The sequence below is a fragment of the Musa acuminata genome, chromosome BXJ2-11, assembly GCF_036884655.1.
Source record: "Musa acuminata AAA Group cultivar baxijiao chromosome BXJ2-11, Cavendish_Baxijiao_AAA, whole genome shotgun sequence".
In the NCBI taxonomy this organism is placed as follows: domain Eukaryota; kingdom Viridiplantae; phylum Streptophyta; class Magnoliopsida; order Zingiberales; family Musaceae; genus Musa; species Musa acuminata.
Window position 1 is genome coordinate 7,208,613 of NC_088348.1, and position 70,977 is coordinate 7,279,589.

General features: G+C 40.5%; 6 protein-coding genes across 9 annotated transcripts; 2 read left to right on the top strand and 4 right to left on the bottom strand.

Annotated features, from left to right (window-relative positions):
- Positions 1 to 25,290: 25,290 nt before the first annotated feature.
- LOC135626162 (protein DETOXIFICATION 54-like) lies at positions 25,291 to 27,693 on the bottom strand. Its single transcript, XM_065131267.1, has 2 exons — positions 26,680 to 27,693; positions 25,291 to 26,299 (listed from the first exon to the last, which is right to left on the bottom strand). Exons 1-2 carry the CDS (start codon positions 27,634 to 27,636, stop codon positions 25,748 to 25,750), a joined length of 1,509 nt encoding a protein of 502 aa, XP_064987339.1. The 5' UTR covers positions 27,637 to 27,693; the 3' UTR covers positions 25,291 to 25,747.
- Positions 27,694 to 30,582: 2,889 nt separating this feature from the next.
- LOC135626467 (large ribosomal subunit protein uL3-like) lies at positions 30,583 to 34,842 on the bottom strand. Its single transcript, XM_065131784.1, has 6 exons — positions 34,785 to 34,842; positions 34,419 to 34,516; positions 33,302 to 33,412; positions 32,477 to 32,781; positions 31,312 to 31,721; positions 30,583 to 31,081 (listed from the first exon to the last, which is right to left on the bottom strand). The coding sequence occupies exons 2-6, from the start codon at positions 34,501 to 34,503 to the stop codon at positions 30,823 to 30,825; spliced, it is 1,170 nt and encodes a 389-aa protein (XP_064987856.1). The 5' UTR covers positions 34,504 to 34,516; positions 34,785 to 34,842; the 3' UTR covers positions 30,583 to 30,822.
- A 588-nt stretch (positions 34,843 to 35,430) lies between these two features.
- On the bottom strand, positions 35,431 to 36,507 carry LOC135626468 (uncharacterized). The gene is made up of 3 exons (XM_065131785.1): positions 36,273 to 36,507; positions 35,991 to 36,104; positions 35,431 to 35,913 (listed from the first exon to the last, which is right to left on the bottom strand). The coding sequence occupies exons 1-3, from the start codon at positions 36,456 to 36,458 to the stop codon at positions 35,626 to 35,628; spliced, it is 588 nt and encodes a 195-aa protein (XP_064987857.1). The 5' UTR covers positions 36,459 to 36,507; the 3' UTR covers positions 35,431 to 35,625.
- A 2,384-nt stretch (positions 36,508 to 38,891) lies between these two features.
- Positions 38,892 to 42,576, top strand: LOC135626704 (receptor protein kinase TMK1-like). Its single transcript, XM_065132223.1, has 2 exons — positions 38,892 to 41,597; positions 41,676 to 42,576. The coding sequence occupies exons 1-2, from the start codon at positions 39,356 to 39,358 to the stop codon at positions 42,182 to 42,184; spliced, it is 2,751 nt and encodes a 916-aa protein (XP_064988295.1). The 5' UTR covers positions 38,892 to 39,355; the 3' UTR covers positions 42,185 to 42,576.
- Positions 42,577 to 42,632: 56 nt separating this feature from the next.
- Positions 42,633 to 46,435, bottom strand: LOC135582551 (nudix hydrolase 26, chloroplastic-like). 4 transcript variants are annotated; one of them, XM_065132224.1, is made up of 7 exons: positions 46,169 to 46,426; positions 46,030 to 46,080; positions 45,420 to 45,512; positions 44,515 to 44,609; positions 44,230 to 44,366; positions 43,271 to 43,385; positions 43,044 to 43,184 (listed from the first exon to the last, which is right to left on the bottom strand). In XM_065132224.1, the coding sequence occupies exons 1-6, from the start codon at positions 46,376 to 46,378 to the stop codon at positions 43,294 to 43,296; spliced, it is 678 nt and encodes a 225-aa protein (XP_064988296.1). In that variant the 5' UTR covers positions 46,379 to 46,426; the 3' UTR covers positions 43,044 to 43,184; positions 43,271 to 43,293. The 4 variants fall into 4 exon arrangements, with proteins under 4 accessions (XP_018675643.2, XP_009382949.2, XP_064988296.1 ...); XM_065132225.1 differs by having other exon boundaries at positions 43,045 to 43,184; positions 43,267 to 43,385; positions 46,169 to 46,435; XM_018820098.2 differs by lacking the exon at positions 44,230 to 44,366 and having other exon boundaries at positions 42,633 to 43,184; positions 43,267 to 43,385; positions 46,169 to 46,421.
- Positions 46,436 to 47,907: 1,472 nt separating this feature from the next.
- On the top strand, positions 47,908 to 48,824 carry LOC135627913 (NDR1/HIN1-like protein 1). The gene has a single exon (XM_065134371.1). The coding sequence runs from the start codon at positions 47,968 to 47,970 to the stop codon at positions 48,601 to 48,603; it is 636 nt and encodes a 211-aa protein (XP_064990443.1). The 5' UTR covers positions 47,908 to 47,967; the 3' UTR covers positions 48,604 to 48,824.
- The last annotated feature ends 22,153 nt before the right edge of the window (positions 48,825 to 70,977 follow it).

The window sequence follows — 70,977 nt, forward strand, 5'->3', positions numbered from 1 at the left end:
CAGTATTTGATCATTACAACAAGACTACCACTAGCAATTAATATTGAAGTCCAAAGACAATATATTAATGTTGCACTTGTTATCTTGAGATAGGTTATATCATTATTTGAATTTACTTAAGTTTATGGTAATAAATATGAGTATAATTTCTGATTATCTATTGTTCTCTTGCAACAATATCTGCTAACCTCAGTTCTGTACCAGTTCTAAACGGAACCAACTTTAAAGATTGGAAAGAAAATATTCTAATCGTTTTGGGCTGCATGGATCTGGACCTTGCACTAAGAGAAGACCAACCTGCTTCTCTTACAGAAAATAGTACTCATGATGATAAGAGACTATATGAGAAGTGGGACAGGTCTAATCGCACGAGTCTCATGATCATTAAGCGCGGTATTCCAGAAGCCTTCAGGGGTGCGGTGTCCGAAAGGATTACCAAGGCCAAAGATTTTCTTACCGAAATAGAAAAGCATTTTCTTAAAAATGATAACGCAGAAACAAGCACTCTACTTCAAAGATTGTTTACCATGAGATACAACGGCAAAGGAAATATAAGGGAATACATCATGGAAATGTCTAATCTTGCTTCTAAGCTTAAAGCATTAAAGCTTAACCTATCAGAGGACTTACTTGTCCATTTGGTTCTGATATCTCTCCCTACACAATTCAATCAGTTTAAGGTCAGTTATAACTGCCAAAAGAATAAATGGTCTCTTAATGAGCTCATTTCATATTGTGTGCAAGAAGAAGAAAGATTAAATCAAGAAAAGATTGAAAGTGCAAACTTGGTCAACACCTCTAAGGATAAGGGCAAGAAAAGAAAATATAAATATAGAAAGAATGAGGCTGATAAGGGTCCAGTACAGAAGAAACAAAACAAGGATGATACTTGTTTCTTCTGCAAAAAAATTATGGGCATTTGAAGAAGGACTGTGCCAAATATCACGCTTAGCGTGCTAAAAAAGGGTTATCTAAGCTACCGAAGGCCCAATAATGCTGAGAGATGCATTTATGTGGGAGACGAAAAATCGATAGATGTGGAAGCTATAGGCACATTTAGATTGTTATTGTGTACCAGACATTATTTGAATTTGAAAAATACTTTTGTTATACCGTCGTTTAAACGAAACCTAATTTTTGTTTCTTATTTGAACAAATTTGGTTATTCTTGTTCATTCGGAAACAATCAGTTTACTTTGTCTTTAAATTCAAATATGATTGGAACTAGTTCACTTATGACTTATGACAATCTATATTTACTTGATACTATAGCTTCCTATCATGAATCCATGAATGCGGAATTGCGAGGTACCAAATATGGTTGTGAAATAAAGGGTACAAAGTAAATAAATTTCTACAGAACACTTAGGAACAAACTTTTTGTTGAAAGATCCTCTCACAAAAGATGTACCACTCATATGGGTATATCAGAATTTGAGGAAACTTCAGTTTAGTGGGAGCCTGTCACATGTTTGTTGTATGTTCTATGCCAGATTATGTATTTGTACAGACATTTTCTGATCAGAAATAAAGCTTCAGTTTATTATACTTTGTACATTATGGCTATTAAAGTTATTAATGATCTCATAAAGATAAAGTTGGACCAATTGAAAATTGACATGTACAGATCACATTCATGTAATTTTAATGCTACACATTTCATAATTGATCTATGTCAGTTGGTTATGTTAATATTAGTGATCATTGATAGGTTTAGCTATGATTTATATAGCGAAAATCGCTTTGGTCCTATATTAATATGGTCAATGGACAAGATTATTTTGTATGTCTTGTTTAATAATGACAATAGTTTTGAGCTCATAAAAAATATCACATTTATAAGGATACATATGTGACTCAGTGGGAGATTGTTAGAATTTTAAATGTCACACATGTATAATTAAATGTGTTAAGCCATTATTTTGATTAGTCAAAATTAAAGTGATCTAATTAAAGTAAAGTTATTTGGCTAAGGGACATAATTGTTATGAAAATTAATTATGTGGATACCATCAGTCATATTCCTAACTTAATGACGAGATAAGTTAGGAATATAAAACTCTTGAGACATAATTGTAGATTCATCAATTATGAATACAATCATAATTGTAGATTCATCAGTTATGACTATAAATATGGTTATGGTCCTCGGTTGTAGTATCGAATGAAGTTTCTCTTCACCCGTCAAAGAGAAATCTAAAGTTCAAAAGATACTCTGCAATTGGAATACCAAATCACTAATCAATTCAGAAAATACTCTAATGGATTCATCAGGTACGCTTCCGTGTTAATATGTTTATTAATTGTTATCGGATTTCATACATATTATAGTGGATTAAATAAGTTTTATGTAAATATTCTTAATCCATTATTTTGGATCTATAAAGTATGTTTTTGAATTAAGATGAAGGTTTTGATTCTATAAAACAATTGTTTGATCCATATTTGATATGTTAAAAGAACCCCAACACTATACGCTAAAGGGGCTGACTAATGTTCATTAGGGTTCATTGGTGAACTTTCATTCTATAGTAATTCATCTGTCTCTATATTTCATCGTAAAAATAGCACAAGAGAAAATATGCTATTAGCATGCATGCTTTATCTTAGCTTTTGCTGATTAAGTGATCTGTTAACAGTGTACATGGATATGTAGATCTTGGACGTCCCTTCTTGTGTAAATAGGGATATTGAGTGGAACCATGGGGAGATAGTTGACGGTAAAATGCAGAGACATCTATAATATATATATATATATATAGATTGTGTGTGTAATATGTATATGTATATATATACATATATGTATATATACACATATATGTATGTATGTATTATTGACTTAACGTTACATTTTTGCTTTCCCATCAGATGATGCATTGTGAAGAAGAGACCGACACTATAACACTTAGAGAACAAATTTTATTTACACATCCAGGAGCTGATTACAATATTTTGAATCAGCTTTAGTAAAAAAATCAATATCAAAAGCCAAGTTGTTTTTAGACAGCTAATGAACAAAGTGTGGTGGAATCAAAGCTGCCTCTTCTCCATCTATAGCCAACCTATTGTGAAGAAGATACCAACACCATTAAGTGTGAAAGAGCTTTCGTTGACGTTTTGATTTCAGAAAACTTTGCATTATTGTGTGATTTTTTTTAAATGTTTGAAGAGATAAAGGATTTTTTTTGTTTTTTTGTTTTTACTCTAGCCTTATTGACTCGAAACTGAAAAGTGGAGATTATGAACAGTCACCAGAATTTTTTAACCAAGATGTTCGACTGGTAATAATGCTTACATATTTGTATTTCTGCATCCGCTTTGCTTTCATAGACATTGTAGATAGCCATGTTGATTTTTCACTTGTTTTTGGTTTGCATCAGCATTTGTAATCACTTCCTCACTTGCTTAGGCATCCTGATTTCCGAAGTCTGCTGTTAGTTTCAATTTGTTGAAGCTCTATTTATTCTCATATCATTCAAGCTCAGGCATCCTGATACCATGTCATGTTTCTCTACATCTAGTGTCTTCTCTACATATTTGGATTTCTGGATCCATCTTGGATCTATCTTGCTTTTATCGACCTTGTAGTTAACCATGTCAATTTTACATTTTGGTTTTGTATCAGCTTTTGTAATCACACCGTCACATGCTTAGAGCATCCTGATCGTCAAAATGTTCAATCTTTTCGGCTACTTGCATCAGTATTATGTTTCTCTACATCTAAAAGTGTCTTCTCTCTTCTGAGAGGGTTTGATCTGTCACTCAATCTCCACGAGTACCAGAATGTCTCATGGCATTTAAAATAATGCAAAACAGTAGTATTGTAAGAGATGTATATCATGTGTGTAGGCAATTCGTGTATGTGATTACAATGCATGCTGGTTCCTGTGCCTCGGGATGACAAGCACCGATTCACACTTACAACTACTAACTTTGGAAAACTTAGCCCATTCACACTACATGGGATCTTGCGTGTCAACCTGTAAATGCGAGAGGCTTATTACCGGATTTAACTTAAAAACATATAAAAACGTAATAAGAAGGTCGAGAATAAAAAATCAGTTTATAATATAAATAAAAAAATATAAAGTAAATAAAAACCAAATTTTATAGTTATTCGGTCGTCTCGACTTATATCCACTCCCGATTCGAGATCACGAAGAGACTTACTAACTTTAGAGAAATTATAACACTTTTTTCTCAAGTATATTTTTCTTATTTCTACTCAATTTTGTGTTCTACCAAGCACAAATAACTAGTGTATTTATAGACTCCAAATGACTTCAAAAATGAAGTAAAAAAAAGTCTCAAGTTTCTTGGATCCTAGTAGTATCACTGCCTGCAACATTGACACTGGACGGTACCATCGCCCAGACTGACGGTATCATCGCCTGACACAGTCTGAGAAACTATATCTGGACGGTACCATCGCTTGACAATCTAAAAAAATATTTTTTTAACTTTTCCAACTCATAAGTGGTTTCACCTAACCTTGGGTGACTGAATGGGCCTTTCACTTGGCCCAAAACAGTTCCAACTTAGGCCCAATGAGCCCCTAATTGAGTTAGCATGATAACACCAAAAACTAACCCAATTACGACCTAACTATGACCAATTAAGACAACCGATTATTGTTGAATCTCATATTTTGATGATGAAGTCAATTGTAATTTGTTTGATCTAAGATATATGTTGAGAAAAGTGTGCAGGATTAACTACAATGGCAGTAAGACATAAAGTAGGTGTTGTGCCGGAGTCAAGATCGAGATCTCATTGAGAGTTCGAGAGTTCGATGGAAGTCCAGACGTTTGTTGAAAGTTCTAGGGGAACCATCCGAGAAGTCTAGGAGCTTGCCATAGAAGCTTGTCGGAACTCGCCAAGAAGATCATCGCAAATTCCAGGAGCTTGTTGAGAGTCCGCCGATGCATTACCGAGAGTTTGTCGGATATTCGTCGGAAGTACATTGGAAGCTCGCCGGAAGAGCAATAGACGCATCGGAACAAGAAGTACAGTAAACATTTCTTAATTGTCATAGTTAGAGCATAAATTAAGTTAAGATTAGGAGATAATCCCACTAACTTAATTAAGGATCAATTGGGCCCTTAACAAGGTTGAATTAGGCCGAATTGAGCACCCAATTCAGCCCCTGAATTCTTAGCCGACGGTGGCACCGCCTAGAAAGCAATGCCCTAGGAAATCTGGACGGTGGTACCATCGTCAGTTATTACTGCCAACGGTGGTACTGCCCCTGTCAGGTGGTAGTACCACCCAGACTGAGCGGTAGTATCGCTTAGTGTCAAGTGTCAAGCGGTGGTACTACCCAGTAATGACGGTGGTACCGCCAGGACCCCGGAAATCCGGGATTAAATACTTTTTTACTCCATTTTTTGAAGCCATTTGACCTATAAAAATTTCACCATTTTTCTGCATGAAAGAGCACGAAAGTATTGGCTTAATCTTGTATTCTTGAGTTTTAAAGTGTTATAAAAGTTAGAGTTCTCCTCCTTCATCTTAGCCTTGTAACCATCCAAGAAAGAGGAGTGAGACTTGTAAGGGTTCATCTCCTAAACCCGGGAAAAGGAGAAAGTGCTGTAAAGAAGTGTTCGGTCTTCACCTATTGAAGGAAGACCTTTTAGTGGATGCTAGTAATCTCGTTGGAGTAGGAATCCAAAAGTGGATGCAGGTCACATTGACCGAACCACTCTAAAACTCGGTTTGCATTTACTTTGAGCAATTTACTTTTATAGCAAACTACCTCTCCTCCTTACTGTGCTTTTACTACGCCTACATACGCTTTCAAGTAAACACCTTTCGAGATCGGCTTTAATTTTACAAAAGCTTTCAAGTTCAAATTCTCTTCGAAACGGATTGAATCAAAACCATTTTCGTCGGAATCAGTTTTAATCGAAACAAGTCTTTTGAAATCATGAAAGTTTTTCGCTGCACTAATTCACCCCCCCCTCTCTTAGTGCCGCTTTTGATCCTAACAATTAGTAAGTAAGGTTCACTCTCATTTGGTTTTAAACTCAAGAGAGATGGCATTTGCCGGCAACATAGAGGGCCATTCAATTACACATCCGCCCATGTTCAATGGGACGGATTACACATATTGAAAGATTAGAATAAGGATCTTCCTAATTTCAATGGATTTTGAATTATGAAATATTATAGAAAATGACTTTCAAAAGTCTTCTCTTCCAATGAACGATTGGAATGAATTAGAGAAAAAGACTTTCGCTTTAAATGCAAAGGCTATGAATGTCTTATTTTGTGCATTAGATAAAAATGAGTTTAATCGAGTATCAATTTGTGAAACGGCTTTTGACATTTGGTACACACTCGAAGTGACTCATGAAGACACTAGTAGAGTGAATGAGTCAAAAATTAATCTTTTAGTGCATTCTTATGAGTTGTTTCGAATGAAACCGAGTGAGACTATTGGAGACATGTACACTCGATTTACGGATGTTATCAATAGTTTAAAAGGACTTGGTAAAGGTTTCTCGGATTTTGAACTGGTTAATAAAATTTTAAGATCCCTTCAAAAAAGTTGGGATCCTAAAATAACGGTCATTCAAGAGGCCAAAGATCTAAATAATTTTCTTCTTGAAGAACTAATTGGGTCACTAATGACCTATGAAATGATATGTAAAGCTCATGAAGAGCTTGAGGACACCCTTCCAAAGAACAGGAAGAACATAGCACTGAGAACACAAGAAGATCACTTGAAAGAAAACTCAGGTGATGGGGACTTTGATAATGACTTGACACTCTTAACAAAGAAGTTCAAAAGATTCATAAAAATAAATAAATTTAAAAATGATACTAGAAATAAATTTGAACGAACAAGTGATATGTTATGAATGCAAGAAGCCAGGACACTTCAAGAGTGAATATCCCCAAGCAAAGAGTAAGCAACCAAAGAAGAAGACTCTCAAAACTATATGGGACGACTCAAGTGTTGAATCTCGTATTTTGATGATGAAACCACTTGACATGTGTTTATAATTTAAACTGCATTTTGAGTGATGCAGGTCTACTCGATCAGGATTAGACAAGTTAACGCAGGAAGAATTGACGTTGCGCCGGAGGAGATCACGTTAGGATATTGGATGGCAGAAGGCTTCAGACGTCGGGCATCGGGCCAAGAGCGGAATTGCGCCAAGGATATCGGGGTTGCGGAGGTCAACCGCCGATTGGGCAACAAGCCGCAAGAGAGGATGATGCGCTGAAGAATCGAACGAAGCGCCAACCAATGACGTGCCGGGCAACAGAATGTCAATTTGCTTTGTAATAATTGTCTAGATCGAAGTAGAGTTTTGGCTTATGTGTGCAGGGTTAACTACGATAACGATGAAGACATAAAGCGAAATAAAGTATCGGAGTCAAGTGCGAAGGATTCGTTGGGAGTTCGAGAGTTCGACGGAAGTCCGAAGGTTCGTCGGGAATGCTGCCGGAACTAGCCGAGAATGAGTAGGGAGCTTGCCGAAGGGTTTTTCGGAAGCTCGCCGGAAGGTTCGTTGGAAGTTCGCGGAGCTCTCCGAGAAAGATCGGAGCTTGCTGAAGAAGCTCATTGGAACTCGCCAAGATCAAATCGTAAAGTCTAGGAGCTTGTTGGGAGTCCGTAGAATGGTTTCCGAGAGTTTATCGGAAAACCGTCGGAAGTTCGCCGGAAGCTCGCCGGAAGAAGTCTTGACTTACGGACTTTGTAATAGCTTAGAAAATGTCTTTAAATTCATAGTTAGCACGTTAATTAGGGTTAGGATTAGGTGTTAATCCTATAACCCAAGAGCCCAACCAGTGAGCTGAATTGGACTAGGTGGTGGCACCGCCCAGCACCCGAGAGCTGGGCGGTGGCACCGCTTGGCTGGGCGGTGGCACCGCTAATCCACTATCAGTGTCTGACACTAACAGGCGGTGGCACCGCCAGCCTCGGAAACCCAAGAGAATTCAAATTTTGGAGCTAAATTTGAATCCTCTTGGGGCCTATAAATACCCCTCAATTCTCAGCAGAGAACACAACCTTTTGAGAAGCTAGAAGTTGAGAAAAGCTTTAGGAAAAGTCTTGTTTTCAATAGCTTGAGTGTTCACCTCCTTTCTTTTCATTGAAATCTTTGTAAAAGGGTGAACCACTTGTAAGAGGTTGTAAGAGGTTGTAAGAGGGGTGTAAGAAGGAGGTTGATCTTCGCATAGTAAAGGAAGATCATTAGTGGATGCCGGTGGCTTCGACGGAAGATGAATCGGAGGAGTGGATGTAGGTCACGATTGACCCAACCACTATAAACTACCGTCTTCTCTGGTTTGCATTTATCTTATTGTCATTTATATTACTGCAGACCATCTTCACTTTGATGCTCTACTTCTTTGTCTCCTTCTTACATATGCCTTTAAGTTAAAACGCAATCGAAACGATTTCAAACGAAATATTGCTTTTATCGTACGATGTTTCCGTAAGTGTTTAAATCATCAAAAGTTTATCATACTTTACCGTTGCACTAATTCACCCCCCCTCTTAGTGCCGCTCGGTCCTAACAATTGGTATCAGAGCCACGTTTTTCTACCTTGGTTTAACACCCAAATAGAAATGGCTCTTTACGGCTTTCAAGAGGGTCACTCTCTCATTTGTCCTCCCTTTTTCAATGGGACGGACTACACTTATTGGAAAACTCGAATGAGAGTTTTCTTACTTTCTTTGGATTTGAATTTATGGCACATAGTCGAAAATGGATTTGAAATATCTTCTCTTCCAATGAACCATTGGAATGATTTGGAGAAGAAGATGTTTTCTTTAAACGCAAAGGCTATGAATGCCTTATTTTGTGCTTTGGACAAAAATGAGTTCAATCGGATTTCAACGTGCGAAACGGCTTTTGATATTTGGCGAACACTTGAAATCATGCACGAGGGAACTAGTAGAGTCAAAGACTCGAAAGTTGAACATTTTAATACATGATTTCGAGCTTTTTCGAATGAAGCCGAGCGAAACCATTGTTGACATGTACACCCGTTTTACGGATGTCGTCAATGGTTTACAAGCTCTTGACAAATGTTTCTCGAATTTTGAACTTGTTAGTAAAGTTTTACGATCACTTTCTAAAGCTTGGGAATCAAAAGTAATGGCAATACAAGAAACAAAAGATTTAAATATTTTTTCACTTGAAGAACTTATCAGCTCATTGATGACATATGAAATGGTGCGCAATGCACATGATGAACACAATGAACACTTGAACCACCTTCCAAAGAACAGGAAGGATTTGGAACTTTGGACAAATGAATATCACTTGAGCGATGACTCAAGTGATGAGGACAATGATGAACTTGAACTTCGAACACTAAATCTTAATAAGTTTATTAAACAAAAATCTAAAATAAACAATGAACTTGAACGGAGGAAGAGGCTAAAGAAAAGAAAGGCACCCAAGGATGAATCAAGAACTTCCAAAGGTGAAACGACGAATTGGGATTTGACGAGCTTCGACTACAAGGTAAGTAACTCAACTCTCTTGAATTATTTTGAAATTACATAATACTTTTTATGAGTTATTTTTAATTTAATTTAGGATTAATTACATGAAAATAAAAAATTAGAAATCATGCTTATCGTTCTAATAATTTTAAAAATAATCATGAAAATTGTGTGTTTATGATAAACAAAATGATCTTGATTAAAAATGCCTTATGAAATGTGATATCATGCCTAATAAATTTATTTTTTGAAGCTATGCATGATGATGATGAGTTTTGGGTAATTTATAGTTTATTGATTATTGATGATTTCCATAATAATCTTTTACGATTTATGGATTATCGATTTATACCATGATGAAAGTTGCTTTCGAAAATGATGCACGACCTTTGTATGCAAACTAAGCATGAAAAGATAGATTCACCTAAAAAGAAAAATGTATGACTACAACAAATAACAAATGATTTTGGTTGAAAATACTTTATACTCAATTAAACCATCATTAATGAATATACTTTATGTTTAATAGTTTCTTTGGCTTATATGCTCTATCGTGATAAATATTTTGAAAATAAAGGAAATCATGTTTGATTTGAAGTAACGCATAATGATCATGCTTAATAAATTTCGAAATTATGCTTGATGAATCTTGTGATTTATGGATTATTGATTTTTACCAAAATGAAAGTGCCTTATTAATCTTTATTGTAATAAATCTTACACTTTCGTTTTTAAACATGATACATGTTTTTATTTGGTATAAGTAAAATAAAATCATATGAATTGAAACAACTAAAAAGAGGAAAATATTTTTTCCTTGAAAATTTATTTTTCTCTATCCTATTGATCTTGATGTTTATTATGATAAATCTATGTATACCGTTTTGAATCTCTTGAAAGTAATGTTGAGATTTTGATGAATTTGACGATTTGAATTTAAATGAGATTGTATTCAAATTATGATCTTGATTTCTTGGATTTACTACTTGAGATTTTTTTTAATCACAATCTCTTCTTTGTACACCTACAATTTTTGTTATTTATAAAAAGAAGTGATTTGATAAAATGAATCATGTCTTTTGTAATTCAAGAGGTCTTATCCTTCATGACATGATGCCATTGGATTTATGGCTTGTATGCCTTGAAATAATTGAAATATTATGCACTATTTTGTTCTTCCCTTATTCTTTCTTGTTTACAATGATAAAATGGGAAAAAGTTATGATCATGGCATGATGCAATTTGACAGATTAATACCATGATGATTTGAAATGTTTATGATTTGCAATAATGCATACAATACTTGTGCTTTCTAATTATGATGTGATGTATTACATATGATGTAAATCATGATTTAAAATACTATGAGTTGTTGCTAAAATGATGTATTATAAATATTGATTTAATGTTTTGTATCATGAATACTCTAAATGATGAATGTTTGGTATCATGATCAAAATGTTGATAAATAGTTAAAAATTTTAGTATCATGTATGATATCCTCATAATGTTGATCGATTTATTCAATATCGTGCATGAATGAATATAAGATTTTAAAAAAATGTGCATATTCTAATTTGAAAATATGATGATGCACAAATAAGATTTATACTTACCTTTGTCATAATTGATGTAAAGGGTCTTTCCTTCTTTTTGACAATGACAAAGGGGGAGATAGCTAGCTTGCATAAGTCAAGAAGATGCAAAAACTTGATTGCTAGCTTGCCTATCTTAAATAGCAAAAATTGCTAACTTGCTTATTTCAAGAAGCAAATGTTGTCTTCTTGAACATCACTATCTTGTCTATCTCAAGAAGCAAGACTTGCAACCTGCACATTACAATAGGAATCAAGAATCGATAGCTTACACACTTCAACAAGAAAGCTATCTTATATTTGCTTTCGAGATTTTTGCTAGCTTGTATGTGGCAAAACTTGCTTACTTTTTCAAACACTTTGCTAGCTTGCACTTTGTAAAGGAAGTGAAAAATAGCACTTCTCAAAAGAGAAGAAAGAACTTACTATCTTGAACATCACAAAAATTGCTACCTTGCATGATGTAAAATTTACTAAGATCACTATCTCAAAAGAGTTGCTATCTCAAAAGAAGCAAATGTGCTATCTTGCCTATCTCAAAATATAAAACATGCTAACTTGTTACGGAAGCAAAATTGCTAGCTCAAACATTGTAAAGGAAGCAAAAATTTGCTAGCTTGTAACTTGCATATCATGAAAATTGCTAGCTTGTAGTCTAAAGAGAATCAATTAGTTGTTATCTCAAGAAAAGCAAACATGCTAAACTTACACATCTTTAATTGCTAGATTGCATGATGATAAAATTTGATACTATGTTTTTCATGCAATGTATGAAACTTTTTATCTCTAAACACATAAGAGTAGGAACTTCTCCTTTTTGTTAATGACAAAGGGGGAGAAGTATGATGACATGACATTTTATGCATAAGTTTATGATGACATGTTGCTTGGATTCTTGAATCCAAGAGTTTCTATCAATAAGCCATATTGATAGGGGGAGTTTGCTTAAACTCCGGGAGTTAAGGTTAACTCCGTCATCAAGTGGTTGTCATCATCAAAAAGGGAGAGATTGTTGAATCTCGTATTTTGATGATGAAACCACTTGACATGTGTTTATAATTTAAACTGCATTTTGAGTGATGCAGGTCAACTCGATCAGGATTAGACAAGTTAACGCAGGAAGAATTGACGTTGCGCCAGAGGAGATCACATTAGGATATTGGATGGCAGAAGGCTTCGGACGTCGGGCATCGGGCCAAGAGCGGAATTGCGCCAAGGATATCGGGGTTGCGGAGGTCAACCGCCGATTGGGCAACAAGCCGCAAGAGAGGATGATGCGCTGAAGAATCGGACGAAGCACCAACCAATGACGTGCCGGGCAACAGAATGTCAATTCGCTTTGTAATAATTGTCTAGATCGGAGTAGAGTTTTGGCTTGTGTGTGCAGGATTAACTACGATAACGATGAAGACATAAAGAGAAATAAAGTATCAGAGTCAAGCGCGAAGGATTCGTTGGGAGTTCGAGAGTTCGACGAAAGTCCGAAGGTTCGTCGGGAATGCTGTCGGAACTAGCCGAGAATGAGTAGGGAGCTTGCCGAAGGGTTTTTCGGAAGCTCGTCGGAAGGTTCGTTGGAAGTTCGCGGAGCTCTTCGAGAAAGATTGGAGCTTGCTGAAGAAGCTCATTGGAACTCGCCAAGATCAAATCGTGAAGTCTAGGAGCTTGCCGGGAGTCCGTAGAATGGTTTCCGAGAGTTTATCGGAAAACCGTCGGAAGTTCGCCGGAAGCTCGCCGGAAGAAGTCTTGACTTACGGACTTTGTAATAGCTTAGAAAATGTCTTTAAATTCGTAGTTAGCACATTAATTAGGGTTAGGATTAGGTGTTAATCCTATAACCCAAGTAGGGGCCAATTGGGCCCGAGTTCGGATTGGTTTGGGCCAAGTTTGGAGCCCAACCAGTGAGCTGAATTGGCCTAGGCGGTGGCACCGCCCAGCACCCGAGAGCTGGGCGGTGGCACCGCTTAGCTGGGCGGTGGCACCGCCAGTCCACTGTCAGTGTCTGACATTGACAAGCGATGGCACCGCCAAGAGGATTCAAAGTTTGGAGCCCAAATTTGAATCCTCTTGGGGCCTATAAATACCCATCAATTCTCAGCAGAGAACACAACCTTTTGAGAAGCTAGAAGTTGAGAAAAGCTTTAGGAAAAGTCTTGTTTTCAATAGCTTGAGTGTTCACCTCCTTTCTTTTCATTGAAATCTTTGTAAAAGGGTGAACCACTTATAAGAGGTTGTAAGAGGGGTGTAAGAAGGAGGTTGATCTTCGCATAGTAAAGGAAGATCATTAGTGGATGCCGGTGGCTTCGACGGAAGATGAATCGGAGGAGTGGATGTAGGTCACGATTGACCAAACCACTATAAACTACCGTCTTCTCTGGTTTGCATTTATCTTATTGTCATTTATATTACTGCAGACCATCTTCACTTTGATGCTCTACTTCTTTGTCTCCTTCTTACATATGCCTTTAAGTTAAAACGCAATCGAAACGATTTCAAACGAAATATTGCTTTTATCGTACGATGTTTCCGTAAGTGTTTAAATCGTCAAAAGTTTATCATACTTTACCGTTACACTAATTCACCCCCCCCTCTTAGTGCCGCTCCGGTCCTAACATCAAGTGCATCCGAAGAAGAGGAGCCTACCATCACCGAGCAAGTTACTCACTATACACTAATGACTATTGGAGATGAGGTAATAAGTTCATTTGATGTAAATTTATTTTTTGATGAATTATTAAATACTTTTCATAACTTATTTGATGAATATAAATTAATTAGTAAAAAATATAAATTATTAAAAAAGGAACATGCCTCTCTTGTTAATGATTTCGATAGTTTAAGGGTTTTATGATTTCATCAATTCGAAGTGATCACGGTGGTGAATTTCAAAACCATGATTTTCAAGAATTTTGTGAATCTAATGGATACAACCACAACTTCTCTACTCCAAGAAATCCTCAACAAAATGGAGTAGTAGAAAGAAAGAATAGAAACTTATAAGAAATGACAAGAACCATGTTAAACGAATATAGCCTACCTAAATATTTTTGAGCCGAAACCGTAAATACGACATGCTATGTTATGAATATGGTTCTAGTAAGATCACTACTTTCCAAGACTCCTTATGAGTTGTGGAACAACAAAAGCCCAACGTTTCATATTTTAAAGTTTTCGAATGTAAATGTTTTATTTTGAATGAAAAAGATACCTTAAGTAAATTTAATGCAAAATCCGATGAAAGAATTTTTTGTGGCCATTCCTTTGTTTCTAAAGCATTTCGTATCTTTATCAAAAGAACTTTGATTATATAAGAATCCATTCATGTTGTTTTTAATAAAATTTCTGAAGTTAAGAAAAATGAACTTGATGATGATGTTGATTTTGATACTTTGAATTTAAATGAAACCCCTTCTCCAAATATAGCAATCTAGATGCATCTTCTTCTAAACCTTCTTTACTGAATGAATAGAAGTATGTAGATGCTCATCCTAAGGAGCTAATTATAGGAGAAATATCGAAAGGGGTTCAAACTCGTTCTTCTATTAAAAATTTTTTTGCAAACACCACTTTTCTCTCCCAAATTAAACCTAAATGCATTGACGAGGCCATAAAAGATGATTCATGGGTCATTGCAATGCAAAAAGAGTTAAATCAATTTGAGAAAAATGAGGTGTGGAAGTTTGTTCCTAGACCAAATGACCATTTAGTTATTAGTACTAAATGGGTCTTTAGAAATAAGCAAGATGAATTCAGTATGGTGGTTCAAAACAAGGCTAGATTAGTAGCCAAAGGTTTCAACCAAGAAGAAGGTATCGATTATGAAAAGACCTTCGCTCTTGTGACTCGATTAGAAGCCATAAGGATGCTCCTTGCCTATTTTAGTAGTAATAATTTTAAATTATTTCAAATGGATATTAAAAGTGCTTTTCTTAATAGCTTTATTTCTGAAGAAGTTTATGTTGAACAACCTCCCAGATTTGAGAACGATAGTCTTCCTAATCATGTGTTTAAATTGACTAAAGCTCTCTATGGTTTAAAATAAGCCCCAAGGGCTTGGTATGAGAGACTAAGTTCATTTCTTATTGAAAATAATTTCTCTAAAGGCAAGGTCAATACTATATTATTTATCAAAAATTTTAAAAATAATTTTCTTATTGTTCAAATTTATGTTGATGATATTATTTTCGATTCCACGAATGAATCTCTTTGTGAATCATTTGCTAAAAGTATGAGTCTTGAATTTGAAATGAGTTTGATGGAGGAATTAACTTTCTTTTTAGGTTTACAAATTAAACAACTAAGTAATGATATTTTTCTTAGTCAAACAAAATATGCTTTCGATTTGTTAAAAATGTTTAATATTGATAGCTCAAAGACTATCAATACTCCCATGAGTACCTCCACTAAGTTAGACATTGATGAAAGTGGAGAAAGCTTTGATAAAAAAACTTATAGGGGTATGATAGGAAGTTTACTATACCTCACCGCAACTAGATCATATATCATGTTTAGTGTAGGTCTTTGTGTTAGGTTTCAATCTAATCCTAAGATATCTTATCTTAAAGTAGTTAAGAGAATTCTTAGATATCTTAAAGGTACCACTAATATAGGATTATAGTATCCAAAATCCAAGAACTTTGAACTAATTACATATGCTGATGCGGATTTTGTTGGATGTAGATTAAATAGAAAAAACACATCCAGAACATGTCAGTTTTTAGGACATGCACTTATTTCTTGGTCATCCAAGAAACAAAACTCAGTTAAACTATCTACAACCAAAGCTAAGTATATTGCAGCTAGTGCATGTTGTGCACAAGTTGTGTAGATGAAAAACACTTTAGAAGATTATAAGATTCATCTAAAAAATATCCCCGTAAAATGTGATAACATAAGTGTAATATGTTTAACAAAGAATCTCATTCAACACTCTAGAACAAAATATATTGATATTAGGCATCACTTTATACGAGATCATATCACTAATCATGATGTAATCTTAGAGTTTATTGATATGAAATATCAATTAGCCGATATCTTTACAAAACCTTTAAGTGAAGAACAATATGATTTTATTAGAAGAGAATTAGGAATGTTAATTTGTCCGAATGCATGAGTTGGTATATTTCTTTTTCGGACTATCTTCTTGAATGGAGCTTTTATGAGTTTATGTCATATTAAGTTCACTTCATACCCTTGCTCTATCACTTAATGATTTTTGACACATGAAATTAATTGACAAAAGTATCTCTCATGGATTTCACTCTTATGAATTTTTAATGAGAAATGGATTTGATATGATGCTCCTCTCGTTATGAAGGTTTATTCATGGAATTTCTTTTATCCTTCATATGATGATTCTTTCATATGAATTCTTTCTTAATAAAATAAGAATTTTTATGAATTTTTTAGTGAGGATTTGATTTCACATGAATATAGCATAATTTAATGAAACTCTTTTATCATTTTTTACTTGATTCAAATCATTTCACAAAGTTGGTTCTCAATGGATTTTCCTCCTTACTCTCCTTTTTCATGCGAAGTTTTGATGAAAAATAAAAAGGGAGAAGTTGATGAAAGCTATCTCTTTAATATTTATAACTTTAAATGTGAGAATTTTTAAATGATACCATGTCATGAATACTTGAATATGATTAGTACACAAATTGAAATGTGGCATAAATTTTAACCACACTTGCATTATTGAAATATTCTTCTTTTTGTTGATGACAAAGGGGGAGAAATAATACCAAAATGTGGTAAATTGATGACAAGTGTATGCAATGCATTTCATCATAGATACTTGAAATGTTTGCTTGATAAATTTCTTTCATAAAATATCTAGAGCTTAACTTGCTATTTTTATAAATTGATATATTGCCATAGAATGATGAATTGCTATCTTTGTCATCTTTCATATTTGAAATATCATACTTGAAAATGGATGTCATGCCTTGATATTATTTTGAGAATGTTAGATTATGATAGGAATCATGATGTATATATTGATAAGTTTAAATGAACTTAACTTATCAATATGTCTCTTGAATTCAAAGGCCTTGAATTCAAAATTTCTTTTCTCAAGTATGACATATAGAAAGGGGGAGTTAAGGTTAACTCTGTCATTAATTGATTGTCATCATAAAAAAGAGAGAGATTGTTGCATCTTGGATTTTGATGATAAAGTCAATTATAATTTGTTTGATCCAATCTATATGTTAAGAAAAGTATACAGGATTAACTATGATGGCAGTAAGACATAAAGCATGTGTTATGCCGGAGTCAAGATCAAGATCTCATTGGGAGTTCGAGAGTTCGACGGAAGTCCGGACGTTCATCGGAAGTTCTACGGGAACCAACCGAGAAGTCCAGGAGCTTGCCATAGAAGCTCGTCAGAACTCGCCAAGAAGATCGTCGCAAAGTCTAGAAGCATGCCGGGAGTCCGTCGGAGCATTGCTGAGAGTTCGTCAGATGTTTGCCGGAAGTACGTCGGAAGCTCGGCGGAAGAGCAATTGACGCACCAGAACAAGAAGTGCAGTAAACATGTCTTAATTATTGTAGTTAGAGCGTAAATTAAGTTAGGATTGAGAGGTAATCTCACTAACTTAATTAGGGGCCAATTGGGCCCTTGACAAGGCTGAATTGGGCTGAATTGAGCACCCAATTCAGCCCTTGAATTCTTGGCCGATGGTGGCACCGCTTGGAAAGCAATGCCCCAGGAAATCTGGAAGGTGGTACTGTCGACAGTTATTACTACCAGCAGTAGTACCGTCGACAGTTATTGCTGCCAGCGGTGGTATCGCCCCTGTCAAGCGGTGGTACCGCCCAGTAATTGCGGTGGTACCGCCCAGTAATTGCGGTGGTACTGCCAGGACCTCGGAAATCCAGGATTAGATACTTTTTGGCTCCATTTTTTAAGCCATTGGGGTCTATAAAAATCCCAACCTTTTTTGCATGAAAGGACACGAAAGTATTGGCTTCATCTTATATTCTTGAGTCTTAAAGTGTTGTAAAAGTTAGAGTTCTCCTCCTTCATCTCTTAGCCTTGTAACTATCCAAGAAAGAGGAGTGAGACTTATAAGGGTTCATCTCCTAAACTCGGAAAAAGGAGAAAGTGCTGTAAAGAGGTGTTCGGTCTTCATCTATTGAAGGCTTTTAGTGGATACCGGTGACCTCGTCGGAGGAGGAATCCGAAAGTGAATGTAGGTCACATTGACTAAACTACTCTAAAACTTGGTTTGCATTTATTTTCAGCAATTTACTTTTATAGCAAACTACCTCTCCTCCTTACTATGCTTTTACTATGTCTACATACACTTTCAAGTAAACACCTTCCGAGATCGGCTTTAATTTTATGAAAGCTTTCAAGTTTAAATTCTCTTCAAAATGATTTGAATCGAAACCATTTTCGTCGGAATCATTTTTAATCGAAATGAGTCTTTTGAAATCGTGAAAGTTTTTCACTACACTAATTCACCCCCCCTCTTAGTGCCGCTCTGGATCCTAACAATTATAAGACTATAATTCTATATTATCTGATATGCCATTGGTTCATCCGACGCTTCGTCTGATCCTTTAGTGCATCGTCCTCTCTTTCGACGTATTGCCTAATCGACATATGGACCTTCTATAACTTCTGATCTCCTTGGCGAAATGTCCAATCCTTCGGCCCGATGCTTGAACTCATGGCATGAAGTCATTCTGCCGACATGTCATTTGATCTTTCGGCTCAATGTCCAATCTCTTGACATGTTTTACTTCGGCCTAACTTTCGATTCTTCCTGCTTTAATCGAATTGTCTTTCCTTGATCGAAGTTAGTTCTACGTCACTCAAATGTATATTAGATCTTAACTTCATCAATTGATTTTATCATCAAAATCCGAGATTCAACAATCTTTTTATTTTTTGATAATGACAACTAATTGATGATGGAGTTTAAACTAAACTTCCCCTGTCAATATGACATATTGAAATAAAGTATCATTCAAATAAATGATAACCTTCAAATCTAAGTTGAAACTATTTTAATCATGAATCACATCATATACATCATCATAATAAAATCATGAGTATTGCATACATAATCATAATTTCAAAAACATCAAAGTGCATCATATCATAATCATCATCATAACTTCTTTCCCTTTGTCATAAAAAAGAAGTGTAACTATCAAGTTTTTTGAAATATGTAAGTTTTATATTATTTTAAAATATGCAAGCTAGCAAGTTTTAGAGATATGCAAGTTTAGCAATTTTTGCTTCTCTTGAGATGTGCAAGCTAGTAATTCTTGATTCTCTTTTGAGATGTGTAAGCTAGCAATTCTTTACTGAGATGTGCAAGTTTAACAAAGTTTTTTTCTCTTTGAAATATGCAAGCTAGTAAGTTTTCTTCTCTTTGAAGTGTGCAAGCTAGCAATACTTTCTCCCTCTTTGTTATTATAAAAAAGAAGGGAAGAATATAATATTATAATTTTTTTTTTCTTAAATCAATTTTCAAATCATGACAAAGATAAATAATAAAGATAAATTTACATTAATATTTTAATTATAAAAAAAAATCAAGTCATGAATACTAAAAAATCCATGTATCATTTTTAACAAATCTCTTCTTTTGTAAATAAAAGGAATGATAGAAATAATTTTGATTCAAAAAGAAAACTCAAGTCATAAAAATCAAGAAATCAAAATCATGATCTGTATAAGAAAAGTTTATGCATTGAAATTTAATAATTGAGAAATCTTCTTTTGGAAGATTTAAAAATTTACCTAAATTTAATATTCAAGTTAGTACTTTTGGTTTTCTTGAGATGCTAGTAATAGTAAGAAAGAAAAAGAGAAGAATAATACAATGATGCAATTCATTTCTTTCTTACATCAATGCTCTAAGCATCATATAAGATATATAACCATAAACACAAGGGAAGTATACAAAAATTTACATCAATGATTATCACATGAAAGATATAAAAGATTATGAAAGATCAATACAAAAGATCATCAGTCTTTTGTATTTATCAAGAAAAACTTCAAAACATAAGAGACCAATTTGATGATCAATACAAAGTAGTCCTAATGAATTTCAAATTAAGAAATTAAGATTATAATTTATATAAATCTCCTCTTAAATAATAAGAAGGAATGATATAAGAATATAAGAGATCTTGATTCATAAAAAAATTTAAGTTATAATTCTGAGAAATCAAGAGAAAAAGCATCATTCATTTAGATAATACTCCTCTTTAATAAATAACGAAAAGAAATCTTGGGAGATCTAATTAAAAAAACCTTAAGTATCAAGATGATATTGTAAAAATGTTGGTTTTGAAAACTTTCGCTCAATGTAAAAAAACCATTTTGTTAAAAGTCGGTATCGGAAATAAGCTTAACTTAGAGTGCACGTTCGTTCGTCGGCATAGTGAAATCAATTTGTAATGAAAGTAAAGAGCTTAAAGTAAATGCAAACCAAGTTTTACGGTGGTTTGGTCGTCATAACCTATATTCACTCTCAATTCCTCTTCCGTCGAGGCCATCGGTGTCCACTAACGATCTTCCTTTAATGGACGAAGACCAACTACCCTTTTACAGTCTTTCTCCTTTTCACAGATTCAGGAGAGAACATTTACACCCATCTTTTATAAGTGTTTCTTCACACGCCTCTCTTTGAACTATCACTAAGCTCTTGGATGAGGGACTCTATACTTAAAAGGGTTTACAACCTTGGAATCATAGAGTTTTTGCTCTCTTTTCATGTGTTCCAAGCAAGAATTTGTGGGGTATTTATAGACCTGAAATGATTTTAAAACTTGGAGTCAAAATTCAAATCCCCAAGTTTTCGAGATACTAGTGGTACCACCGCTTGCTAGTCTGACACTGGGTAATACCATCACCTAGTCTGGTGGTACCATCGCCCAATCTGGCGGTACTATCGCTTGACAGCATGAAAAAGTGTGCTCTTTACTTTTCTAACTCATGGGTGGTTTCACTTAACCTTGGTGACCGAATGAGCCATCCACTTGGCCTAAAACAGTCCTAACTCAGGCCCAATGGGTCCCTAATTGAGTTAGAATGGTTACACCCGAAACCAACTCAATTACGACCTAAACTAACTCGATCTAGACAAATTATCACGAATCATCTATTGTCCGACATGTCATTGGTTCTTCCAGCGCTTCGTCCGATCCTTCGGCGCATCGTTCTCTCTTTCGACGAATTGCCCAATCGGTATGTTGACACCCGCAACTTTCGATCTCCTCGGCGCAATGTTTGATCTTTTAGCCTGATACCTGAATTCACGGCACGAAGCCTTCTGTCGATATGTCGACTGATCCTTCGGCCCGACATCCAATTTTCTAACATGTTCACTCCGACCCAGCATCCAATTCCTCCTGCTTTAATCAATTTGTCTCTCATTGATCAAAGCTAGTGCTGTGTTACTTAAAATGCAGATTAGATCACAAACTCATCAATTGATTTTATTATCAAAATCTGAGATTTAACAAATTAGTACTTTCGTAAAACTTATGTCGATTCGGAAACTTCATTCAATAAAGTTATATCGAAAAGATATTTAACTTTAAAACATACGAAAGCGTAATGAGCATAGTGAGAGTAAGAAATCAGTTTGCAATATAAATAAAAAGCATAAAGTAAATGCAAGTTAGATTTTACAGTGATTTGATCGTCTCGAACTACGTCCACACCCGATTCCTCTTCACTCAATGTCATTAGCTTTCACTACCGATCTTCTTTCCAACAGGCGAAGATCAATTACCCTTACAACTCTTTCTCCTTTTCACAGGCTAAGGTAGAAACCTTCTAACTAACTCTAGGAGGAAGAGACTCACTAACTTTAGAGATACTACAACACATTTTTCTCAAGTATATTTTTTTCTATTTTTTACTCAATTTCATGCTCTTCCAGACAGAAATAACTGGGGTATTTATAGACTCTAAATGACTTCAAAAATGAAGCAAAAAAAGGTCTCATCTCGGGTTTTCCAAGTCCTGGCGGTATCATCGCCTGCAGCATTGACACTGGGCAGTACTATCACCCAAACTGACAATACCACTACTTGACACATTGACACTGGGCGATACCATCGCCCAGTCTGGCGGTATCACTGTCTGACAGCCTGGAAAAGTATGCTCTTGACTTTTCCAGCTCATATGTGGTTCCACTTAACCTTGGGTGACTGAATGTATATACCTTTCACTTGGCCCAAAACAGTCCCAACTCAGGCCCATTTGGTACCTAATTGAGTTAACATGGTAACACAAAAAACTAACTCAATTACGACCTAACTACGGTCAATTAAGATATAACCGATTACAAGACTAGAATTCTATGTTGTTTCGCATGTCATTGGTTTATCCGGTGCTTTGTCCGATCATTCGGCGTATCGTCCTCCCCTTCGACATATTGCTCAATCGGTATGTTAATCTCCCGTAACTTCTGATCTCATTGGCATAATGTCTGATCCTTCGGCCCGATGCCCGAACTCATGACACAAAGTCCTTCTGTCGACACGTCGATCGATCCTTCGGCTCGATATTCAATCTCCTGACATGTTCCACTCCGACCTAATTCTTTCTGCTTTAATCAAATTATCTTTCCTTAATCGAAATTAGTCCTATATCACTCAAACATACATTAGATCTTAACTTCACTAATTAATTTCATCATTAAAATTTAAGATTTAACACCAGATATTGTTTGAGTGTGACATCCTTCGTTATCTTTGCTTCAAATTGTAATTTGTAATTTGTAACTTCACCATTTGCTTCAAACGTTCTTATCTTGCAGAGACTCGTCAAATGGATGTTTGTAAGAATAAGTCTGTGAGAGCATATCCCCACAACACAGTCCAACTGTTGTGGATCAGATTGTTCCACAAAACCTGCTCGAACAGAGGCATCCAATCTATACAAAAGTGTGGCACTGAAGCAAATGGTGAATGCAGCATCATTTGCATTTGATGAAAGGCCACTTGCCGTTTCTCCTGCTATCAAAGATATTCCGACTCGGATACTCATGTAGTACAAATGGTAAGAACTCTCCTGATCCAGCCTCCAATTGTTCTAAGAAAGGTGGCTTCCTCCAAAACCGCATAGTCTGTGAAAGACTTGAAGTTTCTTAGACACCGGTTGACCTTGATGAGAACCGCAGTAGGATCATACAGCCACCGAGTCTGGAGAAAGCTTGATGTCAAGCATGCAGTCCGAAGAGAGGCCACCAGAATTGTGGAGCACTGACTGCCATGTCATTCTTGTGCAAGATATGTGGAACATGTGAAGACCAGGATAAAAGATTCTTAGTATGTGGTCACACTTGCTGCCCTTAAGTGCTACTACCATAGCTAGTCCACAACGACAGAACAAACCATGTTGGTATTGCTCGTCTTGCCTCTGCAGGATTTGCCTTTGTGATAAGGATGATGACAAGATTGTTCTTTGCGATGCATGTGATGAGGCCCATCATACTTATCGCAGGAAACCACGACTTGCATCCGTATTGTGCTCCTTGCAATGTTACTAGAGCAAGGGAAGGGAGGAGAAGATGGGAGCAGTGGAGCATGCGGCAGCATAGGAAGAACAATGAAGGCTAGCACAGTCTAATGGGACCATTGGGTCAATGAAGTTACTACCGAGTGCTGCTAAAAAGCTGATCCCAGAGGAGAAATTGGCTACACGGCGATGACTCCGATGGAACTGTTGATTGTTCGATGTGAGGAGAAAGGCCAGCTTAGCGGCGGCTTTTCAGTATCCTTTGCATGGCATCAATAATGGCAGGAAATTTCTCCAAGATTTCTCTATTATCTCTTTATATTCTCTATCTATCTTTAGGTTATTTGTCAATCTTCGTCGAATGATTAAGGGAAAAAAAAAAAAAGAGGAATATAACAAAAATAATATATATTATGTTATATTTGTTCAAGTTCACGGCAGTACCGAAAGCATGTTCCCTCCCGTGCGGGAGTACACAAGTCCTTGCTCGTTCGGGTGCTGTGGACACAATCATTGGTGTGATGGAGCCATCACTCTCTTCGACGGTGATTCAACGCTTGGGAGCATGTGCTTGCACTGTACACTTGCTTTTACTTGAGGGCAATAAACAATAAATATATTACAAGTCCGGTCAGCAAAATATTGAATACCGATAATGATCTGATTCAAAACATAATAAGTTTAAATTTAAATTAAAAAAATCTTAACATCATAGGATCGAATACCGATAATGAAAGATGTTAATGCCTAAATCTTTATGCTCATAATTAAATAAACTTCAATGCATAAGGATCAGCTCATGCCCTATCTTACATGTCTGTGTGCAGAGAACAGCAATAATTTTCTGGGACTATTAATGTTGGCTTGTCATGTCAGGAAGAGCCCCCCGAAGCCCTCCTTGCTTTCTGCCTCGTATGTCTGTTGGTGATGATCCTCAGGAAGGACAACCCAGGCAAGGGTGAGTAAAAGGATCACTCTTTCCTCTGCCTGTTGGCATCCCGCAGCACAAAACCAATGGGTTTGGGGTGGTGCAGAAGAGATGTGAGAGAGAGAGAGAGAGAGATGCAAAAGCTGCATCATCCACACTTGGTTCAGTCATTATTCTTTTGTATACATGTATTATTATTCCCTGTGGGAGATGGTGGGCTTGTTCTGTATTCACCGGTGGGTAGGTCCTTTCGTGCAAACACACAGGGTGGTCAGAGGGGACAAAAAGGTGCCCGCCCTGTGAAGTGGCCCTCCACTCCCAGTCCCACAGCATGAGGCCGCAGCCCCACTGATCCCTGGGGATGGCCATGTATGGACTAGTCGCTTGTGTGTGTGTGTGTGTGTGTACTTTGATTGTCTGTGTGCTCCCTTCTTCGCTCACAAGCACCACGAAGAGAGCAGCATTACCCCCTTCGCCAAGTGATCCAGATGCAATGTTTTCTATGGCGAAACAGACAGCACTTTTGTTAGAGAAAGGTGTGCCATGCAGTCAACACATTCATCGGATTTGTAATGCAAGTGTCAATATAATATGTCAATCAAGCATGGCTTGCAAAGGGGGTAAATAACAGTAAGGTTGCTTTTCCTGCTCATTCACTGCTGCACTTTACTGTTGACACTAATGCATGTCTGCCTGCTATGGTTAATTATCCAAGCAAATTTAGCATATGGATATTCGAGCTTGTTTATACACACAGCATATGAACAGAATGCTTTGTGCAGGAAAGATAGGGTCATTCAAAAAAGAGAAAGGAGAGGTGCTGATGCCCTCCATTTCCTGGATTCCAACTTCGAGAGGATAAAAGTGATATGCCATATGCCACTTTGAAGGCATCGTTTGATTCAAAATCTGATCCCTGGCAAAGCTGAAACAAGCTACCTACAAACCTATCCATTGCAGGCTTGCTCTAAAGTTATTGACCCATCCAACAGTCAGAGAGGGAGAGAGAAAGAGAGAGAGAGAGAGAGAGAGAGAGAGAGAGACCCAAACACCTGTACGACAGAACCAACCCAAAAGGAACAGTCATCCTCACTTCCAAAAAGCTTCATTGATAAGCCTCCATCCCCATCCCACTTCCCCTTCCAACCACCACCTTCTAACTCCCTAAAAGCCACAGAATCCGAGCTGATAGAACCAAGGTGTTCCTTGGCCCTTGGTTGGTCCACTCGTGGAGCCACTTCTGTCCTCGGTATCTATACTCCAACAACAGCTCCATCATCATCTCTGTCACTGGCTATGAGTCCCTTCTTCTCTTCCGATATGACTGCCACCTCCAAGGTTGTCAGCTTCTTCGCCCTCAATGCCTCCACCTCCCAGTCCGTCTTCAGCAGCACCACCGCCAGCACCAGCACGACGCAGACCGCCTGCGCCGTGAAGAGCCCGTACCATAGCCCGCCGAAGCCGACGCGGAGCTGGAACGCCAGGCCGACCGCCACCGGCGTGCCCACCAGGTAGAAGGAAAGCAGGTTGATTCGTGCCCCGACGGCCGGCCTCGCGGTCCCGCGCAGCACGCCGCACCCGGTGGTCTGCGGGCAGTTGCCGAGCTCGCACAGGCCCACCAGCGGCAGCGCAGTCGCCGCGAGGCGCAAGACCGACGCATCCGCCGTGAACAGCTTCGCCCACTGCTCCCGGAAGGCGGTCGTCCAGACGACGTTGATCACGCCGATCACGGCCGCGCAGCCGAGCGCCACGAGTGCCGCCGTCTTCGCCCGCTTCGGCCGCCCCGCCCCGAGCTCATTGCCCACCTGCATCGAGCGAAACAAAAACAGAACTTGACGGCATTAGCAGGCAGAAATCCGAGCATCAATCTGAAAACACGTATCAAAAAAGCTTGGGATTTGATGTATGACAAGTGATAAAGGTGGCCAATAGAACAGTGTCGGGGAGGCGAGGGGGAGAGAACGAACTCGAAAGTCCACACGTGGGCGAGCGAGCTGACCACACTACAAGTCCTCTCTTTCATGGTGATTAGAGACGGCCAACACGATGTTGCCCGATATAGTAAAGGGAAAGGGCAACACTGGCGGTCCGGTGCCCGCCGGAACAAGCTAAAGTTAAAAAGCCAACAGGTACCGAGCACGACTTCCGAGGGGAAACGGAAGGAAGGAGGTGGGGGCGGACTTACCCTGGTGGAGACGCAGGCGGCGAGAGACATGGGGACGGTGTACATAAGGCTGGTGGTCTGGATGAGAACGGCGGTGGCCGCCACGGAGGACGTGGGGTCGGGCAGGTAGCCCGCAAGCACTGTCATGATCTCGTACCACCACCACTCGAGGCAGACACCGACGCAGCTGGGAAGGGCGAGGCGGAGAACAGGGGAGAGGCCGCGGAGCGCCAAGCGCGACCATCCCCCCCAGCTGAGCTCGCAAGCGCGCGACAGACGGAGGTAGGCGAGCAGGAAGAGGGCCATGTTGAGGTTGGTGACGACGGCGGCGAGCGCCACACCGGGGACGCCGAGGCGGAGGACGAAAACGAGGAGGATGTTGAGGGGGATGTGGAGGAGGACGGCGGCGGCGGTGCAGGCGGCCATGGGGCGGGTGATGCCCTGGGAGCGGAGGAAGACGCGGAGGGGCTGGAGGAGGGCGTTGGTGAGGAGATCCGGGAGGGAATGGAGGCAGTACGTGGCTGCGGCGGCAGTGATGGCCGGGTCCTGCCCCAGGGCGACGAGGATGGGGCCGAGGTTGACCCAGAGGACGGCGATGGGGACGGCGGCTAGCAGGAGGAGAAGGATCGTGCGCTGCAGAGAAAGCGAAATAAGCTCCCAGTTGCGGGAGCCATAGGCCTGCGAACAGAGCGGCTCGAGTCCGGACGCGAGGCCGAAGAGCACCGAGTAACCCGTGATGTTGGTGAACCCTATAGAGAGAGCGCCGCCGGCGAGCTCCAGAGGGCCGAGTCTTCCCAGGCACACCACCGACACCATGGCCCGCAGGTAAACCAGGCAGTTCATGGCGGTGATCGGGGCCGCCATGGCCCACAGCTCCCGGAGCTCCAACGCCACCAGCCTCCACATCCCTCCTCCTCCTCCTCCTCTACCGCCTCCCCCTCCTTCCTCGACCTGGTCCTGTTCTCTCCCCTTCGCCATGACAGAGCACAAAAAGGGTCGAGAGAGAGAGAGAGGAACGGAGGGGGGTTGTATCGGTTCCGTCCGTTGCTTTGAACGGACGCCAACAGCGTTTGGTCGTTTAAATAGACGAGGGGTCGCAAAAAAGAGCGGTCACGTTAACTCTAACATCTTAGGATCACCAACGATGACGCGACGGGACGCACGGGATCTTAACCAACCAATTGCTTTACGATTCGTTTTGATGTTTATGTCAGAAGGATTGGTTTCGCTATCTATCATCATAATAGTCAGTCATGCAGATATTTTGATGTTTATGTCCTGCACGGAAACATTTATTCGACTACGAGCGCATAATACGCATGAAGATAATATTTTGTTTAGGAAGTTGGAGTGAAACCTGCGACGAGTGGTGACTTTAATTTACGTAAAGAAACAATAAATAGATTATGCAGCTCGTCATGCCTTCATTTTGTAATCAATCTATTAGACCTCATTTGTTGTTCGGAAGTTTTGGTTGTCTTGCGATCGATCTATTCAACCGTCGTCTTGTGAATGGTACATCGGGAGTTGTTCCCCCGCTCTCACAAAGAACCGCATAAGACGGTGAATCTTCAAGCATCCGTCTCTGTGTGGTTGGTGGTGGCCATGGCAGGATCACCGCCCACTGCGGCTACACCAAAGAATGTGAGTTGTTGCAGGTGGCCGGTCATCGACAGCTGTGGCAGGTCAGGCAAGCAGGCAGTCCGTCGCTGTGGCAGATGGCAACAGCCGCCTGTGCCGTTGCCAGGCCGGCAAGTAGCAGACAGGACCGGCGCTGCTCCTCGCCGGTTGGAGAACACCACGAGGATGTTGCTGCTCTGATGCGGCGGTGGAAGGTGGTGGTCCCATGTCTTGTTTGTCTCCGTTGAAAGAAGATAGATGCTTAATAAAAGAGGTGATATATATATATATAAATATAAATATAAATATATATATATATATATATATATATATATATATATATTCAAATTCCTTCTTTCCGCCACTGAGCAATGCGTCATGGCAGAATGGTCCATCAGCCTTCTCCCTTCACAGGAGACGATCATCATCGCATTGCCCTCAAAACATCACTTCAAGCTTGGGAGCTTCCGCCTAAAATCACCAACTAACCGTCCACTTTCCACCCGCATCAGGCCTTGGTGAAGCCCTCTTCCAACTACGTGACCACCTTCTTCTCACCCATGGCCTCGACGACCTCGAGGGTTCCTCTACGTCAAACACCTTCATGTCCCTCCAGCTCCTGCAGCGCGCTGTGGCCCTCTTCCGCTCCCTCCACCTCCCGGACGACGAGAAATGGCAGGATGAGTGCATGGACGAAAGCTCGCGACTTTCGAATGTCTGCCACGTGATCAAGCTCGGCGTCTCGGGCATGGAGAATTACTGCTCTGCTGCAGCTGACATGATCTCCTCGCTCGACCAATGGCGCCACAACCCCACTTCCTGCCTCACTCAACAGGCCTCGAATGGCTTCCAAGCTCTGTTCTTGCACTCTCCTATGTATAGTAGCTCAATTCATATCCTTGGGCTTGTTAAGGTGTTGTGGGCGATCTGTATGAGCCAGAGAGAAGCCATGAACAGTGCAGTAGTGGAGACGAGGATCGAGCCCATGTGGCTCCGCTTCGATGACAGGGCGTCGTCTGTGGAATTCGGACACAGTGGATTCAATGGCTTCAGAGGCGTGCTCTGCCGGTTGAGGAACGCCAGCTCTCTCTACTCATGATTTTGCTATGGGGATCGGTCAGAATTCATGGTCTCCGTGGCGAGGCTGCAACAGAGGGTGGCTGATGGGAGGGAAGGAATGGGCGACCGTGTTCGAGCAGGCGAGAGATGGAACCACGGGACGTGTATCAGATATCGCCGGAGGAAGCCTGGAGCAGAAGGTGGAGGAATCAAAGGGGTGCTTCGGAATGCCGAGGGCTTGAACTGAGAACCTCGTGGGAGAAATGGATGATTAACGATTTCTTTGATGAGAGAGATTGTGGAGGGAAGAAGGTAAGTATTGGATCAGGCAGGTAGAACCGCCGGAAGCATACGAGAAAAGGAGGCTTCCTTGGATATTTAGTGTTTGAACTTTGATGAACGAAGACCGCAGAAGAAGGGACCAAACAGGCATTTCGTTGCGTCAAAGATAAGAGAGAGAAAGGAACGTTTTCTCCTCTTCTTTCCACTATTTCTTTTGTTTTTTTGCCGGTGGTGATCAGCTGCTTTCCTTCTTTCAGGGGAAAGGTGAGGTTGTAGATTAGCACTACTTAAAAAAGTCGAAAAAGGAGACAGGCATTATTGGATCCGTGGGAACTTTTGTGAGACCTGATGCATGTCCGACGGATGGAGATCGTGATGAAAACAGCTTTCTGGGGGTAGCAGAGTGGGGGGGTTGAGATCCTTCCTCCACTTTGAGAGGTCAAAAAAGGAAGACGTGAGAGCCACTCTTTCTTTCTTTATTTCTTATAGGGATCAACTTAAAAAATCCAGGAGACAACCGAGCGTTATTATTGAGGGAAGATGAGAACCTTCTATTTCCGCAAATCTCAGAGACAATAATGCTCAGTGATTGACGAAACAAGTGCACAGATGTGACACGTAAAATCTTGAAGGTTACATCAGATTCGGTCGACAGTGATAACCACCAAATATGCTGTTCAAATCAGCAGGAGAATTCAGCCAGCCATATCGATCCTGCTGCACTCACGACCACCAGCTTAACAAATCTCAGTGGCTCCCTCCTTTCTGGGAATAGCAATAGCTTAAGATCTTCCATACATGTAACGATACTGTTATCGTTGCAAAGACCAGACATTAGCAAGTTGTATACTCCCGTCGAAAGCAGGTAGACTTGCCAATCGACCAGCTATTTGTACAACCAAAGCGGTTGAATTAGAGTCTCTTTTTCTATAGTGATCCGTGGATATGTTGGGGGTAGAAAGGTGGTTCAAACCAAATGCTTAAAATTATATATTTAAGCGAAACGAACAATTTAGTTTCATCATGGCAACAAATCTAAGAAGTCCAAGACTAGATCGTCAGGAATAGCCTCCTCTTTGAGGTTTCAAAGGAAGCATAAAAATTATCGAGTAATGAGCATGAGGACAACCAACCTACAGGTGGGAGGGGATTATTCTGATTTGTTCTGGCTCATCTATGGACACCCCAAAAGGTGCGCAAAAATCACACCTTCAGCCTACCATAGAATTTCTGCTTCTCCTGAGTAGTCTGGAAGCGCCCATGCCCGAACTTGGAAGAAGTATCGATGAACTTCAGCTTGATCTCCTCGAGGGCCACGCGGGAGGTTTGCTTCAGTAGGGATTGACGAAGCGTAACGACCCTCTTTTTCGGCCCCACACAGCAACCCTTAATCATGAGATAGTCATCTTTCACAATACCATAGTGCGGGAATCCACCCATGGGCGTAATATCTTTCTCCGTTCTGTTCCACAAGCCAAAAAGAAAATTAAGTGTCATACTCATTCTTCGCTATATCTATAGACTAAATGCATCTTAATGCAACAGAATTGAGACAACATGGGCAAAAATACCGTGTGCCAATCAAAGACAACTGAGCATTGCTCAACATTTGACTTAAATGTTTATATATGAGCATCTGTAGGAACACCTTCTGAGAAAAAACTGATAATAACAAAAGAGTATAGAAATAACCTGTCAAACTCTGTAACAGCAGTGTGTGACTCATCTCCAGCTTTACCAATTTTGTATATCTTTTTGTTCATTTCAGTACGGTGGTGGTAGCCATTCTGTCCAGCACGGGCTACAGTGTAGGATACCCTGGCAGGATGCCATGCACCGATACAGGCAACCTTGCGCAGTCCCCTATGTGTCTTGCGCGGGAGGCGGGTGACACCCCAACGAGTCACCACACCTTCGTAACCCTTACCTTTGGTGACACCAATAACATCGATCATCTCATCTTTCTGAAATACAGCATCAATGGGGATTTGCTTTTCAAAGAAGCTGTATGCATAATCCACTTTCTGCGCCACAGTCCCTCCATTAACCTGGATCTCCATCAGGTGAGCTTTTTTCTGTTTCAGACCCTTCATCTTCCTTATCTGAGACAAAGAACAGGGCAGAGAGAATCATAGGCCAAGTCTAGTAAACCAGTAGCAGAAAACAACAATTTCAAGCTGATCTTTATCAATAATAACTGACCCACCAGCACTCTATGCTAAATCACCATTTTCAGCCATCAAATGTCAAAGAAAACAGAATGCATGAAATTCAGTAAAACACATCATATCCCCTACAACAAAGTCTTGACAGAAAGTTCGTTGGATTCGCAAAAACTATAGAACTCTTCTAAACATGTTTCATATTGCTAAAAGAATATCCATTGCTCAAACACCTTATGCTTCTCGTTGCCTCTACCAAACAAAAAAATGACAGACACTACACAATATACATTGTTATCCGTACTCATAAAAAATCAGAAGTTATCAGGATGTTCCATGCAAGAATGAGTTTTAGCTCAGATAGAGACAAGTAGAAAGCTAAGTTGAGATCGCGACGTCAGTTTCTGAAAAAACATGTTTGGCCTTAATTTACTTCACAGCTTAATCTCAACAAATCTGCTGGCCTACAACCAAAAAACTTAATCACAATGATCTTGTGAGCATATTCTTTAAGAAGGCAGCATCCCAATTTTCATTGTGATGCTCACAGCTGCTGTATTTATGATGTACAATAACTGCTAACTAAAAATGCACTTAACAAGGGTAGTTTGGTAGCCATAAAATAAATGCATATCAAGAAAGCACTTAACCAAAATAAAACTGATAAATAGGTGAATCATGTCCATTTGATTAACCTGAGTGTGGGCCAGAACACGGATAACAGATGCATATTTCTTCATCTTTTCCAGCTGTGTCTGAATCTCTTTCTTTCCCTCCTCACTTTCATATTTCTTAGAGTACTTCATAAAAGCCTTCTTCTTGCTTTTGTACCAGCTCTTGTAGAATCTCCTCCTTACTTCCTCACTCAGATGCTGAGCCCATACAGTATTAAGAGACCGAAGACCCCGTGGAGTCTTCACATAAGCAACAACACCAACAACAACCATTGGTGGAGTTTCTACTATGGTCACAGCCTCACATGTCTCCTTCTTGTGGAGCTCTGGAAAGAACAAGACGAAATAACAATGCAAGCATCAGCATATGGGTTTCCAGTTGAAGATCAACGATAGTGTACAGAAAGCAACAGGTTAGAAAAAGCAGACCACTCACAATATTGACAGAAATTGGCATGATGCTAGAAGTGTATGATCCAATGGATATAAACCAAAGGAGACACAACTATAAGTGTATGCAACTCCTTTTCTTTGTGTATCGAGTACATCAATATGACACTCGAAGACAATGAGTAATATGAACCTAAGCATTGATACTGGTCAACTGTCTTAAAATGGCACTATGCTAACAAGGAATTAGCAAGAAAATTGATGATAAATTATCTCAAAAAGCTTTTTACTTAGCAGACTCCATTTTTCTCAAGTTTTGCAAGCCGATTTGCAGTTAATTCAAGGCTCAACAAATATAAGTTCAATTTCAAAGCATAGAAAAATAAGCATGCTCCGACTAAAATCTTCTGGAAACATGATAGGCTATATAACAAAATTAGATTAATGAACACGTACTTGACCCTGGTTTGTCGACCTCACGTACAATGTGAGTCATTCCAGACTTGTAACCAAGGAATGCGGTCAGCCTGCAGGGTTTAGTTGGGTCATCTCTGGGAAAGGACTTCACTGCATTGAAAAATAGCATAGAGTACTCAGAATGTCAACTTGGTGTATCACCAATGGAAGCAATCAAATTAAAGACCAAAACCAATTCAGTTAAGCCTACAGCCTACATAAGAAACTTGTTGAAGTACACTGGACATGAAAGCCAATAAAAATTAGCAGAGAACATACCATTTTTAGATAACAATAGAAAACCTAATATTATTAGGCATTGTGTTTTTACATGCTAAGGACAAACTTCAATATAGCTAGAAAACATATTAGATATTCTGTGTACAGCAGAGAATAATCAGCATAGAATTTGAATGTGCCAAAATTTTAAAGGACACAATATAGGAAAGAGAGACAAATAACATGCATCAAAATCTGACCTTATCCAATCTAAGACATGAGTATCTAATCATATCTCACATAACCACTGCTAATTCAATTCTCAACAAGATATTTCCCGATCCAGATGTGGGTTAAATCCATCTGCATTCTAACATTTTGAATAGCAATCCAAGTACTAAAGTACCTAAAGTTACCAAAAAATATTATTGTTGTTTCCCAGGTATACTATAATTACCACATTTTTTTTATTCTAATACTTACTTGTAATTTTCCAATAACAAGAAATATTGTCATTGAATTTGAGAAAATTCCTTACGAGTTGGTTACTGAAAGATATGTTTCATGCATATCATATACAATCTGTATCCAAAATCCATCATCATGCACTACTATGGTATCAGCTTTTTAAGAAAAATAGTTGTAAATTATAAGATCTTTCTAACTTCTGAATTAAAATTCACGAGCATCTAAGAAATAAGTTTACAAGGTTAAATGAAACTTATTAAGATGGAGAAATGGCAACGATGACAACAAAACCATCAATAACAATAACCGCCCCAGTCGGGAGAAAGGGATGAGAAGTGAAGTAATACGAAAGAAATTCGACGGCACGAGGCGTCACAAAACAAGAATGTGAGACAGAGTGATGCAAGATGGTGGTCGCATTCCGCAATACCTTTTCCACGGTGACGAGACGCTCGCTTCCGTGGAAGAAACCCAAGCGACCCATGCCTTGGGTGCTCAAACTTTCGGTGAGACATCCTCCTCACTCACCTAAAATCAAATCAACGAACACGAGTATGCCATCAGAAGAGTCCGATTATGCGAGACCAACAGCACCGACGAAAGAAATGAAAAGAACAAGATCGGCATCCTAGAACTCAACAAGTGTTCTCTCCGAAACATTCATCGCCACAGATCCAATCATCACAGCCAAAAAGTACACAAAATATCACGTCAAATCAAAAGAAAACAACGAAAAAAGAAGAACAATCGAACAGAACATGCGCCGAGATCGGAGGAGTGCCATCAGGTTCCTTACCTCCGGGTGATCGTGGCCGCTCGGCTCTACGAACCCTAGCGAGCGCTTATATAGAGGTGGCGGATCCGGCAGGCGAAGCTCATCGTAGAATGACGATAACACCCTCCTCGCTTGCTGAATTCCCAAGCGCGTCATCTGTGGGATCATCGCCATCACAAATAAACGAATCTCGGCGTTTGACACGGCACAGGATTGTTCGTGGCCGTTGGATTAGAGTGGGCCGCATGCCACCGCAAGTCGGGTTGACTTCACCTGAGATCCGAAATTAAATAAAAAATGAGACTGCAAATCGCGAATCCGATTTCGAATCCGGAATCGAGTAAGTCCACATTTACATCAAATATTTATCTAGTATCTATGCCTGATCCGATCCACTAAGGTTATTGGACTCGAGAAAAGGATCCATTGATCTGATCCACTAATTGGGACACACTGAAGGAAATGTGCAAGAAAAAAACCCGAAATATGAGGCTTTTTACTGTTTTCTTCTTTTTACCACAATGAATGGACTTGAAAATAAATCCAAAATCCATTTAATTATATTGGAAAAAAAGAAGCAGAAAATGAAAGAAAAAAAAAACATGAAAATTTATACAATTTGTGTGAGGAACTCCAAAATTCCTAAGACAACATATAATAAAAAGACTCAACACGCCAAACCCCACAAAGGAATTTTTTTTTGTTTTGTTTTTCGAAGTCACAAAAGGAAAAATGCACCAAATTAAACATCAAGCCAATCCATTCAATTTGACATGTTCTTCGCGTACTCCAAACAATCTTAGCACTTGCAGAAACCGGCAAATCCGACGTCGCCCTCCTTCCATGGGGCTGATGGTTGACATTAATTTACAGTGTTCTTGATTTCCACCTTCCCGACTGCGTTGGATTCTTTCGCTCGTGCTTCACTGGTTTTCTTGGTTTCCGTCACCGCAGCTGTGTTCTCAGTAACGGTGGTTTTGGTTGCCACCGCGGCCGGCTTCTCGCAAGCGGCAGCATCTGCGGCCGCTGCAGGTCTCTCGACTTCCACCACAGGCGGCTCTGTCTTGGAATGTTGATCGACCACATGCGCAGCTGTCTCCGTTTTGGATTCGACATTTGCTGCAGGTCGCACTGCGTCCGAAGGCTTTTCCTGTAGCAACCAACAGAATTATCTTAGTATGGATTGTTTAGGCTTCAAGCTTTGCAAATAAGCCCTGTAGTTTCTACCACAGTAGTTGCCTTCTCATCTGTTATGGTGCTTGCTGTAATCTCGTCTACTTGTTCCTCAGGACGCTCTGTTTTGGATTGCTCCGTGGGAGCAGCAGATTCTTTTACTTCTACCTGTCGACAAAGATCATCAAGGAAAAAGATACGTGAAGAACCTGAAGCCTCATGCGATGAGAAATCACATTCCAACTTAGATACAAGTTGACGCAAAATGAAGCAAATCACGTATCTTAATGCACCGGAGAGAAGCCCAATTCATGGTGATCTCGAGAATAACTGTACCTCTTTCAGAAGGAACTCAAGAGACTGGCGACTGTTCTCCCCTTCCACTTCACCGTAAGTTTCCGCTTGCTTTACGTCGACCACTATGGCTTCCTTCCCCTTCGTCTCAGTTGGCTCGGTTTCCCTCGTCACAGGCGCGTTTGTTTCCGCCTTCAATACCTTAAACCTCGATGCACACGCACCCATCTCTCTCTTCTGTCTCTGTTCGTCTCTGTAAAGGAAGACGAGGAAGGACACGAGCTGTTGGATTGGTGGATTTCTCTGGGAATGGTGCCTTTATAACCCGCCTTCCCAACCACCGCTGTTGGTGCAGTCAGCGGACGCTCAAACGTGGGTACGATTATTGATGCAACTATGGCCGTCTTCAGCCTCTGCATCTCCATGGTTGAACAACGGAAGAGTCCAGAGGTGTGGCGCACGAACAGCTCGGATCAGGCATCTCCGCCATGGATTGCGGGGGGTGGGAATCACATCGCAGCGAATGCATCAGTTGACGAGGTGGATGACGGAAGATGGTGATGCGGCCAGCTCGACCATCTTCTACGTTGATTGTGTGCGATGGCCAGCTGCTTCTGCCAACGAGTTTATGGTGTTGATGGTTAGCTGATCATATCAATTCGCATTATAGCTGTGTGAAACATATTATTATTCAAGTGCATCTCTTGATCGAGTATATTAGCGGTGAGGTTTGACTTAATCTTTGATGAAATTTTGTTTGGGTTTCATGTGCATTGTGAGAAGTCAACATTTGATTTTATCCTCGTTAGTGCGATCGAAATTATCCGCTTTCGACCTTTTCAGGATTTAAGTGTAATCATTGGTACGATCTTATAAATTCACGAGAAATCATTCATTTTGGGTCTGCTCGTACGAGATCGATGAACCTCAAAAGTCATCTTTAAAGGTAAGAGTGTCTCAGTCCTTAGTTCCCTTATTTCTCAACCAATACGAAATTAAATGTCCTTATCAATGCTTCCCCCTAGAAGAGCCACTGTAATAAGTCAACGTTTAGTCATGACCCTCCTTCTAGCGTCAATCTAATAAGTCAACATTTGATCGTCATTTGTAAGATTTTGTAGGTATTTTACGTTTTTAAAACTCGTGATTTATTAAAAAAATATTGATTGATGATCTTTTATTATTAAGGATCGAAATAGTGAGTTTAACCCGCAACTTAATAAGCTTAGATTTTTTACTTTACTTTGATTTAATATCGAATCTTCTTATATATGTTAATCTTGATTAATTTGATTTAAACTCAAATTGTATTATCGAAAACTCAATCATCTTGAGTTGATTTTATCGGTTTGAATTAATTTCGGGGAGGAAAAGTTAAATCTTAAAATCATTGATTAGATCCAAACTCATATTGTTGTATTGATTTTTCAAAGCCAAGCAGACTGTTGAAACAAGACCCTACTTTATACTTTACCAGAGGGTAATCAAAAGAAGGAAAAATCTTTTATTTATCAAACTGAAATATGATTTCCAAGTGCTTCATCTAATCTGTTGATCAAAATTGAATTGGTTGTCACGATTCTGGCCAATTGTGTTGTGCAAAACAAGATCAATGTCTGTCTCTCCCCTCCCCATTCTTGAACAGCCACTACCAATTGTATTGTCCTCTCTCAGGTTAAATAACTAGATCTCCTGGCTCTCAATCGAAGCCTTAGAAATCCCCAGTGGCATGAAATGACGATCTTAATGGTCCAATTTCATTCACTCGCATATCAGCTTTAGACTATGGTTATGATGGGATAACAAGTGCACTAGCACTCACGATTATGAATCCATTGAAATAGGCTTCGCTCATAAGGCTCAGTGCCTGCATTAGGCAGAGAAAGGCTCATTCTTAAATTGAACTCATTCATAAAGGACGTTATACTAATGTTTTTGGGATAAAAGATTATAGGATCACACGGATTTGACTGATTTTGACGGAATGCATGCGAAAAATCTGCAAGAATCCATCCTGCTAAATTATCTGCATGCACGCACAACTGGGCATGCAAAGCCGGTTGGACTCCGTACGTGTCTCGCTGTCAATTTCGGCCCCCTTGCATGCACGTAGCAAAGCAGCAATCTTTTCGGGTCTCCCCTCTTAAGTACAGCCATCGTGTGGATCCTTCTATGGCATATATTCATATCCATTACCCACCAGCTATATACGTTCACGAGGACATCAAACACGACAGTAGGAGTTAATCTTCCCGCATTCTGTCACCAGCTCTCTCGTATGGACTGAGTTAGAGAGAGAGAGAGAGAGAGAGAGAGAGAGTCCAGAAGACTGATGGCGGCAGCGGAGAAGCTTCCTGGACTATGGAATCGATGAGACAAAGCAGCTATTCATGTCACGGTCCAATGTTGGTCCTAGCTAAACCCATGCATCTTCGATTGCCACCTTCTCCTCTTGGTGATGGCTTGGAGGTGGGATGGGATGGGATGGAGCAGAGGAGTTAATTGCCATTAAGAAATCCTCCTCTGGGATTGTAACATCTCTTTTTGGTTCATGGAATCAAAGAGGGAAGAGAATAACTGAATTGAGTCGTATCATTAAAGAGCTTCCTAATCAAGATTGGACAAAAAGAGAAACATCTCCATTCACCGCCTCCTCGCCTTCCTCCTTCCGCCCATGCTTCTGGCATCCCCGTCTTCCACGACTTTCCTATTTCGTCACCTAATTCTCGGTGTTTGGAGGGATTTGATGACGCGCCGTTGATAACTTGCTATAAAGATCGGATCTTGACGCGGATGGGGCCTTGGAACCGACTTGATTGCCATTAGGAGTCCGTCTTTTGCTGCTATATCTGTGTTCTCTTGAGGGTTTAGATGAGGGGTTTGATGCCGATCTTTGGCATGTTCCTCCGTGGAGATTAGGACTTGTGAGTAGTGTTTTCTTCTTGATTTGTTCTGTTCTTGTGCTTTTGATGCCGTTTTATTTCGATTTTGGGCTGAAATCGATTTCTGTACCTTGATGGCCTTCTTCTTCCTGTGCTCGTTTTGTGGATGAACAGAATGACTTTCTCTCGCTTTACATCTTCGGCATCGAGTTCTTGACGCACCGTTCGCTCTCAGCGCGCAGGATGGCGTCGGGGAAGACGACCAGAATCCTGTCTTTGTGTCTTCTTCTCGGCCTCGTCTCGGTCGCCTTGGGCGCCACGGACCCCGGCGACTACCAGGTTCTTGATGAGTTCCGTAAGGGGTTGTCCAACGCGGAGCTCCTCAAATGGCCGAAGAACAACCAGGATCCCTGCGGCTCCCCGCCCTGGCCTTACGTCTTCTGCGCCGGCTCTCGGGTCGCCCAGATCCAAGCCAAGGACCTGGGATTGGTCGGCACGCTCCCCCCGGACCTCAACAAGCTCTCCATGCTCGTCAATGTCGGCCTCCAAGGGAACAACTTGACCGGAGCCCTGCCGTCGTTCAAAGGCCTGTCGAGTCTGCAGTACGCTTTCCTCGGCAACAACCGGTTCGATACAATCCCCGCCGACTTCTTCGTCGGGCTCGATAGCTTGCAGGTTCTGTCGGTGGATAGGAACCCTCTGAACCAGAGCACGGGGTGGACGCTGCCGTCGGACCTGGCGAACTCAGCCCAGCTGACGAACCTGTCCCTCATGGAGTGCAATCTCGCAGGTCCGCTGCCGGACTTCCTCGGAAACATGCGTTCTCTCAACCTCCTGAAGCTGTCTTACAACAGTCTCACCGGCGAGATTCCGGCGAGTTACGCCGCCCTGCCATTGCAGGTTTTGTGGCTGAACAACCAGAAGGCGCCGGGGTTGTCCGGCACCCTCGACGTGGTCGCCTCCATGACCTTCTTGAACGATGTTTTGCTTCACGGGAATCAGTTCACGGGGCGGATCCCGAGTTCCATTGCCGCCCTGACTTCCTTAAATCGGCTGTGGCTCAACGGCAACCAGTTCGTCGGACTCGTTCCCGCGAATCTGACGGGCTTGCCGCAGCTCCAATCTCTGCATCTGGATAACAATGCGTTCATGGGGCCGATCCCCAAGGCCAGCTTCAGCGACTTCACCTTCTCTGCCAATTCGTTCTGTCAGTCTGCGCCCGGAGTTCCCTGCCCGCCGGAGGTTGCTGCACTTCTGGGATTCCTCGACGGTGTCGGCTACCCACCGAAGCTCACGAAATCTTGGTCGGGGAACGATTCTTGCACCGCTTCTTGGATGGGCATATCTTGTGCTGGTGGCAGGACTGCCATCATCAATCTGCCAAACTACCAGTTGAATGGCATCATCAGCCCTTCCCTCGGAGAATTGGATTCTCTCGCTCAGATTCTGCTGGGAGGCAACAATCTCACCGGCACGATTCCTTCGAGCCTGACAAGCTTGAAATCATTGAAGTTGTTGAATCTCTCTGCAAACGACATCTCACCACCCGTTCCTCGCTTCCCTGCTGGCGTGATGGTCATTCTTGATGGCAACAAGTTGCTGGGCAAATCTACTCCCGGCAGTCGTACCCCGTCAGGTAGCTCATCGTCCTCTGCCGGCTCAAAGACTTTGGTCGTCGTCGTCGTTCCAGTCATCGTCGGGGTTTTGGTTGTGCTCCTAGCCGTTCTGTTCCTCCGCTGTCGCAAGAACTGGAAGAAGACTGCACCAACCGCCATCGTAGTTCATCCCAGAGACTCCTCCGATCCATACAACTTCGTCAAGACCGCGGTTGCAAGTACCGCAAAGAAGATCAGGTTTGCCAAGGAACTCCGCGGCAACGACGGCAGTTGCGTCGTCGAGGAAGGGAACCTGGTGATATCGGTGCAGATTCTTCGTTCCGCGACGCGAAACTTCGCCCCCGAGAACGTGCTCGGCCGGGGAGGGTTCGGGGTGGTTTACAGGGGAGAGCTGCATGATGGGACGGCAATAGCAGTCAAGAGGACAGAGTCGGCGGTGCGGAGCGACAAGGCGTTGGACGAATTCCAAGCAGAGATTGCGGTTCTTTCAAAGGTCCGGCACCGTCACCTGGTGTCTATACTGGGCTACGCTGTGGAAGACAACGAGAGACTCCTGGTGTACGAGTACATGCCTCAAGGGGCTCTGAGCAGGCACCTCTTCCAATGGAGAGAGAACCAGATCGAGCCTTTGTCATGGAAGAAGAGGCTGAACATTGCGCTGGATGTTGCCAGGGGAATCGAGTATCTGCACAACTTCGCTAACCATTGCTTCATCCACAGGGACCTCAAGTCGTCAAACATACTTATCGGTGATGACTACAGAGCCAAAGTCTCAGACTTTGGCCTCGCCAAACTTGCTCCTGATGGCAAGAAATCTATGGCGACTAAACTTGCAGGAACCTTTGGGTATTTAGCTCCAGAGTATGCTGGTAAGTGCTTCTTCTATCATTGTCCGTGAGAGGAGTGATCCGAGAACTGTTCTAATCCTCTGGCCATGGTTGGATCAGTGACCGGGAAGGTTACGACCAAGGTTGATGTCTTCAGCTTCGGGGTGGTGCTGATGGAGTTACTGACTGGTCTGAAGGCTCTCGATGAGACTCGTCCTGATGAGAGCCGCTACCTGGCGTCCTGGTTCATCAAGATGAAGAGCAGCACGGAGAATCTCAAGAGCATCATCGACCCGTCTCTTGCCATCACGGACGAGGCCTTCGACGCTGTCCGCGCGATGGCGGAGCTCGCGGGTCACTGCGCGGCGCGGGACCCGTATCAGCGGCCGGACATGCGACACGCGGTCAGCGTGCTCGCGCCGCTCGTCGAGAAGTGGAGGCCCATCGACGACGATCAGGAGTGTCCGGGGACGGACTTCTGCCAGCCGCTTCTCCACATGGTGGAGGATTGGCAAGCGGCGGATGGTGGTTCGAGTGGCAGCTCGTTGAGCCTGGATACAAGCAAGGCGAGCATCCCGGGGAGACCTGTCGGGTTTGCGGTGTCCATGGCATCCGCGGACGGCCGGTGAATGACACCATGCATCTTTTTGCTCCGTTCTTGATCTCTCTGCTCTTGCTTTCTGATAACAGTTTCTTGGTGATTGATTTCTTTGTCGTCGTGAGATAGAAACAGTGTAGATGGCTAGAGACGCAACCCATTCTTATAATGTTGCTTTGAGACGAGCAGCTGCCAGTGGTTGCTTGGCATTTGATGATTATAATTGTTTTTGTTTGCACGAGAAACAGGATAGTTATGGCTTCTACGTCGCAATTGCAGTGAACGGGATAAAGCTTTACGGTTCTAAGCCCCTCGAGCAATACAGCAATCGATCAGAAAGAGAATAAGATGATGGATGACAATGCTGTGGATTTTGGTTCATCCTTCCTGCTGGGATAATGGGAACATTCGATTAGTCTTATTTAAATTGATTTTGTATCAGTAGAATCTATTTTATATAAAACTAGAATTCTTAGAAATATTGGAATGGGAGTAAAATGAATTTATGGATGGAATCAAATATACAATATTCTGTAACTGGGATCAATCAATACATTTCTAATATCGAAGACTGAAATCAGTGTCATTTTCAGCCTTTGTGCCTTATTTTGTGCACAATGTAAGGTAAAAAGCAAGCTCTTACAAATATTACTAGACGATGATGCTTTTGTGTAAGGAGGATTGATGGGCACAAAAGCTGGTTCATGCTTCAGCATACGAGGCTTTCTGTCTCTGTCACCATTATTATCACAATAGGCACAATAGCATCAGCAGTTCAACATGACTCTATCAAAAAATTTTATTTTGTACACTAAATAAGAAAACAGAAGAAATCAGGCTCTGCAGGGATGGTATAATCCTCCAAAACTGCTTAACTGATGTGCAGGCATTCAACCAGTTTATGGGGTCAGATCTCCAAAAGATGGTTGATCTCCAGAGGTAATCTTCTTCTGTGAAGCCGAATCCGGTTGTAAATGGGGTTTAAAGAACTGTAACACCTGCTCATAGACTGGTTTCTTGAACTCCACTGCCTGTTAAGGAAATGCATATATAAAGTGTCAGATTCAAAGCTCCTCCCATCAAGCATATAGCAGGGATGAAGGGTTGGTTTACCCACGAGTTCAATTACTTGCTCTGGTGTCATCCACGTCCATTCTCCGAATTCTGGTTTCTCAGATCCATCCCCAGAGAGATTAATTTCTTCTTCCTTCCCGGTGAATCTAAATAAGAACCTGCATTTCAGTGCAGATGTAGCCAGATGAAAGGAGATCACAATCACTTCTTTAAGGTTAACAGTGAGTTGAACTAGTCTTTTTTTTTTCTCTAAAGCTGACTAAAACAAGGCAGCAAAACAGGATGAATAAACTACATACAGACTATGGAGCGGAGATCTTTCATCTTAATTAAATATGTTTTATAGAAAAAGCCGTCTATTTAAGAGCACCCCGGTGCCTTAAACAATCAAGGTATTCAAAGATGGATTCTCTGGACTTTGATACCAAGTTATACGATGACTAACAACACAAGTCATATCATAATCGGCACACTATTCATAGTGCACACATCATGTAGGCATAATATACGGTTCACACCAACTCTCATTTATTAGCCATGCTTTTAAAATGGCTCAGCCGGATGATCCTTCTAAAAATATCAATCTACACAAAATATTATCTTTCGGCCAAAGCTACCAAGTTATCCGGCCAAAGAACAGCAGTCACATCTGATCAGTTTCTATCAAACTCAATTTGAACATCCTATTTGCCTCAGGTTGATCACCTTAATTCATTGATGGTACATATCATTGCAGAATTAAAGTGCTCAACAAGATTTATGCAACCCATCTATTAACCTCTTTCTTTTTTTCTGCCCAACCCATCTATTAACCTTATTGGCATATCTGTGTTCGTCTTTCTGCTGCAACAGAGTCGAAAGCGTTCTCGAAAGCAGATGTTGATTCTTATTTCCTCAACACCATGCAAGATGAGAGAAGCCTAATATCATTTACTTCTACTCAGAACTATTTTTTATTCTAACAAAACTAGTCAAAGAATTTTTAATGATAACTTTCAGTACATCTCTTTCGTGAGTAGAGTTTGCTTTGATCGTCTCGAATATCCCTCCAAAGTAGTATGGCAGTTTTCATCAACAATTTCCCATCACCTCCGAACAGAGATGCTATGGGTCCATTTTTCCCAGCATGCATCTTCCAACTTTAATAAAGGAAAACATTAGTTTTTCATTCATGGTGTTATACAATAAGAATTGATGGTGACTTAAAAATTGAAGCTTGTGCGATCCCAAAACTTGTATCTTACAAGCACAAGGTTAGAAGTTTATGAAGAGGATTTACATGCTTACCACTTTTGTGCTTGACCTTTCCAATCTGTTCCCCATTGTTTGTTTAGTTTTTCTCTTACTTCCGGAGGAAAATCATAGGTTAACCAATAAGGGACCTGCAAAAGAGACAAAATAGGCTAAATAGCTTGTTGGGAGCAACCAATCTGAAAACAACTCATAGAATTCTGTAGCATATGGGGATCGTCACATGACATCGTAAATGACTCTTTAGTATCTAAGCGGGAATCCTTATGTGCAAGTGAATTATGATAGTTGCTATGGATCACATCTAGTAGTGATAGTAAATGGACCACCTGTTGCACATGTACAGCAAGTTAGATTGTAACACCCCGATTAGAGTCTCACAGCGGAAATGAACAAGACCAAAAATAGCTTATAAGGGTCCGATGAGTGTATTACTATCAATTTCATCTTAAGCATTTTGATCAGTTTGTTTAGGTCAAACGAAGTTGATGCGCTCGGGTCATGACATAGATAACCTTTTTTTTGCTAGCCATATAATCTGCCAAGTTGATAGTCCAAAATTAACTAAATCCACAAGCTCAAGCATGATCAACTCTTCCAGAAAAGGATTTAAATCTAACCAATTGATCCACTTACAACAAAAAAGAAAAGGAATATATACTGAAGAAATAAACTAAAGTCAAAATTCCAAAAGGAAGCAAGGATGTGACTTGTCTCTTCCTTCTTTTGCTGGTCCTAATTAACAATCGAATCCTGATTTGATAGTTGATTTGCAAAATTTAAATGCTTCGGAGTTAGATTTCGATACTAATACAACTTAACCAATAATGATGAGATTCCTCATAGAGAGAAAACAAACATATTATTTCAATTCGTTTTTGAAACTATTCCTTCTCTCTCAAAAAAATAGTAAAACGCACATTGTATTATAAGTTTCCAACCTCTACAAGGATCTCTGCCGATGTAACTCCCGTTTCTTCTTTCAACTCTCTAAATGCGGCAACTCTGGGATCTTCTTCTCCATCCACACCACCCTGAGGGAAAATAAATTCACATAAGAATGAAGAAATTGATTCATAAAATACAAAAAAAATAATATAACATATTAGAATATCTCTAAATCTGATGCCACAACTGAAGATGATTATTCGATCATCCATTTAAAAGTTTTCCCTTTATGTAGGTTCTCATGATATTAAACCGAACTGTCATTACAGAGCATGAACAACCATAGGTGGATTACCTCCTCCATGATTGACATATGCATACCCATCAAGTATCGAAGTTCTTTCTTTAGATCACACTATATTTTATTTTTCTTCCCCTTTTTTGTAAACAAGTATAGTAAATTATCCAACAAGAAAAAAGCAATAGCTTAGCATGATTTCTGCAACACAGAAACCCTAATCTCTGGCATCTCTTTGGTCAATCATCTATACTAACCGAAGCCTTCAGTTCTTGGAGATTAGCAGATCAAGATGAGATTTTTAGCACAACCGCAACACCTATCTACCATAAAAAGAACCATCAAAGCATGGTTGCTACGAGCACCTGAGGCATTTGCCACGCGCCGGGAATGTCGAGCCTCGAAGCCGAAAAGATCTGAAAGAGTCCAACGATCCATCACAAGAATTCGCGAAGCAACGAAGAGATCACGGAATCCTGCAGCAAGGTATACCAAAGGCCGGACCTTGTTCTCGGGATTGACGAGGCAGATCCCGACGTTTCTCCGGTAGCCCGGGGGAGGGTTCTCCATGGAGGCGGCGACGAGCTTCGAGGGTTTCGCTGACGGACTCGCAAATCTTACGAACCTTGAAGGGCAGGTGGGGGAGACGAGGGACCTATTGATCGCGGGCCAAATGAAGAGGGCGGGCCGGCGGCCGAAGGAAGCAACCACCATCGCTCGCGCCGCCACGGCCGCAGGATCGGCGTAGGGTATTGGACTCGGATGCTCGATGTACCAAAACTACCCTTCTTCATAATTACATAATTACCCTTACGGACCAAATGTGGTCTGATTTAACTCCAAATCTATTGCGGCGAGGCGAAACGCTGTGTGTTTGTGATCGGTTTGAGCTCAATTAGATCCATGAGACTGTTGCCTGCGTCCGTATTCGATGTGTGTCCTAAGATTCTCATCCCTCGATTATGTACGATACGTTTTTACTCAGTCCAACACACGAAATTGTCTCCCGAAGTACAACAAGAATTTTTTGTCCTACATCAATGCAGCCTCTGCAACGTGATGCTCGAGCCCTCTACGGAATGGCCAGCCTACATACAGCCTTTGGTGGGCGGCGAAAAGGAAGAAGGTAAGGTTGCATCGTACGTGTTCTCCTTTCCTGATTGGCCATAGTGCGTGGGGCCCGCAGATTCTGTCATCTAACCGCATATTTTGAGCTTTTTGTAATAGTACGCAGAAATGCATATCGAGATAAAATGGTAAATGACCGGTGGTCGAGTCTAATCCTTGGTGCGTGGCTGGCGGCTTCTTTTAGCTTTTCTAGATGTGACGTGGGACATCAACGCACCGTCATCCTCCCCAACACGTCTCTCTCTCTCTCTTACTCACAAACCTCCACGCCTTCCGCATCAATATTGATATGGGACCGACCATATTTCTACTGATGGTAATTAATAGCAGTAATTATTCTCCCAATAATTAATGGAACACTGATTTATATATGATCGGCTCGTGTCTCTTGCAACGAAGAAGAAAGAAGATGGGCAAGCATGCCATGATCTGTCGTCCAGCATTGACCACACCGACTCGAATGGACTGTCGGACGTGGAAAGAAGTCTTGCCACGACTCTCGACCCACCGGTCTCTCGGTGGGCCCGCCGGTCGACGACGAGTGGCCCACTGGTTCGATCGAGACCCACAACCAAATTTTGATTCCGATCCCCCCCTTCCTTTATGTTACCTCACAATGACACACCATCAGAATTGCCATGACCGTGATTGCTCCCCAGTTAGCTAGCGTGAGGGTGGGTGCAATGTTACTTTACCGAGAGTGTGTTGACTGTTGACTGAGGAGATCAATTATTAAGAGGGTATTTAGAACATCTCACTTGATGTCTGTTCCCATGTTATATGAACATCTAATTTATCATCGGGATATTGGGGAATTCAGCTGTCACAGGTGTAGGAATCACTGCTTCCACCAAATGCTCTCGATCACGAGGTTGTCACCTCCCGTCCCTCGTGGATGAAAATGAATTAAAATGCATGTATTATTATTATAGATTTAATTTATTTTTTTTTAGAATTTTAAGATTTAAAGTTGATATAATTTTTTTTACCTTTAATTGCATTAAAAGAACAAAAAAAAGCGTTTAATTAATTTGGAAGGACCACCACCACCACCACCACAAGCAGCCACCACCATTGACGCATGCACACTTCTTTTTAAGCATCACATCCTGTTGCGCTTCTTCACCTCTCTCTCTCTCTCTCTATCTCTCTCTCGAGCTTGCTGCGGCACCACCATGTCGAAGAAGGACTGCGGGAACCACGGGGAGCACAAGCGGCACAAGCTGTTCCGCCAGCTGTTCGCGGCGTTTCTGCTGCTGGTCATAGTCGCCCTCCTCGTGGTGCTCATCGTGTGGCTCGTCCTCCGCCCCACCAAGCCTAAGTTCTACCTCCAGGACACCAGAGTCGTCCAGTTAAACCTCACCACCGGCGTCGGCCTTCTCACCTCCGTGTTCCAGATCACTCTCTCCTCACGCAACCCCAACGGCCGCATCGGCGTCTACTACGACCGCAACGCCGCCTACGTCCTCTACAAGGGCCAGCAGATCACCGCCGCCACCGCCCTCCCGCCCGGCTACCAGGGCGCCAACGACGTCATCGTCTGGTCCCCCTACCTCTTCGGCGCCGCCGTCCCCCTCGCCCCCTACCTCGCCGAAGCCCTCTACCAGGACAAGAACGCCGGCTACATCCTCCTATACCTCCACGTCGACGGCCGCCTCCGCTGGAAGGTCGGCACCTGGATCTCCGACCACTACCACCTCCAGGTCAACTGCCCCGTCTTCCTCACCGTCGACAGCAGCAACCACTATGGCGACGGCCCCGTCCCCTACTTCCACTTCCGGCAGATGACCTCCTGCACCGTCGATGTCTAGATGCCCTCTCCTTTACCTCTTATCTCGACGCCGTTACTGACGGTCGTTTGGGACACTTCGTTTTCTTTTCCTTTTTATTTTTCCTGGTAAAGAAAATAGCATAATAGCTCGTACGTATATGTTCACGAACCTTCTCGTTACTGTTCTTCAATTGTAATTATGGGGAGCAATGATCGGGCATATGGACGATCAAGAACATGTTGTGTCTCGATTGATTTCTATTTTCCTTCGGAACTTTGTGCATGATTACAGGGAGGAGTGGCTCACAAGAAACGAAGAGGGGGAGGTGGAAGTACACCAAACGCTGGACAAAGAGTTGGTGGCAGGGCTATGTCACTTTTATTAGCCTTTGCGTGCAGATTTCTTTTCCAGTTAGGTGTCGGTCCGTCCATCGGTTTGTACATAATCGCATACCACATGTTGAGATGCATAGAATTACAATCGTTGGATGCTTCTGTTGACCAAAGATAAAAGGACTCGCCATCACACAGACATTGCAGATTGCTGGTGATCGAATTTGTTGAAAGGTCAATTCAAGAGGACGAGAAAAAAAAGTCTGAGAGGACATGGAAGGGGATATGCATCATCCTGCAGAATCGGCTAGGAGACAGGGATCGCCTCCATCGGAAGGAGAGGTTTATTGGACATCTCAAAAAGATCGTCCGGATAGAATTATATTACATACATATTGGGGGAACTTATTACCTAATCCAATACCATAATAAATAATTTGAATGTAAGTATATATACACTATTGTCTGGCCCACTCGAAAGCTTGTAAAAGAAGGCTTTATTGTGATCTGTTTAAAGTTGAGATATTAGTTATATATACACATCGCCACCTGCTAAGTTACGAGTCCGCACTCTCCTTACCAACAATGGCGTCTTCCTGAAGTAAGTTATTAAGTCCATCACCGTCTTCTCTAAACCAAATAAACTGCTAGGCCATAAGTTCGTACTCTCTTTCGGGTCTTATGTTGGGGTTTATTTGCAGGAATTCAAGCAGAATATTAGTCCTATCACTATATATATATATATATATATACACAGGTCTTTTTAGCAAAAACGGAAGAACATATATCGACGTTGTTATTCTTACTATCGGCAGCTGTCTCAATTACTCTGCATGTATTTGATTTTGATTTGTTGAGATTGTAATCCAAACTAGCCTTTTTCTTCCAATGCTTTCGACCACCCACCCAAACGAGCACACCAATATGCTTTCATCTTAATGCATTGTGATTCATATGGCTAATCGTTACCATTTTTAACAAATAAAAGAGATGTCTTTACAAGTTAATTAGAGAAATATTATAATTAAATTTATATCAGTGCAATTAGGATCCACTTGCTTTTCCATTTTAGGCAACATTATACTGTGCACACAACCGGCAGTTCTCAGATGATCTCCGTATTGTGTTGTCGAGATGATTGGATCAAATCTGAGCCTGAAGGCCTATGCATTTTTAGCTTCATCACCCACTACATTGTTTACAGAGAGGCAGAGAGAGAGAAAGGGAGACGTGAATACAATTAAGTTGTTGAGGAAAATCACCCACTATATTTTTAGCTTCATCACCCTCTGTTGAGGGAAATTATCTTTCCTAACCTGTATAAATAAGAAAAAGATATGTGAATACAATTAAGCTTCTTCCATAATTTCTTTCTCTGTCTTTTGTTTCGACAGGAACGGAAAATGGATTGTGCAGATCGGACTTAGGAGGACTCCACTGCAGCTGCCTCCCAACCGTCCAGTTCTACCTTTGGTGCACTTGTCGTAGAAAATATCACCACAATTCCTACGGTGATGCCTGCGATTAAAAGCTCCAAAATCTGAAACACACGATGTGCATTTGCTTACAGCTTCATCTGGATCCCAGTGATCTTTCTCCTCATTAGCAGGTTTTATCAAGCTTCTCCGCCATACTCCACTGCATCTGCCTCCCAACCGCAGCAGCCTCTCAAATCTCAACTCGTGGACCGTGACTCTATCTCAGTCGCTCCACCTTCCGTCGCTGCTCCCACCGTGATCGTACCCGACGTCGCCATCGGGATCATTGCGTCGGCCTCCTTCGAAGCTGAACAAGGGCCACCACGGCATGCCCTCTTCTCCTCCTTCTCCTCCCTGCACCGGCGGCATTCTTTACTACCGCCTTTTCTCTGCCTCTTCCTACAGAAGCAGAGCCGACGTAGCCTCACAATTGCTCCCCGGCCAGTGACCTCTCCTTCTCGTTCCCGCATCTCGCTCGACTGAGAAGTGCCGCTACCGCCATCCTTGCCGCACAGCCATCACTGCCTTCCTGCGGCAGCAGGAACAATTGCAGTTCTTCTTCAACGATCCTCCTCCAGGAACGAAGGAACTGGGACGAGCAACAAGCTGCAGCAGCCCTTTGCCGCAGCAGCTTTCGCTGCATCTGCTGCTGCTGCTTCCCTCTGCATTGAGGCCGACGGAGCTCTTCCAATATACACCTAATCGCTGCAGTTTCCTTGAGCATCGCTGTAGCTTCCTCATTGCTGTAGCTTCCTAATCGCTGCAGCTTACTCATCGCTGTAGCTTCCTCATCTGCTTTAGCTTCCGCCGCAGCCGCAGCCGCTGCATCTCGCTTCCCTCTATCGCAGCCGCAGCCACAGCCACAGCCGCAGCCGCAGCCGCAGCCGCAATCGCAGAGATCTGCAGTAGCAGCTACTCTTCTCACTCGTTTCCTCTATCTTCCGTGAAGTACTACTCTCCCGTTTCCTCCACCTTTCGTGAAGTACTGTTGTAAAAAAAAAAAAAAAAACGCTGCGATATCTTCCTTATCTTTTTATGATATTCCAGTTTGTATTTCTACATGGACTCACGGTTCTTTTTTTTAAGGACTTATCTTCATCAATACTACTATGCTAATCCCTTTAAGTTATCAAAGGGTGGCAACTATGCATACTAGTAGATTCAATTTTTTAATCTCTTATTTGGATACGATTTACTTGGCTATGTTGACGGCTCCTTCAGTTGTCCGTTAATCATGCTCAACATTCCCGGAGAACCTAGTCCAATACCTAATCCAGCTCATAAATTGTGGTTGCGTCAAGATCGTCTCATCCTCCAAACTATTCAAGCCTCAGTTGCTGGATCCGTCGCTCCATGTGTGACTGCTGTCGATGCGTGGTCTAAACTGTAAACAATCTTAGCGAATCATTCGCGTACTCGCAAGCTCAATCTTATATCCAAGCTAAGGGTAACCAAACAAGAGGGAAGTACTATCACTGATTATCTATAAAATATCAAAGTTATCATCGATGACTTGACTTTAATAGGTCATTCCCTATGTGACTAGGAGATCATCATCCATACCCTAAATAATCTTAGAGATGACTACAAGGAATTGACAACTGCAATTCGGGCACGCGACTCGCTAGTCTCCTTTGAAGAACTCTATGACAAGTTGACTGACTATGAGGTGTATTTGAAGCATGCAGACAAATTTCCCGAACCGTCTATCACAGCTCAAGTCAGTTATAAGTCTGAGAGGAAGAACACTCGGTACCCTTCAAACATCACCAAATGTATTCTTGATCTTATGGGTCCCATGCAACACCCCCCTTATCCTCATAATCATAACTTCTCGCAAAGTGACAACTCCAATACTCGTTCGCCTTGGCATCCTGCCCGTTCAAGCCAACAACAACGGGTTGTCTACCAACTATGTGATAAAATTGGACACTCCGCTAAAGTTTGTCGGTCTCGACCCCACCTTCCTACTCCATCACACTGGCCTCAGGCAAATCTTCTCACTACTCCGACAACTAGCCAGCCCAACTAGATTGTGAACTCTAGAGCCTCCCATCATATCACCTCTGATCTTCAGAATTTGTCTCTTCACAATCCCTATGGTGGCGATGAAGATATCATCATTAGTGATGGTAAAGGCCTTCGTATAACTCATATTGGTTCCACAATGCTTACTTTTGATACTATCACATTTACACTCGATGATGTTTTATGCACCCCTAATATTAAACGCAACCTCATTTCTTTTCTCAATTTTATAAAAATAACAATACTTCAATTGAATTCTTTCCTGATTCCTTTCTTGTTAAGGACTTAAGCACGGGGGCATCCTTGATCCAAGGCCCGAATAGAGGCAACATTTATGAATGATCGTCAACTCCACATATAATCCAGCCCACTGTTCATTCTTCCGTTGCGGCTCTAGTTGATATGTGGCATCGTCATTTTGGTCATCCCTCGTCCCTTATTCAGCAAAAATTACTTTTTTGTTTCTCTCTTCCTATTTTTAAATTGTATAGTTCTATACTGCATTGTGATGCATGTCTTAGTAATAAAAGTCATCGACAGCCATTTGGCTCATCTTTTATTTCCACCTCTAAACCATTTGAAATTATTTATACAGATGTTTGGGGCCTTACCCCAATCCTATCTTTTGATAAATTCAAATTTTATGTTATTTTTGTAGATCACTTCACTAAGTACATATGGTTATATCATTTTCACTATAAATATGACGTTTTGACCATCTTTCCCACTTTTCAAAAGTTGGTCGAAAACCACTTTCAGTCTACCATCAAAATGGTTTACTTTAATGGTGGCGGTGAATATCAAGCCGTGACGTCCTATCTCTCAGCTTGTGGTATCCAACACCTCAAGTCTCCCCTGCATACTCCTCAACTTGTTGGCTTCACCGAACGCAAACATCGGCATATAGTAGAAACTAGGCTCACACTTCTCCATCAGGCCTCTGTGCCTTCAAACTTTTGAACGACAGTCTTTCAAACTACCGTCTACCTTATTAATAGAATGCCTACGCCAGTCCTACAATACCAGTCCCCCTTTGACACACTATTTCACAAACCCCTAAACCTTCATAAACTCGGAGTATTTGGTTGTCTATGTTATTCATGGTTACATCCCTATGCCTTTTATAAGTTAACATCACGATCTAATCCTTGCGATTTTATAGGTTACTCTCTTGCACATAATGCTTTCCGCTGCTATAATCTCCATGCTCACAAAATTTTTATATCACATCACGTTATTTTTGTTGAATCTGTCTTCTCTTTTCAAAACCATACTTCTCCTACCATGCAGACCACCTCATTAGCCATTCCTCATTGGAGTATACCTCTGATCCAATCGGATGAGCCTCCTAGGACATCGTCCAGTTCTGATCCACACTATTCCACTCCTCCGGTTCATCAATTGCCCATTCCCTCCATTCCTACTCTACTTCTTTCTTCTTCGAATATTGGGGTACTTGGTTCAGGATCACAATTGTTATCTTTTACTCCTTCTCGGCCAAGTGACCTTGATGTACCTCCACCTGACCCGGCCTATGTCCATGACTCTCAACCGCTTCCTCCAACAACACAACCTCACGGTCCCGTAGTCTCCAACCATCCTATGATCACACACTCTAAGAGTGGTATTTTCAAACCGCGTTAGATCCTTGATCTTCATGCTATCATGGATTCCTCAACCACCACCGTTGAACCCACCACCTTCACTCAAGCCCAAAAATCTCTACATTGGCGCACTGTCATGTGCGAGGAATATAATGCCCTCCTCCATAACTCAACATGAGATCTAGTACCCTTTCATCATACACAAAACATCATCGGGTGTAAGTGGGTTTTTCGAGTTAAGCGGAACCCCGATGGCTTTATTGCCCGATATAAGGCACGCCTCATCGCCAAAGGGTTTCATTAAAGACCTGAAATTGATTTCACTGAGACAATTTAGTCCCATTGTTAAGCCCACTATAATTAGATTTATCCTAAGTCTAGCCACCACTAAGGGCTGATAATTACGTCAATTGGATGTTAATAATGCCTTTTTACAGGGGACTCTAACTGAAGATGTTTTTATGCAACAACCTTCTGGTTTCACTCATCCTCAGTATCCAAGGCATGTCTGCAAACTTCGAAAAGCTATTTATGGACTTCGTTAGGCTCCAAGAGCTTGATACACTGAACTTGGCTCTTTTCTAACTTCAGTTGGCTTTCTCAACTCCAAATCTGATTCCTCGTTATTTTTTAGACAACACCATAGCGACACAATATATATTCTGATATATGTGGATGATATCATTGTCACAGGCAACAACTCCATAGAAATCCAAGCGTTTATCAAACAGTTGGCAAATCGATTCTCGCTTAAAGATCTAGGACCCCTGAACTACTTTTTGGGTGTAGAGGCTACATTCACATCTTCCGATCTCTTTTTGTCACAAAGAAAGTACATTCAAGATTTATTATCTAAAACACACATGTAGGACGTAAATGTGGTTACAACTCCTCTATCTACTAGTGGCTCTCTCAAATTATCTGATGAAAGTCCTACTATGAAACCCACTCAATATCGACAAGTCATTTTTTCCCTACAGTACTTAGCTCTCACCTGTCCCGACATCTCATTTGCAGTCAACAAATTATCACAGTTTATGTAGAGGCCATCTACTATGCACTAGTCTGCGGTCAAACGAATCCTACGATATCTTAAGGGGACCTTCAATCATGGTGTCTTTCTTCATAAACACTCTCCACTTCAGCTCCATGCCTTTACCGATGTAGATTGGGTAGGCAACTTTGATGATCAAATATCCACATTGGGGTATATTGTCTTCCTTGACTCTAATCCAATCAGTTGGAGTTCTAAGAAATAAAAGACAATCGCATGGTCTACAATTGAAGCTGAATACCATGCCATCGCCACTACCACTACAGAACTCAATTGGGTCACAAATCTTCTCAAAGAACTCAACATCAACTCCACTCCTACAATATATTATGACAATGTCGGAGCTACCTATCTGTGCGCTAATCTAGTGTTCCACTCCCACATGAAACATATTTCTATCGACTTTCATTTTGTGCGAGATCAAGTTGTCCATCGTCAACTATGAGTTTCTCATGTCCATTTGGCTGATTAGTTAGCTGACTCACTCACTAAGCCTATCGCTTGTCATCTTTTTGCATTACATCGATCCAAGATTGGTGTCATGAGGAAATGCCTCTACTATGTTGAGGGAAATCCTCTAATCTGTTGAGAAAAATCATCTCTCCTAACCTGTATAAATATGAGAGAGACATGTGAATGCAATCAAGCTTCTTTAGTAATTTCTCTCTATCCTTTTGTTTCTAACAGCTTGAACTGCCATCAGATCTTCTTGGTGTTGCCGCGGCGGAAGTCGACCAGCACTATGCTCTTGCACCTGGGACACTCGATAAGCACAGCCGCCGACATCATCTCCGGGCTACTCGACCACTTCTGCTCTTCCTGTGACGACACACACGAGCTCGACAGCGACATCAATGAGTCCTCGTTCGCGTCATCTGCCACCACCGCTCTCAGTCGACGTCGGCGGCCCTTCTCTTGCCAGCATCTGCTTCCCCGATAAGCTAGGCTTCAGGTCAAGTTCTGGGTTCTTCCCATGGTTGCGGCTCTTCTCTTCCCTCCTGCAATAGAACTTAGCAGTCAAACAAGTACTAAATCCTTCCAAGCTAAGGGCACCTCTTCCAAACCAAGTAGGAGAGTGGATCTGGTCCTCGGAGGAAGCCATCTATTTAGGGTGCCATATGGGAAGGACTTGGCTTTGCACCACAACTAACATATGTCAAAAGATATAACATTAATTGGACTACTCACAAGACATTGCCACATTATACTGCTTGATAGGCGTGGCATGACTTCTAGTATTGATCTTTCAGATCCAATGGCTAGAAGTATTTGATCACGACACGTGCCAAACTCTGGTCTAATCGCGCCTCGATTCGTGAATTGAAACCAAAGGCGCCAAAGGCGGTTTAATTTAACATAATAACAATAATAATAATACTAACTACCACCACTATAAAAGGAGAACGGAAAAGAGGGGGCATCAGTTGCGGTGTTCTGTTACTCGAAGAAGTTGGCTCTCGGCGAGACTCCGCCCCTCTTCTTTCTTCCTTCATCGCTCGTCGCCTTCTCCCTTTCCGAGGGAGAGCGAAGTCGCCCGCCGTCATGTGATCTCCCCGACTCCCTCTCGTGTTCTTTGTTTTCCATACGGCCTCCGACTAGCCGATGCGCGCAAGTGGTTTGTGGATTCATGATGAAGTTGATGAACGAGATCATCTCCAATTGATCTGCGGAACGAAAAGATCCTTCTCGTTGATCTTGTTGCTGTTGGATTGCGTAGATCGGGCGTCTTTTGCGATCTTTCTTTCTTTTTTTACCCTTGAGTTTAGGGTTGTGATTCCGACGCTTACTTATCTTTACTGTTTCTTCCTGCCCATCATCGGGTGATTTCTCGGACTCCCTTTCGCGTTCTTGGTTCTTTGTACGACTTCGGATTTGCCTGTGCATGAAAGAAGTTTGTGACAGTCCCGATCCATCTTAAGAACTTCCCCTGGTACCGGGTTAATCGTGTATGTTTCTGACCTCCCTCCTTTTGCTTGCTGGAGTTTACGGCTTCAATTTTCGACGTATTCCTTTCTGTATGCTTAATTTATGGTTTCGATCGTCTCAAGAACTTAAAATCTTGAGTTCTTTAAGAAGTTCAAGAATAAACCAAGCAACTGTTGGGTGTAACGATACCGTCGTGATCATTATGCTAAAAAAAATATTTCTTACTGATTGGGAATCTTTCTGACCGTGCTTCGGAGAGACCTCTCAAGTGATTCTCGTTATTATTAAATATTTTATTTAATAATAATATAATCATTCTCATTAACTTCATCATTTATTATAATCAATTTCATCATTAATTATGGTTTAAATATTTCGATTTTTCATTCTAAATGTAACAATTATTATTAAATATTTAATATCATTAAGATTCGTCCAAACATTACAAATTTGAATTAATTCTTGAATGTTATGAGTTGGTGATAATAAATGTTCTCGATGGAAGAACATTTATATAAACGAGAATTTTGATCCTTGGGCTCAACATCTCTTTAAAGTCAAAAGGATTTTTTACACCATCTAAAGCGAGAGTTATAAACCGAGAAGTATCAAAGTTTAAAAAAAAATTGTTGTTGAAATTCTTGACAACAATTGTCGAAGGTATGTTATTTCGTTTTCGCATTAGTTTTATTGTGTTTCTATTATAATGATTTAGAAACATATTTTGATATTAAAACTATCTAACATTTGATATCAGAGCCCTTTGACCTCTGTCTTGATATGAAAAAGTTTTTATTTTTATATCATGAATATGACTTTATTTTATTTTTTTTAAACTTCTTGATATATCATGTTGAAAATCATGAGAATATAACTTTTAAATATTTGGAGTTAGTAAAATGCTCATATATGCCTATTTAGTTATATTGATTTATGCTTATGAGTCTATTTTATGTCTAAAATGTCTAGTGATCCATATAATTTTAATTAATTAGGAATTAGACATAGTATTTTTAATTAATTAAAATTATATATAAAGTTAAATAAGGATCACATAAGTAATTAGATATCATATTATGACTGATTATATTTAATATAATAATTATTATCCTATAGGATCTTTTATTATATTCAATATAATTAATCAAGATAAAATATCATATTATTTTCATAATTTACCCACAGGGATTATGAATTAGAATATAATTTGATAGTTTTATCATAAAGATCATTTCAATCTATTTGAATTAAGAATTTAACCCACATGCAATTTTTATATCATGAGATTCATATTTTTGACGTATTTCACATTGGTAAAACATATAATTTAAACTATTAAGCTTCAAATTTTACATAAGCATTTTGATTTTATGTAGTTTTTTAAACTGTTAATTTTTCTGACATTCGATGTGACATTCCTGAACTTAGGGGTGATAACTATAAGATATAGAAGGTGAGGATTCTTCTCCATTTAGAATGGATGGATATTGATTATGCTATTAGGAAAAATGAACTACCTATAATCACTAATATCAACATTCCAACTGAGATCGCGTTATATGAGCGATGAGAGCGATTCAATCGGCTCAGCGTAATATTTATCAAAACTAAGATAACTGCTGCCATACGTGGTGACTAGCATGAAAAAGTCCGAGACTTGCTATAAGCTATTAATGAGCAATTCGTCACTTCCGAAAAGGCACTAGCAAGTACCATAATAATGAAATTTTCATCCCTTAGACTCACTGACGTAAAGGGTGTGCGTGAGCATATAATGCAAATACGAGATATTGCGACTCAAATTAAGAAACTCAAGGTTAATATGTCAGAATCTTTCTTTGTGCACTATATTTTGAATACTCTTCCACATCAATACGAGTCTTTTAAGATTTCATACAATACACATAAGGACAAATGGTCAATCAATGAATTAATGACCATGTGTGTTCAAGAAGAAGAGAGGCTAGTGATGGAACTGGGTGAGAGTGCATTGGTGGTAACCACTCACGGAAAGAACAAAACTAATAAAAATCAAGTCAATCAGAATGCTCATCAACAGGGAAAAGGTAAAATACCACCCCAAGCATCAAGAAAAAAGCAAAGTGTTTCTTTTGTAAAAAGAAGGGACACATGAAGAAGGAATGTACGAAATTTCAACAATGGGTTAAAAAGAAAGATAAACCAACATCGTTTATATGTTATGAATCTAATATGGTTAATGTTAATATTAACACCTGGTCGATTGACTCTAGATCAATAATCTATATTGCAAACTCTTTGCAGGGTATGCAAAACTTAAGGAACCAGTGGGAAGTGAGCAAAGCATCTTATCAGGAAATAAGATGAGTTCACATGTGGAGGCAATTGGAACATGTATTTTAACTTTAAGCAATGGTTTTGTTTTAAAATTAGAAATGACCTTTTATGTACTAAGTTTTTCACGAAACTTAATTTCTGTTTCTAGACTCATACCATTTGGATATTCCTTTAATTTTAAGGACACATCATTTCGTTTATTATATAAATCTGATTGTGTTGGGAAAGGTATTTTGTCTGATGGTCTTTACCGTATTCTATTACAAAATGATGATACTCAAAGTTTAATGCATGTTCACGCTGACATTAAAAGGTGTAATATTAATAAGGACTCCTCTATATTATAGCATCGGAGATTAGGATATATCTCCATAGAGAGAATTAAGAGATTAGTTAATGATATGGTACTTAGTACTTTTGATTTTATTAATTTTAAGACTTGTGTGGACTATATTAAGGGAAAGCAGACCAATAAGTTCAAAAAGGGTGCTAATAGGAGTGCAGACATATTAGAGATCATTCATACTAATATATGTTGTCCCAACATGGACACATATAATCAGAAATACTTCATCTCCTTTATAGATGATTGCTCACGATATATGTATATCTATTTGCTTCGTAACGAAAAATGAAGCATTGGATGCCTTCAAAGTCTTTAAGGCTGAAGTTGAGAACCAATGTGGTAAGCAAATTAAAATTGTGAGATCAGATAGAGGTGGAGAATATTCTGGTAGATATACTGAAAATGGACAAGCGTCCTTTTGCTAAGTTTCTCCAAGAACATGAGATTATTGCCTAATACACTATGTCTGGTTCTCCAAACCATAATGGTATTGCAGAAAAAAAAAATCGAACATTATTAGACATGGTACAGAGTATTCTTAGCAACTCCAATCTTCCTAAGTTTTTGTGGACTGAAGCGCTAAAGACGACTATGTATATATTAAATCGAGTTCGAACAAAGGCTATCCAAAAGGTACCATTTGAATTATGGAAAGGTTGAAAATCGAGTTTACGACATATGCACGTTTGGGGATGTCCGTCTGAGGTCAGAATATATAATCCACAAGAGAAGAAACTAGACCCAAGGGTTATTTGTGGATATTTCATTGCATATGCCGAAAAGTCCAAAGGTTACAAGTTCTGGAATCAAGAAATGCTAAATTTCTTAAGGATGACATGATTAGTGGGAGCGATCATTTCATGAACATAGTTTCTACACATGATCATATAGAATCTCAACTTTCCACATCAAATGATAGATTGATTATAGTTCATAGCACTCCTCAAGTATAAACTAGTGCTGAACAATCAATCATTGAAATTCCACAAGTTGCTGATAGTATTCTAATAGATCAAGTAGTTCAAGAATTACAACAAGCTCCTGAAAAACTAGTTGAACCACAAGTTCCTCAGGGAAACATTAGTACAACATTAAGAAGATTTACTAGAAATAAAAGATCAAAAATTCCTAATGATTATGTTGTATATCTATAAGAATCTGACTATAATATTGGAGCCAAAAATGATCCTGAAACCTTTTCACAAGCCATGAGTTGCAACGAATCAAATTTATGGCACAATGTCATAAAAGAAGAGATGAATTCCATGAAGAGCAAAGGCTATTAGTTACAAATGGGTCTTTAAAACTAAGAAAGATTCATTAGATAATATTGAAAGATACAAGACAAAATTTGTTGCAAAGGGTTTTATTCAAAAAGAGGGAATCGATTATACAAAGACATTTTCTCTTGTATCTAAGAAAGATTCTCTTCGTATCATTTTGACCTTGAGTTGCAACAAATGGATGTGGAAACGGTATTTCTTAGTGGAGATCTAGAGGAAGAAGTTTATATGAAACAACCTGAAGGTTTCTCCTCTAGTGTTGATGAACACTTGGATTATAAGCTTAAAAAGTCTATATACAGTTTAAAACAAGCCTCCTGCCAATGGTATTTTAAATTCTATGAAGTGATTTCTTCATTCAGATTTGTTGAAAATCCTATGGATCAATGCATATACCAGAAGGTCAGTGGGAGTAAAATACGTTTTCTTGTTTCATACGTAGATGATATTTTGCTTGCAACTAATGATAAGGGTCTGTTGCATGAGGTGAAACAATTCCTTTCTAAAAATTTTGACATGAAAGATATGGGTGAAGCATTTTATGTCATTGGCATTAAAATCCATAGAGATAGACCTCGAGACATTTTAGGTCTATTACAAGAAGCCTATAACGATAAACTTTTAGAAAGATTTCGGATGAAGGATTGTTCACCAAGTGTTGTTCTTATTGTGAAAGGTGATAGGTTCAATTTGAACCAATGCCCAAAGAACAACCTTGAAAGGGAATAAATGAAAAACATCACATATGCTTCTACCGTAGAAAGCCTTATATATGCTAAGGTCTGTACTAGACCTGATATTGCATTTGTTGTGGGGATGCTAGGTCGATATCAGAGTAATCCAAGTATGGACCATTGGAGAGCTGCAAAGAAAATGATAAGGTATCTACAAGGAACCAAAGATTATATGCTTATGTATAAGCATACAAATAATCTGGATGTGATTGGTTACTCAGATTCAGACTTCACCGGTTGTGTTGATTCTCGTAAATCAACATCAGTTTATATTTTTATGACGGCTAGTGGAGTTATTTCTTGGAGAAGCTCTAAGCAGACCTTGACTGCTATTTCTATTATGGAAGCGTAGTTTGTTTCCTGTTTTGAGGTTACTTCCCATGGTATATGACTTAAAAGTTTCATTTCTAGACTTAGACTCAGATTCTATTTCTAGGCCAATAAAATTTTCTGTGATAATTCAACTGTTATCTTTATGGCTAAAAATAATAAAAGTGAAAGTGAAAGTAAACACATCGACATTAAATATTTAACTATAAGAGAACGTATAAAAGAAAAAAAATGATTATCGAGCATATTAGCACATAATCAATGCTTGAAAATCCCGAAAGTAGTCTATATTCGAGACACGGTGATAATTTTCATTGTATTGACATAAAGTATTCAAGACAAGGAGCTAATATGATGATGTTGCTTACGGAGATTATCAATTTGCATCCTCTAAACCATCGGATCATGGTTTTATGCATCAAATATTTCAGTCACAAAGGGTTCTGTTCTGGTTACCAAATTTAATAATCAGTAGAAATTCAACTTTTGAATCAAGTTGAAACTAATTTTCTATGACATTTGTTGTAAATTTCTTTAGCTTATTTTTTGTCAGCATTTTGTTAGATATCTTTGAAATCCTAACCCACAAAATTTGGCCATTTTATATTGTGAACCTAAGTTTATCTTGACGTATTCACTGTTATCAAATTTTAGTATATGTCTTATCCTGTCTTTTCTGTATGGAGGGAACTTTTTTTGGTGCTAACGCTATGTTAAACAGCTGAATAATTTCACTATATGCTGTGTTAAACATCTGAAAAAAAAAAAAAAGTATACCTGACTAAAATATTCCTTTTGATGCTATATTGTTTTTTCCCGTTGTGGATATTCATCTACCATAATGGTGCATCTATGTTCAACAAGAACTTTTAGAAGCTAAATAATTTACTATATGGAAAATTTTGAAGGTTGATGAATGTTGAGTAACGAAAGATCCATGTTATGTTACAGCCTGATCCCATTATTCACTCTAAATTATGCATTTTGTCCATTATGGTAACCCATGTTGGGGCCTCTCCATCTTTCCCTAGTTATACATTGTGATTGCAATCTGCACTTGCCTTGTCTACCTTCAAATTTCAAGCCGTGCAATAAAACCCAGCTTTATTTTTTCAATTTCTTAGTTATTTTCAGGTTTGTTCTCGTTACCACTATTAGGTAATAGCTTTAGGGAGAATCGTACTCTGAATATGTTGTGGGTTAGTTTAATTATATCTTTGTTGGTAGTTTTTTCTGTTTAGTTCTCATTACTATGTTTAGGAGACAGTTTTAGGCTGTATCATATGAGTTTCAAGAACCATACTCTGAATATATTATGGTAGGGGAGCACATACAAACATTTGCACTAGACATGCAAATGATGTTCAACGTTTCCCTATTGTTTCAGTTAAAGATTTTGGTTTTCTTTTTACTATTATCAACATCAAGAGGCTTTGGAACATATCCCGCATTAGTTTGACCTTTTGACAGATCTGCGATCCCACATTTCTTTTGAGTTGGGAAGACGGTAAGTTATGTCTACAGCATTGGCGATTGATGATTGGAACTCTGGCTATTATAAAAATTGCTATAATCCTCATGGCTATTATAAGAAAGGTTGATAGGATCCTTTTTACTATGATTTAAGCAACTACTAGAAAACTGACAATTTGATCTAAAAGAAGAAAATTCGGATTTCTTATCATAGCCGCCAGTTATCTAAATGTAATTTGTCTTAAATTTTAGTCGCCATGAGTTTTTAAGCAGAACGAGAATTTGTTTCTCTCTATAGATATAAAGCCTTTCAGACTGGATGGGAAAAAAACCAAAGGAAAAACCCTTATATCTTTCCAATTATTTTATATCTTTTTAACTTAAAACAGCAACAAAGAAAAAGCCCTTCTCTCTCAACTCTTAATTTTTGTTATTCTAAAAAAATTTGACCTCACATCTAGGATTACGTCCTGGTTTTGCTGCCAACTAGGGTCTCGAGGGAGCTCTAACTCGTACCCATCTTACTGTGCAGCGGGAATGGAACATGAAACAAAAAGATAACTGTATTAGTACACAACACAGCAGAACTCCGTTAAAAATAGTTCAGGAAAAAAATGAAGCCAAAGAAGCAAATGGAGCAAAATCATTCCCGACTACTTTTGAGTGAAAATAACAAAGGAAGACTGACGCAGTAGCAGACGAATACATGCATACTGCCGATAATTCAAAACGCATGCACACAAGCACCAAAGGAAGATTCCCAACTGCTTGTACCGCATGTAAACGAAATACATATGAACCAGCCTTACTGCTTTGTACTGCCGATACTTCAAACACAGAAAACACCAATTTTCGAACAAAGGAAACATACCAAACAGTGATCTTCCAGTTGGTCACCAGAGAAGGTTATGCATCACAACCATAAAAGTCATATGATGGAATTTGACAGTACAACAGATGAGGACAATTGCTTCAAGATTTCCATTATTAACTAAAAATAAAAAGCTTTAAGAACTAATAATCTTATGGTCCCCAAAATAAAACAAGCTTATTGTCCCCAAAGAAAAGTACTCAGGAATGCCTTTTCCCAATATAAAGAGAGATGATCCTTAAATGAAAAGTAACATGATGACCATAAAATATTTCAACAAGTTCTACCTGGACACGTGGGAAGAATGAGAGACGCTAGTGGTGTAATGAGCCATGTAAATGGACAAATAGATCTCAAACGGACTTTGTTGCATGAATAAACAAACAACAATATCCACTGCCAAAACAAGCATGGCTAGAAGGTCAATAAGAGTCAAGAGACCATACATCAACGGCGACTCATATGCCTAAAATTTTGTTGCAGGAGTTTGGCTCAGTTCAAAATATGGATCAGTTAATGTGTTCACGCTCTATCAACCCAAGTATAGCATTTTGTATAAAGTGCAAATTATAAGAGAAGAAAAAAAAAGAGGAAATTAGAAATGCATTTCATCATATATATGATTGAAGGATTTATCACAATCTGACAACTTTCAGGTAAGACTAGACATAAACAAACACAAATTGAATTATAAGGCACCTATAATTACAATGAAAACCTGTTAGTTAATGAACGATTATATCATGTAATGGATAATTGACTCACACAAATTAAAAGATCCTCTATTCAGATTTATTGCTACAAAGTCACGGATTTGCGAGCACAGCTGAAGAACTCGTTGATTTTTCAGATTTGGTGCCCTCCAAAGTTGCAGACTTGGAGGCATAGCTGAAGAACTTGTTGAATCTCTCTCGGTTTTGTATATTGTAACTCTCTTCTTATGTATCCTCTAAGCTAGCAAGTCAAAAGTTCTAGGTCCCATAATAACGTCACAGATAAATCACATTAATGCCAATTAAATGAATTCAATAATTTACAATTCTGCCTATTGCTTCTTGAACTTTTCCTATGAAATCTAATTCCGTTCACAAGACATATTTCTCAAGCTGATTGAACCTATTGAAGTGAGATCACAGGGGAATTCATGAAATTCTTACCATTTGATTTAATTACTTTCTTCATGACGATGGTATAATGCACTTCTAAGAAAACTTGGTAATTTTCCTATATCAGACTAGTCCAAAACATAATATCTTTCTGCAGCCCAAAGTTCTCAGCGATAATTGACTGTATACTTATCACATAAAAAATTCCTAAGAAGAAAATCAGAGTAGCAATCTTGTTGCTAAACTCTCTCTGTTTAGTGATCAATATACTGTCACGGACAAACTTCTAAACAGAATGTTTGATGTAATGTTTATGTATGTCTATGTCTTTTTGTTTGTTCATGCTTTGCACAGCATATAAAGGGGCGGTCGAAGGCTTAATAACCCCATTTTAGTTAGGTTTGATGGTCGTTATAGGCTTATAAATAAATGTTGTGTCATGTGGACACTTATAAAAGATATTTGGTCTATAGTGAACCATTTTGACCCTTTGTTGTGCAACCGTTCAGAGCTTGTAAAGTTCGTTTATAATTTGCATTGACTATGAAGTGTTTTATGAAATATTTGTTTGTGGATCTTGAGTGAGGCACTTTCTCTAACATGTTTTCTTATGTATGTCCGTGTATTTTGGTTTGTTCATACTTTGCATAGCATGTAGAGGGGCAAAGGCTTCATAACCCCATTTTAGTTAGGTTTGATGGTCGTTGTAGGCTTGTAAATAAAGATTGTGTCATGTAGACACTTGTAAGAGATATTCGGTCTGTAGTAGACTATTTTGATATTTTGTTGTGCAACCGTTCAGAGCTTGTAAAGTCCGTTTGTAATTTACATTGGCTATGAAGTGTTTTCTGAAATGTTTGCTTGTGGATTCCGAGTGAGGCGTTTTCTCTAATATGTTTTCTTTTTTGTAGGTCCTAAGGGACAATAAGAGGTTTCGGGGAGGCTGACATTTGCGGACGGACACGCAAGGGTGCCACACGACTTAGGCAAAACCAACTAAGTCTGTGACAGATGGTATTAGAGCGGGACAAGTACTCATAGAAACACTTGGCATGCAAATGTGGGGGACCTAACAGGGCTGCATTAAGGGCAACCAACATGCACGACCGTTTTTGGGAAAACGGGCATGGAGATGTAGAGAAAACGAGTCGCTCAGAGGAGCGGGCATCTGAGATTGGCATTCAGAGGAATGGTCAACCCTTTGCGCAAGAGACACCACGAGGACAAGCAAGTTGGGAAGAATGTGTAGCGCACAAAGGTTGGGATGGCTGAGTTCGAGATATGATTCGACGTTGACAACCATACTTGATGGTGCTCAAGGCAAGTGAGGCGCTTGGTGTAAGATAGACCATGCAAGGTGGAATGGGTTGCTCAGCGATTGAAAGAGTTGTGCAAAGCTCACAAAGGTGAGGGGAATTACTAACTCGAAGAATTCGGTACTCATGCAAGGGCTTATATGCGGACGATAGAATGTTCGTGGCCATCCCAAGGCGACTGAAACTCGACGCCATGGAGCATTGAAACTTTCTCTTCGGCATGGGAAGGATACGTCTGTAGGAGGCTGAAGTGTGCCGCGAGTTCAGCATGTTGCTAGGCCTTGAGTGGTACAACGAGAGCTGTATTAACATGGAGTCACAATCTAGTAAGTGCGTTTGCAAGAGGTAGAACAATGCATAGCTTGGTGTAAGATAGACCATGCAAGGTGGAATGGGTTGCTCAGCGATCAAAAGAGTTGTGCAAAGCTCACAGAGATGAGAGGAATTGCTAACTCGAATAATTCGGTACTAATGTAAGGGCTTATATGCGGACAATAGAATATTCGTGGCCATCCCAAGGCGACCGAAACTCGACGCTATGGAGCATTGAAACTTTCTCTTCGGCATGGGAAGGATACGTCTGTAGGAGGCTGAAGTGTGCTACGAGTTCAGCATGTTGCTAGGCCTTGAGTGGTACAACGGGGGCTGTATTAACATGGAGTCACAATCTAGCAAGTGTGTTTGCAAGAGGTAGAACAATGCATAGTTTGTTCAGCAAGTCGACGTAGTCCAAGGGGATGGTGGTCTTCGAAACTTTCAAAGCGAAAGAAGCGAAGAGAGAAGTTGTTCCAACAAGACAGATAACCAAGAGGGATAAGTCTCGACTCTCTAGAGGGAGAACCATGTGCAACAGACCGCACATGTTGAGGAGTACCTCAAAAATAACAACTCCACGATGCTCAACGGACCGAGCGAGCGGCGAGGAGTTATCGCATGATCTCGCTTGAGATAATGCATTGGGTAATGCATTGCGAGATCAAGTGGGGGAGCGATCCAAGACAACACAAATGAAGGCACACTTGGAGTCGATATTGAGATCAGACTCAATGGAGGGCTGACCCGTGGAATGATAGGTGCGAGGACCACCATCAACTCAATGCAAAACTAAGAACGGAGCAACTTGGGTGTAACTTGGGGAAGTACCCAAGCCGCATAAAGAGATTTGACATAGAAGGAATATGGAGCGAAGGCACAGAGCTTTCATTGGACAGAGGTCAAGGACATGAACTCTTGCAGAAGCAAGGGCGGGATCATGTCGTTCCATGGGTCCTTCATTCTGATGGAGCGAGCTTATCCTGCATGGTGCTAAAAACGAAGGGAGCTTCAGGGCATATGCACCTTACCTCAAAGAAGCATTTGACAGAGGAACTGAGATGACTCAACTTGCGAAGGCGAAGTTGGGTTCAGAAGGCCTTGGCACAGGACAAGAGGACGCGAAGGCGGGTACTCTTGAAGAATATGCCACGGTGCTGTCATTCAAATTGCCATGAAGGAAGCGATGCGCAGCGAAGATTATGTTGGTAGGGGCAGAGGCCCAAGATACACTAATTTCAACTAAGTCGATGGACTTCGGGAACTACTAGGCGACGGGCTGTCATAGAGCGGTGCTTCATCTAGGTGTGACCCAAGAGCGGGTGGATGAAGGTCGATTGTTAAAGGAGCAAACAAAATCGAAGGTGGAAGAGACCCTATGATGTATTGGCAAAGGCCACACATGAAGGGATCACAATTCGAGTTCATCCCACGAGGATCAGAATACAATGGAGATGTCACCAGAAGGCGACATAGTGCAACGGATCGTGATGGAACAATTTGTGGCAATGCGATACACACGAATATAGTCCCGTGAGGGACTAGATCATATGGAGGTATGATCGGGAGCTACTAGGAGCTCCACTTCGGTGAACAACACGACAACAAGAAGAGCTATGGATTCAAGGAGTGAAGGTCACGGTATCGTAGAGGCGGGTCTGTCGTGCGTGCATCGAATTTTGCATCGGATGAAAGCCTTGGTTATCAACATATAGGGGCTATGTACCACCGAGGGAAAAGTTCGAATGTAAGTACTAGTGAGTCCCCTGGGAGGGACTTGATCATGCAGAGGTATGATCGAAGCAGTTGGAGAGTTGGACTGCTTCAAAGCTCATATTCGCTTAAGGGAGCCCGGCAAGTCAGAGGATAAGGTCGAGTAAGCGAACGTTGCTAACAAGGAAGCTAAGGAGAACAGATTCGATGCAAACCCTACAACATGATGGCAGAGGCCATGCATGAGAGTTGCATTCTGTCTTTCCATCAACCAAAAGGAACTGCTTAGAGAACACAGAGGTGTTGAAGCAAGGGGTCGAAAGGGGCGAGGAAGCGACGAAAAGTCCAGAGGGACTTAGCTACCCAAAATAAAACATCGGTTAGAATGAAGGTGGACTCGAAAAAGTGCCACAAAGGCATATATACCGATCATGAAGAAAAGGGATGTAGATGCGAGGTGACGGATAGTAGGGTCATGGGCATGGCAGCGCCATGGTACTGCAGAGGTGGGACTTCCGTGAAGGCATCGATCCCTTGCTCTCATGGAGGGTGAGCGCTTAGTCGTGAAAGGAGCCGAGGAGGTGGAGCATGCAGAGGCAAACTCAAAGTACTAGGACAAGGTTAAAGGGTAGAGGCCAAGGAACTTCGTAAGATCGGTGTCAACGAGCTTCTCATCAAGATAGCTAAAAGTGAAGGACTTCAAGTCGTACAAGAGTGCATGACCAAGGAACGAAGCAGGCAGTACACGATGTAGTACCTTTACTACTCAGTGGAGTAGGCGACAAAGTTGATAGAGAAGACGATACAATCCCAAAAGCGACCAAAACTATTAGAGACTTACTCTAAGTTGGGGTGAAAACTTTCTGCATTCCAAAAGTTCGATGGCATTAAGAAGGTGAATCATAGTAACTAACTCAACGCAAAGAGTGCTTCAGAAGTGTGAGCAAAGAGCATACGAAGGCCAGTAACTAGCTCGATGCATGGAGTATAACCCTCAAGGAGGCGGACGAAGTCAAGTAACCTTTGCCTTCTCAACTCTTAAGAGAATGGGTGAAACCGAACATCCCAATTCTCTTATTTATCCAGTAAAGGAGCTTTGCACAGGTTCAAAGACCCTTCGAAGATTATGGAAAATAATAATTGTCAAATCCTCACCAATAATGATCAGTGCTACTGAGAGTAGATTATCCGCTTCATTTCCCAATAGAATGCCAATCGAAAGTGGAAGTGATGTGAATCTACTTGGAAGTGACAACTAAGTGAAAGAAGAGTCGATGGACAAATTTTATGAAGGAAGGACCCAAAACTGAGTCGATGGACAAATTTTGTGAAGGAAGGACCCAAAACTTCAAACGATGCTCGTTAAAGCTCCAACAAGCATCCACACAATTCAAGCAGCATGAGGCATTTGAGAGACTGGCGTATAGTAAGGATGGTCTTTTCCTTCATCTCATGGATCCGTAGGAACCAACAAGGATCAGCATAACTCAACCAACCCCACACTAGAGTCAGAGTCATTGACGAGTTGAAACAGCATAACGGATCAAAATTTCGACTACTCAAAAATAACAACGGAGAGCAATTGGGAGCCAAGAGGCGCATTGCAGCTAAAGCAGAAGATTGAAGACTCAACGAAGGCGAGGAGTTACCGTGTCGGCAAAGACTTCGATGAGGACGTCAAAGAAACGGGTGGGAGAGAATGTCACAAACAAACTTCTAAACAGAATGTTTGATATAATACTTATGTATATCCGTATATTTTAGTTTGTTCATGCTTTGCACAGCATGTAAAGGGACGGTTGAAGATTTAATAACCCTATTTTAGACTTGTAAATAAATGTTGTGTCATGTGAACACTTGTAAAAGATATTCAGTCTGTATTGGACCATTTTGACCTTTTGTTGTGCAATCGTTCTAATTTGCATTGGCTATGAAGTGTTTTCTAGAATGTTTGCTTATGAATCTCCAGTGAGATATTTCTCTAACTTGTTTTCTCTTTTATACAACCAATAGAGGTTTCGGGAAGGCTGACTTTTACGGACGGACATTATTTACCCTTCACAAGCGGGTGAGCAAAACAATCACGAAACCCTAGTTCTTGACTAGTAATTTCCCCTAACTAATTACTTCACATACTCCAAAGATCATTTAGTTACAATAAGATATCACCATAAAAGAAACGCAAGATAAC

Excerpts from the sequence above, each read along its gene's own strand:
- LOC135626162 (XM_065131267.1), bottom strand. The coding sequence starts at position 27,636 with ATGGCGAAGGGGAGAGAACAGGACCAGGTCGAGGAAGGAGGGGGAGGC. Across the intron at positions 26,300-26,679 it reads CCGCCTGCGTCTCCACCAGG|GTGGGCAATGAGCTCGGGGC; the intron begins GTAAGTCCGCCC and ends CGCTCGATGCAG.
- LOC135626467 (XM_065131784.1), bottom strand. The coding sequence starts at position 34,503 with ATGTCTCACCGAAAGTTTGAGCACCCAAGGCATGGGTCGCTTGGGTTT. Across the intron at positions 33,413-34,418 it reads GTCTCGTCACCGTGGAAAAG|TGAAGTCCTTTCCCAGAGAT; the intron begins GTATTGCGGAAT and ends TTTTCAATGCAG. Across the intron at positions 32,782-33,301 it reads GGTCGACAAACCAGGGTCAA|AGCTCCACAAGAAGGAGACA; the intron begins GTACGTGTTCAT and ends TGTTCTTTCCAG.
- LOC135626468 (XM_065131785.1), bottom strand. The coding sequence starts at position 36,458 with ATGGGTGCGTGTGCATCGAGGTTTAAGGTATTGAAGGCGGAAACAAAC. Across the intron at positions 36,105-36,272 it reads TTGAGTTCCTTCTGAAAGAG|GTAGAAGTAAAAGAATCTGC; the intron begins GTACAGTTATTC and ends CTTTGTCGACAG. Across the intron at positions 35,914-35,990 it reads ATGAGAAGGCAACTACTGTG|GAAAAGCCTTCGGACGCAGT; the intron begins GTAGAAACTACA and ends TGGTTGCTACAG.
- LOC135626704 (XM_065132223.1), top strand. The coding sequence starts at position 39,356 with ATGGCGTCGGGGAAGACGACCAGAATCCTGTCTTTGTGTCTTCTTCTC. Across the intron at positions 41,598-41,675 it reads TTTAGCTCCAGAGTATGCTG|TGACCGGGAAGGTTACGACC; the intron begins GTAAGTGCTTCT and ends TGGTTGGATCAG.
- LOC135582551 (XM_009384674.3), bottom strand. The coding sequence starts at position 46,378 with ATGGTGGTTGCTTCCTTCGGCCGCCGGCCCGCCCTCTTCATTTGGCCC. Across the intron at positions 46,081-46,168 it reads TCGTCAATCCCGAGAACAAG|ATCTTTTCGGCTTCGAGGCT; the intron begins GTCCGGCCTTTG and ends GGACTCTTTCAG. Across the intron at positions 43,386-44,514 it reads AAAGGTCAAGCACAAAAGTG|GTTCTTATTTAGATTCACCG; the intron begins GTAAGCATGTAA and ends ACTGAAATGCAG.
- LOC135627913 (XM_065134371.1), top strand. The coding sequence starts at position 47,968 with ATGTCGAAGAAGGACTGCGGGAACCACGGGGAGCACAAGCGGCACAAG.